This window comes from Pinus tabuliformis, chromosome 3_1 (genome assembly GCF_031772625.1).
Source record: "Pinus tabuliformis cultivar Carrire ecotype Pingquan chromosome 3_1, CPIR1, whole genome shotgun sequence".
NCBI lineage: Eukaryota > Viridiplantae > Streptophyta > Pinopsida > Pinales > Pinaceae > Pinus > Pinus tabuliformis.
Genome location: NC_142301.1, coordinates 450388113 through 450460201, shown reverse-complemented (window position 1 = coordinate 450460201; position 72089 = coordinate 450388113). Strand labels below are relative to the sequence as shown.

Here is a 72089-nt window from a genome sequence, read left to right as displayed (position 1 = left end):
AAAAGCAAATGTATAATCAACTGCAAACAGCCAATGAACTCTCTCCTAAGATCACAATCAACAGATCTGAATCAAGGGCTACAGGATGACTATTTCACTCATGCAAAGGAAGACTACAAATGATGCCACAAACACATAAAAACACTCACATTATTTTTGTACAAAAGGAGGCGGAATTTAAGCAGAGAAAAGGAGTTATCAGACTGGTACCTATGCTGATTACAGGCTGCAAAAATCAGAGATCAAAACAAGGCAAAATAGAGCAGAGAACCCCAGCTGCACAAGGGCAAACTGGTTCAGCGCAACCTCAACACAAGGGTTTTGACATTTAGTGCAGGTAGCCTTCACGGGACCTGCGTTGAAATGCAGAATCCCTTCACTGGGTCTGCGTTGAAGGAGAAACTCTCGTTTCCCACAGGTTCTGGGTCACAGATTGCTATTTAATTCACTGTTTCAGGCCAAATAAAAGCAACAAGCAAGGTACAGTCAAAGCGATGCTTTGAGGGAGTACTAAGATCTATCACAAAGGATCATCAAATCATTTGTGAGTCCATTGTTCAGATCATAGACAAGTCCAGTGATTGGATCAAGGCAGCAACTGTCTACTTTGCATCCGGGAATAGCAGATGTAGTTCGATTGTTGTTGTCAAGTCTATGAAACAAACAATGATAGAAACACAAATAAAATGACTAAACAGATCTCCCCAGCGGAGTCGCCAATTTGTTGTGGGGAAAAATGCCTATGCAGGACGATCCTATCCACCTAAGGTGTGACAGTGCCTTAGCAACAAACAGATACAGCTATTCTGGTTTCTTCCTTTATGAAATGTGAAAGAAGAGAGATAAATAGACTTACCGGTGTCTTCCGTTTGTCCCTCGATCCGGTCTCTCTTCTCTTTGGGAGTTCACAGCTACTTGCCTTCTCACTCGCCCAGCTTCAACAGGTTCATGCAAGATCACAAGAGAACAGCTACTTGCCTTCTTGCTTGTCCAGCTCCACCGGGTTCCTGCAAGATCACAAGAGAACAGCTACTTGCGACAAGAGAAGAACACTACACAAAGACAGATATTCACATTCATAACTAGTTTAGGATTAGAAATAAACCAAATACACTAATGCAATCATACATCAAGAATACATCAGCATATAGGAGAAACCAAGATAGCTTTATTGATGAATAACAAGGTTCAGGAAGAGATACAACCCAGAGGGCTCCAATCCAGCATCTCCTTCCCAGCAAATGGAATTCCTATCTTCACCCCCTTCAAAGCATTAAGCACCCAATGATTCCAATCTCAAACCAACAACAATTCTTTGCAATAACAAAATTCCAGCCTCTAGATCTCATGGAGGAGAGATCCATATATAGATGTTTGGAGAGAGGATGAGTCAGCTTGAGATCTGACTAGTGTCCTCTCCCTCTGTCAGTTCTTGATTCCACTTGGAGGTTCTTGCTTCCACTTGGAGATTTGGAACCTCTTACTCATCACCAGTCGAATTCCCTGAGGCAAGTGTCATTTTGGAAGCTTCCTGGGTTTTGACACCTTGAGAAATGAGCTTGCCACATGTCCACTCTCGTTCAGCGCAGGTAGCCAGTGTTCCATTTGACATTCAACGCAGGTAGCCATTGTTGGCTTTGACATTCAACGCAAACAGCTAGTGTAGCCACTAAAATGATCCTGATTTGACTTGTTTTGAGCAGTTTTTTGGTGGAGAACTTCTGTGAATTGTTGTGGTTTGTTAGCCTTGTTCCTCTAGGGGTAGGAACAACATGTTTATGGACTTTGGATCCCTTAGATTATGGACATTTCATGCTCAATGCTGTAAGGCACAAAAATGTCTATAACAATATCCTAAGATGGGTTTCCACATATTTTGAGTTAATTTCTTGATTGATTGAATCAAATATGTAGAAACCAGAAAAATCTCTCAACTAAGGTTGTGTACTATAGATCTAAAATTTGGCTCAAGAAGATATCTTTTCCCAATACCATTTATCTTGTCCTTGTGTTTCTTCACACACCTAGGTTTTCTTTTTTAATATTTTCCTTTTAACACATAGGATCAAAATTTGGAGCAAACTATCACAGAGATAACAAGTTTGAATTCAAAAACCACACTCTACTTTTGATGTGAAGGGACTTTTCTTTTGTTTTGAAGGAGAATGTTAACCATCACCTAGCCAAAGTGAAGGAGGATAATAAATATCCTAGGATGGGTATCCACATCTTTTGAATCCAATTCTCAAGGGTTGAATCAAATATTCAACAACCAAAATATTCCTAACTAAAGTTATAAACAAGAACTCTAGAATTTGGCTCAAGACAATATCTCCCTTAATACCATTATTATTCCATCCACACATTTATTCACACTCATAGTTATTTTCTCTACTAAATAGGCCCTCTTACCACTCTTGTAAGTAGGATTTCCGAAGATCCTTGAAACTTGCTAAAATCGACACATATAGGACAAGGTCCCACTATTATTTGACCCCGAGTCCCCACTCTTTAAGCCCAACTACCTCTAAAATGGCTATGGGAGGCTTCCCTTTGATAACCTCAACCAATTAACACAAGGTCAATGCTTTCTATGGGGTCTAATGGCTAAAATGGAGTTATATATTGCTGCCCTATAGGCTTAATGCTCAAAATTTATAAAAAAGTATACTTAACTAGCGAGAAAAGACACCTAAATATAACAAAACATATCGTAGTCAAAATGAGTGTACAAAAAATATGCTAAACTAAATATTAAATTATTTCTATGATCAGTACCTTGGTTAAAGGAGTTTTTTTGTAATTTAGCTTGCTGTCCTATACTGTAGCATGCAAAATTTGTAGAAACTTGAAAAAACAACAAAAAATTCCCTTTGAAGACCACCCAAAAGTGCTTAAACACTTCTAGATCCAAGATCTAGGGGTAGGGAGGTTATAAGACAAAAGAAAAGTCACTTTGAACTACTTCTAAACCTTAAACCTACAAAAAATGGAATTTCCAACAAGCTAGAAATTCACTTGTTGAGGTTATGGGGTCAAAACCCCCTAAATGCATTCCTAGAAAATTATTTCAGCAAAATATGAATATTTTAATGGCTGGAAATAATTACTTCTAGCTGCCAATTAGAGATGTAACTTGCAAAATTAGATTTGAACCTTAAACAAAGTGTGTTTAAGATACTTGCTTGAAAATGCACCCAACGTGGAGAGAAATTTGTAGAAAATGTTGTGCTACAATTGAGAATTCTGTAGATCTTCACAAATAACTTAATACAACCATGAAAAATATGTGTGAAATATGCTTAAAAGGGATGTATTGATTCCTTGGTTAAGATCTAGAAATAAATGTTCTTTTTTCCTAAGGATTTATGAATTATATATGATAAAACTTGTGTAGCAAGCTAGTTAATAAAACAAAATATAAAATTTTGAATTTTATGAATGAAGTGGTTAATGGAGTAAGGCTTACCTTGACCCTTTGCTTACCAATTTGCAAGGTTGCAATCACAACCCTCTATTTGTCAGTTTTCCTTGAGGACTAGGATCGAATGAGGAGTTGAAGTGAGACTATCTCATTCAAGCTAGTTTAGAACACTTGTAAGAAATCTGATCCCACTAAGGGGGTCTACTCATTCAAGATGCCCCAATTGCTATATCAACAGTAACACCAATATATCACACTTGGGTTTGTCTAACACTAGAATATGTCTCCTTGATGCTAGCTAAGGATGAGGTGAAGGCTTTGGGCCTAGACCTTCCATTCCACATTACTATCTGTTCCCCAATGGATCACTATATGGACACCATAGTAACCAAATTTTACTTGCAAATCCTTCTATGAAGTAAAAATTAAAGGAGAAATCTAAGAATAAAAGGAATAGAATAATCAACACAATAACACAAATATTTTTCAAAATGGTTTCTTTACTATGTTATAAATGATCTCATAGTTCAACAACAACATTTTACTATAGGAAGGCTAGCCTTTTATAAAACTTTTCTTAGCGGCTAGATAATGAGTTGCTAATAATTGGTTATGCTCGTCTAAAAAATAACAGTTACTAGTCATCCACATGTTGGAGACTTAGTAGTTTTAATAAAATATTACATTACATTCACGAATTTGCCCACTAAAGAGGTCAAATTGACTCAAATTTCCCCTGGAGGTCCATATTCCCTTGAAGACAAAAAATAAATAATAGTGAACTCTAGAGGCCTAATGTCGAACTTTGAAAACTTGACTTGGTTCATGCAACTCGACTTTTTCCTCTTGGGATCTAATTTGGTTGAAGAGGAGACTCTTGAATTTCTAACTACATTTTTGTCCAGTCATCAACTTCTTGGTCCATAACACTCCAACATTCCACTTAACTATCCATAATAAATAATAAATTTAACTTTACCACCTTCTTTTTTTTTTAACAGAAACAGATAGAGAGATGTATTACTTTCTGGCCAAAATGCCGTAATTCTGGTTACAATATGCAAAGCAAAATCCAAAGAGCTTTTTATCTAGGTCCGAGGTCTCTTTTTCTATGCTACACCAGAGATTTTTACAAGTTGTTTTCCGGGCAACCGCCTCTATTTTTCCCAAATTAAAGATGCAAACAAACTGCTTCAGTAAGAGACAATAAAACATAATCACCAGGAGGTTAAGGAATGGGATCCCAGCCTTCTTCTCCATCTCTGAGAATGACTCTGAGGGGGAGAAGAGCTGCTTTATTAGCTTCAGCGTCAGCCTCTTTTTTATTATCTCTCTTGACATGATAGAATTTCAAACTCTAGAATGAGTTTGATAAGGTTCTTGTTCTAGTGATCAATCTGGACAGTCTTAGATCTGTTGGGGTAGAGCTGTCTATGAAAGTTTTTATGATAGTCTTCGAGTCTGCCATCACTATTGCATCATTGATTCCGAGGGATTTAAGTTGTTTCGGTCCTTGGAAAAGGGCCAGAGCTTCAGCTTGCATACTGGTGTTGAAGCCCACTCCCCAGGAAAATCTAAGAGCAATTTTGCCATCCGCTCTCTTAACAACTCCACCAGCACCGGATCTGCCCGGGTTGCCTTTGGCAGCCCCATTGAAGAAAAGGATAATGTGATCTTGCTTTGAAGAGAGAGCCAAGCAATCTGAGGCGTTAAGACGAATTTGCCAGTCTTTAGGGAGAACGGGAGGCCTGACAATTTCATTGAAGCGGAGGTCCAGGGAGTCACTCCAAGCTGCATCGAGGTCACTCAGTCCTGCCCCATCCAACTGATCACCAACACATTCCTTTAGCTGAGTTTTTATTTTAACCCAGACAATATTATGATCTCTCTTCTTATCTTTGAAAATCCTCTGATTTCTTTCCAGCCAGGTGAACCAACAGATTAATTTTGGAAGAATACACCAGGCGGCTTTGAGGTGAACATTTTGGGGAAAGCCTCTAGGGTACGATGTCTTCCAGTTCGAGAACAGCTCTGGAATATTATTGGGGAGGATGATGTCTGCCCGCCAAGAGCCTAAGGCCGCATTCCAGAGATTGGCCACGAAATTACAGTTCAGCATCAGATGCGCAGCGGTTTCTGACTGTTCACCACATAAGGAACAGCGAGAGGGGCCATGGTAACCTCTTTTGTGGAGTCTATCATCCGTCAAAATACGTTGGTGATAGAGAAGCCAACAAAAATAGTCGATTTTTGGAAGCGAACTTTGGTACCAGACTCCTTTCCATGGTTTCGGGTCTGAGGGAACATGAGGATGCGCTAAGAGCTGCCTGTATCCCTGAGAAACGGAGTAGCGCCCAGACAACGAGCCCCAACCACGAGTGTCTGGCTTTCTGCTGCTCATAGGAGCCTTACCATTGAGGAAGTCTGAGGAAATTGCCAGTTCTTTGGATAGGGACTGAGGAACCTCAAAATTTATCCAACTGAGTCAGTGTCCATTCTCCCATTTAGATATATCCCACAGTGTATTGAACCTCGAACTATGCATCCAGTCTTTCAGCACTGACAGGGATCTATCATCAGACAGAGGGTCGCAGCCCATAATACGATCCTCCCAAATTCTGATTTGCTTGCCATTGCCAGGGATCCAATCAGCGTGATCATTGATTAGGGAGAAGGATTTTGCACCAGAGCTTTTGAATAGGTGAGCCAATGTTTGCTCTGGGATGATCAAGACACCTTTTCCTCTGCCCACGAAAGAACTTTTTCCACAAGGCGATCTGAGCCCACCCCAGCTTTGGGGCAATAATCCTCCAGATCATTTTTGCACCCAACGCCAAGTTTTGCATGCTAATGTTCTTAAAGTTTAGTCCACCTTCCAATCTGGGCATGGAGATTTTAGTCCAGCTTAATAGAGGAATTTTCTTTTCATTGGCTTTCCCGCCTTTCCAAAAGAATTTTCTGATATGGTCCTCCATTTTCTTCATAATTCCAACATGGGCCAACATCATTGAAAATTGGTAAATGGGGAGGCTGTTAAGGACAGCTTTTATTAGAATTGACTTACCTGCCAGATTAAGCCAGTTAAAACCCCAGGAATGGATCTTAGACTCGAACTTTTCCAGCGAGGGCAACCAATATCTGTTGACAGCACGGTGTAAAAAGATAAGGAGACCCAGATACTTGAAGGAGGACCAAGAAAAGGAAGCCGCGAAACTGAAGCAACTAGAGATGGCCTGCAATGTGGAGGCAGGGGTATTCCAGCAGTAGATATGGCATTTTTCCTTTGTTCAGCTTACTTCCTAATTCTTCACAGTATTCTTCAACCACTTCTTTGAAACTTTTAGCTGAGGACATAGAGGCAGCACCCAGTAAGAGGGAATCGTCCGCAAATAACGCGTGGTTTATGTTGTTAACACCTCTTGCAATATTCAGACCCATTAGTTCTTGATCCTGTTGCTTTTTGTTCAAAAGGAAGTTGAGGACGGAAGCTTGAAGGACAAAGAGTAGGGGGGATAAAGGACACCCTTGCCTCAAACCACGAGAGGCTTTGAAGAAATCTGAGGCCCTCCCATTCACCAGAGGGGCTATCCAGGGCTCGCTGATACAGGCCTTAACCCAATTGAAAAATTTGGAACCAAACCCAAATTTGTGCAGGACCTCGAATAGAAAACTGTGTCTCACTCTGTCAAAGGCACTTTCTAGATCTAGCTTGACTGCCATACCTTTCTCTTTACGAACCATACTGGAGTGGATTACCTCTTGGACCAGGACAAAGTTGTCCACAATCTTTCTTCCCTTGATAAATCCTCCCTGGTTCGCAGGGATGATGTTCGAAAGGATGGTTTTTAATCTGTTGGCAATAACTTGCGTGATCAGCTTATAACCTATATTACATAATGATATAGGGCGAAACCGGCTGGAGGAGTTGGCTCCTTTCTCCTTCGGAATGAGGGCCAGGAAGGCCGAATTGGTGCTTCCCCCAATTTTCTGGAACTCTTTGGATTTCCTTATCATTCTGCATAGGTCTTTCTCCACTATCTGCCAACAGGTCTGAATGAATTTGACAGTGAAACCGTCAGGGCCCGGGGCCTTGTCCGGTTCCATAGCGAAGAGCGAGGCTTTTATTTCATTGTTAGTAATCTCATCATCCAGGAATTGATTATTTCTTTCGGTTATCAGGAAGGGCACCTCATTCACAATGGAAGGAGCATGATCGGCAGCCTCTTCTTCACTGTAGAGATTTTTGAAGTGAGTGAAGGCAACGTTTTTTATGCATTTTATGTCTCTATGAATGGTTGTCTCAACTTTGATTTCAGAGATGGAGTTGAAACATTTTCAGGCCTGAGCTTGCTTATGGAAGAAAGAAGAGTTTCTATCTACCGCCTTGAGCCAGAGACTGCGGGATTTTTGTCTCCAAAACTCTTCCTCTGCCAAGCTAGCCCTAAGAAACATGCGCTGAAGGTTAGCCTCCTTGTCAAGTAATTCTTTAGTGATCTCAGCGTTTTCCGATGCCAAATGATGCGATTCAAGACGCTCCTGGATCGTTTTCCTTTCCACAACAGGATTTGGTAATGATTTTACCCAGGACTTTAGAGCAGTTTTGACTCTCCTAAGTTTCTCTTCCCAAACAAAGAATGCAGAGCCTTTGACAGGGAGCTTCCAGGTTTCTTTTATCAGAGGCAAGAAGTACGGCTCCTTGGCCCAGTGAGTGTTGAATTTGAAAGGAATGGGACCTTGATCTGAATGAGCCAGAAGCTCGAGTTTTATGGGGTGGTGATCGGAAACACTGCAAGGAATCATATGCATTCTAGATTCTAGACCAAGAAGAAGAAAAGAGCTTTGGACAAGAAATCTATCTAACCTTGCAGCGATGTGGCCAGGTCCGATTCTTTTGTTAGTCCATGTGTACTTCCCAGCCGAAGGCTTGATGTCGATCATATCCCAATCGAGCAGCAAGTCCTCAACCCATTCCCGCGCCGGGTCCCTGACGATGCTTCCTCCGCGTTTTTCAGCCACTGATAATGTTAGATTAAGATCCCCTGCTATGATAATATTGGTTAAGTCTTCAGTATCTGCCAGATTCCTAATGGAATCCCAACAGTGCTTTTTCTCTGCTGAGCTGACGGGAGCATACACATTGAAGAGGGAGAGTGTCATATCTGTTTCTATGTGATGGATTTTTGAGAACAGCCAATGGGTATTTTTAACTTCTCTGATCTTTATAAATTTGTTTGCATTCCAGATAGAACCCAGTCCACCGAAAGCACCTCGAGCTGATACTGCTAGACCTTCGCTTTGTTTCCACAACTTCTTGCCGATCTGGAGGAAGGCATAGTCCTCCATTTTAGTCTCCTGGATGAGGAGTAGGTCGGGAGATTCTGTTCTTATCAGACTTCTTATAGCTTCTTCTTTTATTCTGCTCCCCATACCCCTGCAGTTCCAGGAGACGATCTTCATCACTTGCATTTTGAAGGATGAGCTCCCCTAGAGCTCTGAGGCTGATTTCTGTTCTTCTTCGGAGTATTTTCCAAAAGCTTCTCAAGGGTTGGTTGACTACCCTGGAGCTTGTCTTTATAGGTCCCTTGTTCTCTTTTTTCCCGCACAGATTTTCGACCTCTCAATGATCTTCTAGCCAAGGTTTGCGAAGTTTCTATTTCGCCTTCTTCTTTTGATTCCTCCAAACTTTGCATCTCCTCTGTCTCTACAATGGGAGTCTCTTTTGGTCTGCCTTCATTACTTTCCACCTATACTGATTCCATGGGGGACTCTTTGGGGATCGATCCTTTCTGCATCTCTGGTTCTAGGGAAGCTTCCATAGCTGGGCTTAACAGAATGTATTTGTTTCATTGTTCTTCCATGGCAGGGGTTTGGTTACTAGGGGCAACCTGTGAACCATTGCCTTTCATATTGCCTGGTTGATTGGCTTTGTGGGTATTTTTGGATCTTTTAACCTGGGTCCAACCTTCATCCTTGCCTTTCTCCATTTCAATATTCTTTGGACAATTCCGAGCGAAGTGGCCATATACCTGACATTTCCTGCACTTGAACGGGAGCTGCTCGTAGTCCAGCTTCTGGACATGAGACCAACTTCCAACCCTGATCTTTACTGCCTCGGGTAAGCCAACTTCCAGATCAACTTCAACGCAGATTCTTGCAAAGTCGAATTGATCTTTGTTATTTGCACGATCAATGAATTTTCCCAAGGTGTTACCAATGTGCTTTAGGGATTCCCAGTTCCAGCAATGCACAGGCAAATTGGGCAGCCTAACCCACGCAGGAACGGCTGTGGGAACATCAACTGAAGGGTCAAAATCAGGCGTCCACTTGTTGAGGTACAACCCTTGAGGGCCCATGAAATAGGGGCCATTACGAAATATCAGATCCTTATCCTCTTTATCAGTAAATTCAAACATGAAGAATCCCTTCCCTAGAAAATACGAGGTGACACCATTCTTAATCAAAGGAGCCCAGTTTCTAGCAATCCAGTTCTCCGTGGATTTGGGAGAGGGCCAGAGGCCCGTGAACTGGCCTACCAGAGCTCTCTCAGCCAGCGAAAGGGCGACCTTGATCGGACCCTCAGGGGGGAGCGAGATCTCTGGAATGTCGTCGAAACATTTAACAAATTTTGTAGCCTCTGAAGCTTTCTTCTTCGGCAGGGATTCCAAGAGCTTAAGAAAGGCTTCAGCATTAGAAGGGGGAGGCGGAGGGGGCGGATCCATTGAAGCAGCAACCACAGTAGCGGCCTTGATCAATCCCCACAAGCCATCTCAAGTGCAACAAATTGGGGAGCTCCAGCAGAACTACAGCGCGCAGGGAGACCACCGCGAAGGGGAGCGCCTCGCAGAGGGAAGAGCCCGCAGGAGGCCAACGGCGCGAGCAGCCTGAGGGCCGAGCCAAAGGCGAGGGCGCAGAAGAGCGGCGGCTAGGTATCGATCGGGATCCCAGCGATCAGTCTCTAAAAAACCGACTTTACCACCTTCTTACTTGATATCCGTTATGAATAAAATATATATAAAGAAATATAAATTATAATAATGATAACTGTAATAATGATTGATTAACTAGTAATTAGTATTGAAAAGGCATGTCTCTAAGGACATGACCGTTTGTGAAGAGGTACCTGCCTAGGTATATAAGTAGGTCCTCACCCTCATTTGTAATCATCTCACTTGTATTCAAATATATATATATATATATATATATATATATATATAATTACTTGTCCTACAATGGATGTCTGTCTTTGAAGTATTTTGAATATTATTGCAGTATATGAACTTTGTTCGTTACATTGGTATCAGGGCATTCCTCTGAGTATACAAACTTTGTTTGTTACATTGGTATCAAAGCATACCACTAAAGTATACGAACTTTTTTCGTTACATTAGTATCAGAGTTGTTTGATCCTCTAGCCGCTCAACCACTGCACATAGCTAGCCCGATCTGACCTTTGGCCATCAACTCTTGGGCAACCTTGTTGTCGTTACAATTGAAGCATTTCACTACACAAATTTTTGGAGATTCTCCATTTTGTCATCAAGATTTCAGCTAATAATAAAAAGAAAAAAGAAAAAAAAGTAAATAAGAAATAATTAAAAAAAAGAGAATATATATATATATATTTTCCAAGGAAAAATCGTAACTTTCATTATGTAAAATATTGAAAGTTACATGTTGTAGATGCTGCAAAAGGAGCATATGTCAAAGCTAGTGGCATTGCCACATATTGTGTATAGTATATGATTGACTATTACATGACTGTAATTGATAATCTGACAACATAATATAATTAACAGATACATGGATCTAAGAACCGACACAAAAATACAAAAAGGCAATGAGGAGCTCCATTTATGATCTACAAAAAATCAGGGCACTGCCCCATGTGCATGATGATCTATGAAAGGTCTGTGGAAATATTGATAGAAGTCATGTACATTCTACTCCTGTATCATCCAATAACCAAGAGGTTGTTGTGCTGCTTCCTTGGAAAGGTTATCGGAAAGTTGGTTCCTCTCCCTTTAGATATGAGGACACGATATATAGTCAAACTGTGATTTTAAAGAAATAATTTCATCCAGAAAATCCCTGTGTGTGCATGTGACATTCAGATTGTTGATTGAACCAATTAATGATAAGCTTAGAATCGCCAAAGATCTAAAGTTACCAACATCCTTTCTCAAGGGAAAAGGTAAGAAGATGTCTGAGGCTGTTAAGTTTTGAAAATTTATTTGTGCCTCTCCCTAATCCCATCCTCATCTTATAGTAATGATCGTCACTAAGATTTAATACTGCTCCATCGCCACATCCTACTTGTTGGGCCGATCCATCGAAATAAGCCCAAGGAATAGTTTTATCGATGGTTTTCACGACTATATTCTTGTGTTGTTGTCGAGGTTCTTCATCTGGAATCATATTGTACAGGGTTGTGATGCAAGAACAAGTTAGCTACCAATTGGGAACCTTCTCTTCGAAAATGAGTTTGTTCCTTCCTATCCAGATACTCCAATAAACCAATAGAGGTAAGTTGCGAAGTTTTGAAGGGTGGGCTTGGTTCCACTAGGATTCCCATGCATTTCGAACAATATCTCCCATCCACCTGATGTTGATAGCCATCGATTGATATAACTGATTCCAAATTTCAGTTACTGTAGAGCAGTGCAGAAATAAATGTTCAATAGATTCTTCATAGTTCTTGCATAGTGAACACTAGGAGGGTCCCTGAAAGGCACAATGTTGAAGGTTGTCTCCTGTGGGAGTTTTGTTGCGTAATAAGCACCACATAAAGAGCTTAGCTTTGGGTGGGCCTTTCAATTTCCACATCGGACGCCACCACCAGAGATAATTATGGGGCTCATGATCAACATAGATAAACGGATATCAATCTTTTGGAGAATATTTTCCATGCTGAGAAATAACCCAAACTAATTCATCTTCTCTATCCTGAATCATTATGTAATATTCTAATAGTGCATTAATATAGTTTGTCCAGTCCTAATGCCACACTGCAGGGATCCTAAGATTTAGTGCAGATTTCCATGCCTATCCAAAAATAGAGGATTTTTCTGGATCCACGATTTGATTTAGAATCCTTATACCAGATGTCTCCAGAAATTGGATGAGTTCAGGGGGAAGGATGTGAGAATTTCCACTCCCAGACCATGCATCCATTCCAATGCGAACCTTCCCACCTGATCCTACTCTCCAAGCCAGACCTACTCAGATGTATTCAATAGAGTTCAAAACAGATCACCAAATTGTTGATATGTTAGTTCTGTTCCAGTTAGACCTTCTGATCCATTCATCAATATGCTATGGGATAATGTATTTTCTGACAACCACCTCTGTCCATAAATTGTTTGTAGTAAGGACCTGTCATCCCAATTTTGCTGCAAGGGATTTAGAAAAACATACAAGATTCTTCATCCCCCATCCTCCCCATTTCTTGGGCAAAGCAATGTGATCCCATCTTACCCATGCAAATGTTCTACCTTCCTTGTTCCCTCGCCAAAGAAAGCTACAACATAACTGTTGAATTCTAGATAATATTCCTTTTGGGATCGATGCCAGAGACATCCAATATACAAGGATTGCCTCCAACACTGATTTGATTAGAACTAGTCGACCTGCCCTACATAACCAACAATGATGCCAAATGTTTACTCTTCTTTCAACCTTAGCTACCAACCACATCTAGTCAACAATATTATAGTTATTGGATTTGAGCCGAAATCCCAAATATCTGAGACCATCTTCAAAAGCTAGGAGTCTATATGGAAATCTCTATTTTGCATAATCTATTTCATACTACGAACACCCCATAGCAGTCAAAGTAGACTCCTCTTGATTGCTTTCCATCCTTGTAGCCCTACAGAATAAATTAATAGTGACATTGAACATGGTTGAATCACTAACAGTCCCATTCAGAAAAATGAGGACATCAACCACAAAAAGTAAACAAGACAAAATGATATTTTTTGCTATTTTAATACCTTTAATTCTCCCTTGACTCTTTTCTTCGATATATATATGTGTGTGTGTGTTATGTATAAAAAAGTAGAAAAAAACATATACAAAATAATAATATCGAAAAAATGTTTATATAAAAAACAATATTATAACAAAATTATAAAAATAAAATTAAAAAATTAAAAAAAGCACAACAAACCGGCTATCGCAGTGGCTAGAGCCGCTCGCACCACCACTACTGTTGAGTCATGTTTTCATTTATCGACCAAACAGTGGTCTCTACTGCATAGCAAAAGCGCCAAAATCAGTCGTCGTCGGTTAGTTTCCATTGCCGACACGTTGAGCAACAATTGCACAAAGTCAGCATTGAAAATTATTTTCTCCTCAATGCTGCCAATTAAGATACAATGCGTCTCGATTCTTTCTATTGTGCTAGATTATACATTTACATCACAATTCTTTGTTCAAACCCTATGGAACGATCAAGCTGATATTATTTTGGGTTCACCTTGGATGGAAACTCTAGGGTCTTTCATCCTAAATACAAAAAAATAAGTTTTTGACATTTTCATACAAAAAGAAAAAAATAACACTACAAAATGTTACAAGAAGCCAAATTCAATGATGCCAAAAGACACACAAGATAGCTCAAAAGTAATTCTTAAAGAAGTCAAAAAATGATACAAATTATAAAAATGGAAGTTGACAAAGTCACCATTCACAAAAATGAAGAAGTTTCTCAGCTTAAGGACCATAGTGAAAAATCATTGATACAAATTAAAAAGCTTAAGGACAAGAAGTAATTGAAAAACAAGGTACAACAACTTATCGAGAATGAAACATCGAATGTAGAAATTTAAGTTGAAGAAAAAACAATGAGTACTGATCTAGTCAATATCACAACTCAAGAAGAAGATAAATCAATTGAAGTGAGGACGTACTTAGAAGTTGTAGTCCAAACAATGGAAATTTCAAGGAAAGATCTTGCAATTAATCAAACAACCTCTGTACCTGAAAGAAATCGGATCACTCAAGTAAACCAAGAAATCACCACAAACAAATTAAAGCAAGATTAAGCCACAAGAACTCCTTATCTACATCCGAATCACAAGAACAAACATCTCAATCAGTCTATGTATCTGTATCATTCATAACAAAAACAACAGACTTATGTTCTAAAGAAAAATGATGTCAACACGATCTAAACTGACAATAACAATTTATTCCAGCTATCAAGTAACCACAAGATTCCACAAAATATTGATCTAGGATGGTCATATCCCTTTTCAGTGCGACAATTTCATTTATCACTCAAGGGATCCTATCATCTGGTATCAATGAAGTTGACAACTACAAGAATTCAAAAGAATGTGAATGAATTACAAGACCAAAAAATAGATAGCATGCTTTTCCATCAGTAAGCTTTGAGGACAAAGTTTTCCGAAGAGGAAGACAATGTTATGAATAATATATATATAAAATAATATAAATATAAATAATAATGATAACTGTAATAATGATTAATTAACTAGTAATTAGTATTGAAAATGCATGTCTCTAAGGACATGACCTACGTACTTGCCTAGCTATATAAGCAAACCCTCACCCTTATTGTAATCATTTCATTTGTATTCAAATATTCTTATATATGTAATTACTTGTCCTACAATGGATGTCTTTGTCTTCGAAGTATTCTGAAGATTATTACAGTATACGAACTTTGTTTGTTACATTGGCATCAGAGCATTCATTTGAGTATACAAACTTTGTTCGTTACAATCTCCAATGCCTTGGTGACTTTGATGATTCTACCACCTAGGTTTGTTGTAACCTACCTTGGTTTCACGAGTCTTGCTCCAATTTTTCATATCACACCTTGTATTTTCACATCATCATTATATCTACCATGCAATCATACCCTATGCTAGATTAATGTCGTGAAGAACCTGGAAAATCTAAGGCATGGATTTTGTTCCTCTTTTCTTGTAGACCACTTTGGACATAATTCATGTCTAAAGCTACTCAATGTTGCCCATGTTCTGCCATGTAGAAACCTCTAGTACCTATTGACCAAATTTGACTAATTATAACTTGACAATGCCTTCTCTATTTGGAAAAACTCAACATGGCATGCCATCTTCTCATCAAAATGAACAATTTGGGACCAAATTGACTTCTTGACTTCTAAGATCACTTGCATCGGGATATGTGAAAGTTGTTTATGACACTGCCATCTATGAAAACTATTTGAGGGATACCGTACCAAGGCCAAGGCCACATACAAACTCAATTGACACATAACCATGCAATGAGACATAGGTGCACCTCAATGTAGGCTGGACTAGCCCATGCATTGATGACCACCCCTACATAAGCAAGTTCCTCTAAAACGATGATTCCTCAAGTAAACCCATCCAAGGCCCTCCAATCCTATCTAGGACTAAAGGAGCCAAAGATGAACCCAAAGGGATCAGTTGTGGTCCAACCAAGTACAAGGTATAGGATACCTAATATTGGGCATGACATGGTTGTTACAAGGTTTTAACTTACGACCTTGGACTTACAATTGTGTGAGATGTACTACAAAAACATACATGTGTCCTTGCTAACACAAGGGGCAATAGGCCCTTTTGCTTTCATCCTCAACCTTCCTCATCAAAGGGTTGATCTTTATACCTTTTCTCCAAACTACCCACTTGTTCAAAAGTCAAAACATCTACATAATCTCAACCTTTACCCTTACTTAAAGGTCATAAATGTAATAAAGATTCCTCTAGCACTTCACGGTGTGGCATCACCATGAATCTCAAAGTCCTTTTTGCCCTTCTTTATATTCAAAAAAACCTTTCATGTGAGCTTCACCATTCATTTAGTATTCCCCTCCCCCTCTCTCCCGTTGTAGACTTACCATGGTTCCTTGTGCATATGAGGGAGACCACTTCACCCTTACAAATTTGCCGAAGTCACAATCCTTTGGATGCACATAATGTTAAATGCACCCTTAATGGTCTTAGCATATGAACCTTGCTTGTTTCTAAACCCACTTGTCTCACATTTGTTAGTTAGCATAGGTTGATACAATTATGGCTGTTATAACTTTAAACCGTCATGTGTTTTGAAGTGAACTCCTTTCCCTAGTGGGTTGAAGGAAAATCTACCACATTCCCTTTCCATGAGAAATATTTTAAAGCCCAATCAAGATACCAAATATTTTATTATATACACTCTATACAAAAATGAATTAAATGAATTAAAATAAGTTGTTATTCCATATTTATGTTACTACTCTATTATGTTTCTATATCGATTGCCTTCGAATTCTCAATTTACATTTTTATCTCTTTTGGTTTCAATTGAAATCAGAAGCAATTGAGACTTATTGTTTTAATCACATTTATGTCATCTTGCACTTCATCTAATATTGTCTTCTTCATTGACCCTTTTCTTAGTTGTCATATAACTCTAAAAAAGACATTGCTAATTTGTAAATTAAAAGAATATTTCATCCACTTCACTTGTTATTGTGTGAACAAATTCATTACTCCATAATTCCTCATCAATCCAGTCCCCTTATAAAAGTAATCATCTACAAAACCCTAACAATTTGATTTTATAAAGAAACAGTCAAGGAAACCAAAAAGGCCATACACCGGGGTTAACAAAATGATCTCATCTACCTCATACAATTTATTTTTATTTTTAAAAATAAATTATATATATATATATATATAACATAGTTTTGTGTTAAAATCTTATTCATCACATTTGCAACAAAGAAAAAGAGTGCTCATGATATTCACAATTACTTATATTTAAAACCACTGCGATGTTTAACAATTAAGAATACTACGTTGGATAGATTCACCTCAAATTTTATGGTATATGTTGATAAGGTCATCCTTAGGATTACCGCTACATATTTGAACATGCTATACTTAACGAGAACATTTACCCAACACTTACCCACCATTTTACATTCAGTCACATACAGTTTGTTGACTTTTGAAGAGGACTCTGAATATCTCAATTCTACATCTACTCATCAATAAAGAGTCGTTCTTATAACTCTTTTATTTAGCTTTTAGATTCAATTGTGGCAGTGTTTCTTCCTCCAGAAAGGAGGTCTCTTAATTTTCTATATATTGCCATTAGTCTACAAAGACAATGAGGAAATTGACTAAACCCTTGTACTAAGTTAGATCAATCAAATGCAATCCCGTCTCAATCGAATTCAAATCCAAATTTACATGAAAATTAGCCATAAACAATAATGCATCCTCCCGAATTTCCTGAAAAATATTCAAGGACGGGAGAACTGTCTCAAATAATATCAAAGCATTACTATTGATACATAGATTTTTCACAATCTCATAGACTGAAATATCAAAGGAACTAATTCAGTCACTGTCTCAAATAATACAAAAGCATTACTATTGATACATAGACTTTTCACAATCTCATAGACTGAAATACCAAAGGAACTAACTCAACCACAGCCCATGATAGACCTGCGTACTGTAACAACCTTATGCCTGTATCAACATCATAAGACTCCTCAGTAGGAGAAAGAAAAATCTTCTGCAAGTAACCTGATTGTCTGCCACTGAAAGATAATTGGCCATCACCCTTGCTTTTTACCGCAGAAACAGTCACCCCTTTTACCGGCTGGATATAAGATGAAGATTTTATTGGTACACCTATGAGGTTGCAGATCAGTGGAAGCAACCATTTTGCCAGTGCCTTGCTAACAAATTTCACTGCAATGATTATTGGAAGTCCAATCATTACCCGTTTGAAAAACACAGTTGCTCCGAGATGTGGGCCAAGAAGCCTTGGAACATGCTCATTGTGAAACTCTGAAAAAGTGCGATTGATGCCAGTTACCTATGCAAACAAAGGAGAATCCTTATCAACTGTATAAAGTTATGAAGAGTAATACCAAAACCTAACAAATTTTCACTTTGATATTCCTGCAGTAATTCTCTTTAGGAGTTCAATAAATAAGGCTGAGTAAATGATATGTACTTACCACTCCTGCAGCAACACCATTGAAGGCAACATGAAAACCAAAGCTTGGGGTGGGTAGCTCTGGTGTAGGATATGCAAAAAGCAGCAGGAATGCAAGGCTAGCCCAAAAGAATGTGACTACACACAACAACGTGTTTCGTTCATTGCCATGCTTACAAATGTATATACCATCAACAGAGCAACTAACTGGTCAAGAAATATTTTTCATACCATTTTTGCCTGAAGTAACAAAAGAATCAAGTCTTTCATGGACTGTAAACCAGAAGATAAGAATCATTGTACCAAGGACAGCAGCACCAACCACATCTATTAATGAGTGCATTCCAAGGTAAATTCTTCCTGGAAAATAGTGTTGTTTGGATCAATAACAGAAGCAGATATAATTTCATAACACAACTGCTTGAACTTTATTACTTTCTCTTTCTTTTGTGTCTATCTTATCCAGATTAATCTATAGAATTATTATGTTTGTGTTGAGGAAACCCAACAACTAATTCCAAAACATGTCTATTTTCTTATTGCCTACAACTTACCAATACCAATTAGCAATGACAGGGTGACCAACAAAGAAATAACCATCAACTTAAAGGCAAAAGTATTTGCATTGTTGAAGTCGTTGAGAATATAATATAGCAAGTACCTGCATTCATACACAAAGTGATTCTTATCCTCATAGATGGATGTTACCCTAAAATTGTGGTGCTAGTTGAAACTTTATTGCCATCATTACCCAGAAAGACACATTGTATTAAGAGTATGTGATGATGGCAACCCATATTCCATTTCATTTTCCTTTTCTTCTTCAGTAGTTGCCAGTCTTATGACAGGTGGAGATAAAGGCCTTGGAGCTGAGACTATATCCTGATATTTTGCAACAAAAGAGCAATATTTATATATCCTCAGAAAACAGACAACAAGATTTATGTAACTTCTTAATTTCATCCTAAACACTAGTTTAATCTAGAAAAGAAATTGGCATTTCCAACCAGTGGTTACGAGATAACTTCCTATGGAGTAATTGTTCATATTAACGAAATAAATATGTCAATACCTATTTTGTGTGGCAGCTGTGTACAGTGACAATGGTCTTAGTCATGTTCAGTCAGCTCACCAAACTACTTTCTTAGTATGATCTAATATATTCAACACTAAATGGTATAATGGCAGATCAGAAATTTGTTCTGGCATGCATAGAGTTCAGATATTAGACCAACCTTAATGCAATGTCCTGTGTAATTACAAAATGCCATGAGAAGGGTCATCTGTCTTCCTAATTTACAGTGGCCACTCTGCAACAGAAAATGCAACAAAAAAAAACACTACATTACTGCCAAACATTTCAAATCCAGCTGCAATTTTCAAATATAGAAATTAAAAACAATATTAATGGTGAAAATTTGAGATAAGATATCATACCCAGAAGAGCAAAGGAAGAAAACCTGTATAGAAAGGCACAGAAACAGTACATGATAGATACGCAAAAAATGCATCCAAGAAAGGGTGTTTCAGGCTCTGTAACACACAGAAATCCAAAATGATATTTCATTAAAAACAACAGTGAGAAAGCTGCACACATTTCTTAAATCAAGAAAAATGTTATGCAAGGAGTTAGCCTATAAAATCAGCATAATTGCATAGATGAAGTTTACGAAGGCACAATTCATAACAGAGATGCTTTGGGGTACATGGGCCTGACGTACACCATTATTATATAGAAAATGTTTGTGATCAGTCTTATATTTACTGTTTTAGAAAAAAAAAATCTCCTCAAAAAGTAAAGTTTCTTTACACTATTTGCTCTAAAACATCAAACTTGGTGCTAAACTCAACACTTAAGAACAAAAAAATTTCAATGGCTACCTTTTGCTGATGATATCGAACAAGGAATGTCTCAGCAAAGCTTTATAAATATAAATGTAACATATATCCTTTAATGAGATGAGATGAAATGATTATTTTCTGAGTCTATATTTATATTTAATCCATTAGACGAGGTGACTAATCACTACAACAGTCATACCCATTTAATTATACCAATTAACTATCGATTACCATCAAAGAGGTAAATAACACGTCCAGTAAAGATGTTTTGCCCTAAAAGCATGGGTAGGACAGGATGCAGGGTGTGAAAATCTTCACTTTTTCCAAAATGCTTTTTAATTAGGCAGGTTCCTCTACTGGAACATATTTTCGGGGTCTTAAGTGTAGACATTTTGTTTGCATATTAGCATTTATTTGTGCTGTAAAATCACCTTTACTTTGTCCAAAGTTAGTAAATCAATTTCTAGCATGCCAGTTGAATGAAAACAAACCCCATTTACTCTTTTGGAATTCTCTTTCAGAGTGTTGTTGGTTAGCTTCTTAATCCTTCAATCTTGTGCATTGGCCAAGATTTTAAACTAGTTTGCAACTTTGCACAGTGCAATTAGTAACACTTCAGTAAGAAAGGAGTGTTTTTTCTGGTACTGCAATCCATTATTAGAAGGAACCATCCTCCTTTGGTACAAGACGACACGCATTGTTTAAGAACATTTTCTTGGGTTGACCACTTTGAGACACAAATTTTTGCACTAGGCATTCAATTTTCATTTTATGGTGAGATGGGTGATGCTACAGTTTGGCACAGATATGTACTGCTCCTGGTTCTAGTGTGAGAACGTACTCCATATGTCATGCAAGTGGAATGCTGACTAATAGGTCATAGGGCAGTATGGCACATTCACTACAATTTCCTTCACATCTTCCCTCTAATTGTATTCTTCTAAACAAGCTTCAATAATATTAGCGCTGTTTGAATCATAACTTGGTTTTCAATTCCTCTGTGGTTCAATAGAGTAAAATCTCACAATTATTTTCAGAACCCTTCTCTCAATCATCTTCATTTTGTTTGACAACACAGCTTTCATGAAAGAATTGGTTCCAGCAATTTGGTATGTTTTTTCTTCCGAGTTGAAGCTAATGAATTGCAATCTCAAACTCATTTCAAATATTTCCAAGGAATCCTTTGTTAACCCAAGGTTCAAGGACTGGAGAATAGAGGAACAGGGGACAATTTTCCATCTGGTTTCTGGTTGGAGGATAACCCCTTATTTTTAGGGGATAGGGGACAAGGTTGACAAAAATACAAACAAAAGATCTAAAAGAATGTAGGTATTAATTTTTTTAGATCTAGATGAATTCACCAATGCCTTCAGAAAGGGAGCTTGAAACAAGGATGTAATCAACCAAGTAGCCTCAAAGGCTACGAGTTTTGTGCTAAGAATGACGAAGCGTAGCAATATCTCATACACTAGATGTGGGGAACATTAAGAGGAGGAAACTTTGTGATCTCTTGTGCTAGGGAGAGCATTGTCTCATTGATCTATGATTGTTTCTGTTAGTGACAACAAATATCAAATAGGTACTTAATGCCCTCACTAATGGAGGGGAATTGAAACAAGGCAACAATCAACCGAGTACGCCTCAAAGGTCCCTATAAGGTTTACCGTTTGTCTTCTAAAAGTAATTACCTCTTGAATGCATAAGGCTAAGAAACTCGGATATGGGTAACATAAGAAGGCAACAAGGGACCCGTTGCACCAGATTTGTCAAAGTTCCAAGGAAGCAGAAGTGCCAAATTTTTTCAACAAGATCGGATAATTTGTCAGCACTCTATATGTCATTGTAAACTCATTCTGCAAATTATCTAATGTAAATGATCCTAGTAAGACCTTGAATATATGTAACAACTTAGGTAAGCCTATGATTTTGATGATGAATTTCATCCTAGGAGGACTTTTAACCTCACTGATTACCTTCTAAACACGGCTAATCAAAGGAGTTTTTTCCCTCTAGCTTAAACCCCAAAGCTAAGATGAGATTTATTGTCGAAATCTTAGGTGGATCCTAGTCTTTTTAGTCAAGTCTGACATAAAAATGATTTGGAAATAATTTAAGCTAGTTGGCTTAATTATTTTATTACAAATCACTTGGTTTACTAGATCATATTGTATTGTAGATGGGTTATGTGTCTTGAGGATCTAAGCCAAATGTGTATTTTGATTTTATTTTGAGGGGTGTAAATGTAAAATCTTATGTATTAGAGGGTGGAAAATAGTTAAATCCCCTCATGTGTAAATTGATTAATTTTAATGGCAAAATAAAATTAAATCCTAAGCCAAAAAATTAATTAATTAGAGTCAAAATTAAAGGAATCAATTTTTAAAGGTCTTCCACCAAGAGAATATTGTATATTTCAAGGAAATTTGGACCCTTGGACCTTGGTGGTTAAGTCAAAGTCAAATTTTTGAGCTAATAAAAATGGAATTAAATGATAAATTTGGAAATTCCTCAAAATTAAAAAATCAAGGCCTAAAATTAAAAGATCTTGAAGTGTTTATCAACCAAGATTATAAACTAGCCGTTATTTTTCCACTTGGAGGATAAATCATTTGAGCCTCTAGCTAGAATTTTTTTGTTGAAGCAACTTTGTAACTATTGTTTCACTGAGAACTATTTTTTCAATCATAAAAAAGACTTTGGGGTGCAGTTCAAGGTGTTCTTTCTTATTGATTTCTTTCAATCATAATAAAGGCTTTGGGGTGCAATTCAAAGTGTTCCTTGTTATTGATTTGTTGTATGTGCTGACTACGAGCATATCTATGTTGTGTTGAATATTAGTAAGATTTGTTTTTTCATTAGATAGACCTAGAACCATACTATTGATAGTTTTGGGCTAATCCTAGGTGGTTTAATTCCCCATGTGATCTAACAAATTATTTTGAGATAAATTCATAGTGCTTGCAGGTAATTTAGTCCTTGGATTCCAAGTTCACAAACTTGGGCAAGAATCATTGTTGCTTGGATTCCAAATATTTATATGGTGGATTAAATCTTCGATAAGGCTATAGTATGCATTGGAAATTCTAAAGTATTTTTAGCCATTCTTCAAAGTAAAAGACTCCATAAAAATATTTTTCTCAAAAATTTAATTTTTTTTAAAAACCTTTGTAGATCTTGTGAATAATTTTTAAAACCTTTGTAGACCTTCTGAATAATTTTGTAGATCTAACTCATAAATTATTTTTCTAACTTGGATTTTGGGGATTTTTAGTATTTTGTATATATTTGGGGTTTAGAAGTTTTGTACAATATTTGGGGTTTTGAAATTTAAATTTTTTATATTGGTTATTTGAGTTTCTATTCCAAATTTGTTTCAGGATTGACGAAGAAATTGACATTGGAGACCTCAGAAACCCTAGAATTCTAGGGTTTTCAGGCTATTTTTGTAGGTTGCTTATTTTCAAATTGAGGAAAAAACCCATTTTCTGAAAGCCCTAGCCCTTACCCAACTTAAAGAGCTAGTATTTGGGATCTATTTTGCAAGCATTAAAAAGGCCATAAACTCTACAAGGGTGATCTCATTGTGTTAATTTCAGTTAAGTTCTATGCTTAGAGCAATTTATTTCAATTTTCACAATTAGCTCAATATCTTTTCCAAATTAGCAATCACATCAGCATTAAAGTAAACTGCAAATAGAACATAAACATAAATTGCAAAAGACAAGAGGACACAAGATGTTGCGCTAGCCAGGGACAAATCCCAATGTGGGGAAACCCTTGATCAATTCTTCTTATATGTTCTTCAATAGTTCAGCAGAGAGAGAGAGAGTACATTTACAACAGAAGTCAACACTTCAACTTGACAAGATAAGAACATAGATCTTCTCTAAGAAGATGTCTCATGAGGTAACGGATATGGACTCATGTGATTCCATCACCCTATCATAGTGCTACACCATCATACCATGTCCATCATCACAGAGTTACACCATGCTGCATTACTGCTGAGTTGTACCTCATCATGTTGTACCCATCTTGCTGCTCTTCATCATCATGTTGTTGCACCATATCATCATGTTGCACCTCCTTGTGCTGCATCTTCAAACTGTACCTTACTATGCCCATCATGTTGCATCCCCTTGTGCTATATCTTGATACACTTATGCTGCACCTTGGTACACTTATGCTGCACTTTGATACACTTATGTTGCACACCCTGATACACATATGTTGCACCTTGATACACTTGTGTTGCACACCCTGATACACATATTTTGCACCTTGATACACTTGTGCTGCACACCCTGATACATTGCCCACAACAACTCTTGCTATGGTGCTATGGCCTGCATCTTAGCACATAGCAACAAACATGTCCCAGATAGTGTCCAATCATTATTAACGCAACAACATTTAGCCTATAGAAATGTCAACTCTTGAACATGTTGTAATGTTGCAATTCAGGGACTAATTGGGGTACTGACCACAGTCCCTAATAGCCCATCTAAGCTGGCCCTTAATTGCTCTTAATGACTGTGGTTGTCCTCCAATGAGACGCTGCCCTCCACACTTCATCATTATAGTCCTCCTTGATATAGTAGACCTCCCAAATAGTCCCACTAATGAACTGTTGTAACCTTCTCTTTTCCTGTGGCTAAGGCAGTCATGAGACTGCATATAAGGAACCATTCAAATCCCTTCTCACAGCAGTCTAAGGGCACATGAAACCCTCCATAAATGCGGCCTAAAATAGTGTTAAGGTGACTGTGTTTAGGCCTGCGTTCAGCCATGTATAGACTGTGTCTAGGGCACGTTTAACCCTTCCTTAGATATGCAGCTAAGGCTCCTTTAAGGCTTCCTCATGTCTGCGGATTTGGGCAGCCTTGCTACGTGTAGAAGCTCCCCTAAACAGTGGATAGATCTCCCTTCTTTGTTGTGGCTAAGAAGCCTCTTTTGACTGCAGTTTAGGGCATCCTTTAGCTGCGGATTAGGGCTCACTTTCGCTCCAATTTAGGGCTCTTCTAGCTATGGATTAGGGCTCACTTTAGCTACGGATTAAGGCTCTTCTAGCTGTGGATTAGGGCCTCTTAGATCTGCAGCCAAATCTCCTACAAGTCTGCGGCTAGGGCTCTCCTAGATGACCCTTCTTTAGGGCTGCGTAGAAAGCATCTCCTCTAGATCTCCTCTTCCACTAAAAACCCAAACAAGTGGAGAGTGAGATCACAAGAGATGATTATCAAATGACTTGAAGTCCTCCTTTATTTATACTAAAACATTGAGCACAAGTGGGGTATATTTGGTTGCTGGCCGACCTTGACAAATTGTCCCATAACACAAATAAATTCATATCTCCATGAATACTTATCGAAATCAGATGATCTTTAGATCAATCCTACACCTCTCGATGAGAGGGATCCAAGAAAAATATCAGCTGCCATAAATAAGATGACCCACATGGAGTTTGGCCCTAGTTTCCAATTTTAACACTCCCTCTCAACTAGGGAGAACTCCATCTGCTGATCCATATGTCCAACTGTACTATCTCTGCCATCAGTGCCCTGCACTGCTATGCTCTGTTCTGCTGAGCTTTGCTCAGTTCTGATCTGCTCTGCTGAACCATGAAGAAGAATGATTGGTCGAGAATGTCTCATACCATTCTCTACTGACCCGAAGTCAGTTTTATTGATCCCAGATCAATATCACAAGAGAGTGTCTCAAACCACTCATACTGATCCCAAATCAGTTTTGTTGATCCCAGATCAATGAAGGTCATCCTAGCATAGGGAGTACGGTAGATACAACGATGTGTCCATCGATAGTACTACTATGGTCCTTAACCCCATTTCCCTGCTCAAAGATCAGATGAGAGGTACTTCCCATGAGTCCCATACTACATGGGTAGGATGCCTCGAGAGGAGAACTAATCATCCTATCCACAGGAGAACGAATCATCCTGTCCATTGGTCGCCACAGGAGAACTAATCATCCTAGCTCACAGTCACCATGGGAGAACTAATCATCCCGGCCCAAAGGAGAACTAATCATCCTGTTCCATAGTTGCCAAGAGAGAACTAATCATCCCGGCCCACAGGAGAACTCATCATCCTGTTCCATAGTCGCCACGAGGTATCACAGGGAAAGGTTGAACCTGCCACCCTGTACAAAGCGCACCACCAGGGGAGGGTGAGTCGCCCTGTGGTCGTATGTCGCTCCAGTAAGTACTAGAAGCCCCTCAAACCTCCTAGAGCTCAGTGCATGCAACATGTAGGACCCTTATACGAAGGTCTCTCAACGACTCCAAGTCGTTTGGGAAAATCACAGATTTGACCTTTCCCAGGGCTTTGACAAAGTGTTTGCGACCTGTACATCAGTATTAATGCGATGGAGCCTCCTCGCTCATTGACTTACCATATCCCAGATAAGGTAGTATCTGATGTCTATCTGCTGGAGCAATCATCGCATACAGGATTCCTCAATAATCGAATCCCCCCTGGTTGTCACAAAGAATCACAGTGGTATTCATCATGTGTTCAAACAGCTCACTGATGAGCTTCCACAACCAGGCAGCTTCACACGAGATCATACTCGTAGCTATGTATTCCATCTTGGCGGTGCTTATAGCAACCGACTTCTGCTTCCTGCTCATACATGATATTGAAGCAAAATCCAGATAGAATCAACACTCAAAAGTGCTCTAGCGATCCTCCACACTGCCTACCCAGTCAGCATTCGAATAATCATGCAGCTTCATATTTCCAACAGTGTATCTCAATCCATGAGAGATTGTGCCCTAAAGATATCTCAGAAGATTCTTGGCACCAATCTAGTGAGGCTCAACCAAATATGAGCTCACCATGCTAACTGCAAAGCATATACACAGACGGAAGTTCACCAAGAACATCAATGCAGATGAGTTTATGAAACTCATAGGCATTTCCCAAATCTGGTCTGGCATCACCACCATATAACTTCTGAAAGTTAAGATCCTCGAGGTAGTCATGGGCTTGCAGTTTACCATTCCATATCTGGAATCCAACTCCCTCTTACTTCTGCAAGTGAGAGGGTCTGCACCTGTCAGAATTAGGTCGTTTCTTAGAAGGTGCCAGTATGAGAGACCTATCATCCACAACCTTCAAACAATGGTTTGGATCAGCTTCACTTTTAGTGAATCTCAGCTTCATCAGACAGCTATCAATCCTCTCATATTAGGCCCAGGGTGTTTTACTTCAAGCCATAGAGGTCTTTCTTCCACCTATATACATGAGATTCCCAATCATGAATCTCAAACCCCTCAGGTTGTTCCAAACCTGTGGACTTGCTACATGAGCGGGATGGTCCCCTTGTAAGATTTTCCTTCGGTACATCTTAGACATGTACCTTCACACTCTTCTTGAATTCAGGTATCCGAGTCACCATCTAACTCACATCGGTTAGGGCCTCATAAAGTAGATTTCGGGTGTTATAGATAAGATATGTCATGCTCCCCAATGGACCATCCCGCAACTTGACACAAATTGCCAACCCTAAACCCATGAGTAAAAACATCTTTGAAATTTTCATTTGCAAACACGTACCTTTCCATCGATGAATGCCACCCTGTAACCTTTGACTTCCATTGCCAAAATGGACACCAGGTTCTTCTTGTGATCAGGTACATTAAAGAGATTTTGTAAATGAATCGAGTTACCCTCATTCAATTGAGGGGTAACATTCCCTACACCCTTTCCGGGATAGGTGGCATTGGCTCCAAGTATAATCCCATGATTGTTTCCATCTCTACCAAATTAGAGAGAGCCCCCTTCTATCTGATGAAGTGCCTTGAAGCACTATAATCAATAAGCCAGATTCCCAAAGAATCTGAAGGAGAGGGCCAATACAAGATAGTGCTTCTTTATCTTATCAAAAACAACATTTGATTCTTCATACCTGAGGTCCCTTGCATTCTCTGAAGAGTTGTTCATTTCCTTGATGACCTGCATTACCTGTCATTCCTCTGACCATTGAAGATGTCCCTGGAATGATTGTTATCATCATCAAGTGATGTGTCCCTGCCATTCGGACACTCCGCATAATGGCCAAACTAGTTATATGCCTTTCCTTCCACCCTGAGATTGGGTCTTCCCAATGAAGTGATCTTTAGGTAGGCCATGTTCTACTACGCCTTTTTGATAATATTCTATGCTTCGACTTCACCCTCAGTGAATTTGAAGAGGGATGAGGAATCCACTGATCCTTTTGTTCTTTCCCAACTGTCTTTGGTGATTGCTCGTTCACTCTTGCTTGGGCTTTGTCTTCACCTCAGCTCCGATACCATGTTAATTTTAGGTATGTTCTATGCTTAGAGCAATTTTTTCAATTTTCACAGTTAGTTTAATATCTTTTCCAGATTAGCAATCACATCAGCATTAAAGTAACCTGCATATAGAACATAAACATAAATCGCAGAAGACAAGCCAAGACAAGAGGACACAATATGTGGCACTAACCAGGGATAAACCCCAATGTGGGAAAACCCTTGATCAATTCTTCTTATATGTTCAATAATTCAGCAGAGAGAGAGTACATTTACAACAGAAGTCAACACTTCAACTTGACAAGATAAGAACATAGATCTTCTCTAAGAAGATGTCTCATGAGGTAATGGACATGGACTCATGTAATTCCATCACCCTGTCATAGTGTTGCACCGTCATACCATGTCCATCATCACAGAGCTGCACCATGTTGCATTACTGCTGAGTTGTACCCATCTTGCTGCTCTTCATCATCATGTTGCAACATCATGTTGCTGCACCATATCATGTTGCACCTCCTTGTGTTGCATCTTCAAACTGTACCTCACTGTGCCCATCATGCTGCATCTTGATATACTTATGCTGCACCTTGGTGCACTTATGCTGTGTTGGAAATAACACTGAGAGGGGGGGTGAATCAGTATTATCAAATCAATAATTTTATTTCCCGAACATATTTATATACGCTACTTCAGTGAAGTGAACTAGCGTGTACACGCAACTGTGATTAAAGAAACCAGCATATATCCTGATAACTTGTGATTTAGACAATTTATCATGTGTTGATCTTAAACCAATACATCAACAACTTATTAGACAGTGCAGTAAAAGCAGAATAAAGCATCACACATAAGCAACACACATGAACACCAAGATTTAAGGTGGAAACCCAATGTGGGTGAAAACCACCTGTTGTTGTCTCTGTCTTCTTTCAATAATAAGAAAATCTGTTTACAATCTTGTACTGGTGCAAAATCATACCAGTACGCAGGCACCCACCTGCAGAAGGGTACAACCTTCTCTAGTTTTCCAGCTTCTACTAGAAGGGAGTTGCAACCCCCTAGCTCTTGTACAAGCCAATTTGTTTACGAGTACGTAGGCACCGACCTGCAAAAGGCTACAACCTTCTTTCTTCCTCCAAGGACCACGTTTTATGAATTTTTTAGACTGGATACTCCTGAATCACAACACCGCAATCTGAAGGCCACATTTCATCCAATTTTCATACTGGACCCATCAAAAACTTTTAAACTTAAATTGCATCAACCAACATTCAGTTAATCTGAAAAATCAGATCACTGACACCAGAACACTGTGCTGAACCCAAAAACCTGCATCATCATTCAGAACTAGCTGTAACCTCAAAAATCATGCATCAGAGTGTATACGCTACTTCCGTTAATCAAACCTGCGTATACCTTCAAAACTACTGCAAACATAAACTTTTGAATCAAGTCTATACCAACACACTGAATATCTACTGTCAACTTACAAAGCTTTACCAGGCAGCGACAGAGATAACTTCTTCTCACTTATAATCAATCAATCAAATACCAACCTCCTTATGCATTCAGTGTTACATTCAAATCTAAGAAGACTTCATTGACAGACAACAGTAAAACAACAGAATTTGATCAGATAGATCAGTCAAATCTGAAAAAGAAGCTTTTCTTTTGTACACGCTATTTTGAAGAGTATAACTTGCGTGTACACGCGCTTTTGAAGAGACGAACCAGCGTACATATCTGCAAATATCAACTCATAACTTTGCTGCACTTCTGAACTTCAGACAAACCCAGATCACGACATTTAAAGAATAAAACAGGTGTACACAGTTAGATCTAGCCCAACCAATATCAGATCATCCAATAATAAGTCACTTCAGGTCTCATGATCCTGATCCAACATTGAATTCAAGGTGCACAAAGTATTTTAGATCAAATCACAAACATAGCCCTTGCAACATAAAATATACTTTAGATAGAAGTATTCCTTAGAAACCCATACACTTGCACACTTGGCCTTATGATCTTCTCCTCCTTATATAGCTTTAGGCCCTTTGTCAATACCTTGGACCAAAACCACTTAGGACCAATACCTTGGACCAAATACCTAGGGTCAATACCATGGACCAAATACCTAGGGTCAATACCACGGACCAAATACCTCAGACCAAAACCTAGGTTTTCCAATCATGTACACGTTTTTTGTAGAAATTTCTGTTTTCCCACCCCGGTTTTCAGTTTCACCTTATTTCTCCCATGTAGTTAAATGCCCTTTCCCATAACCATACATTTAACAAGCTGAAAAAATAAATATTGCTTAAAACACAAATTCTGGAAATTTTACAGAATGCTGGAAATTGCAGAAATAAAAATCAGCAGTAATAAATAGCCATTAAAACACATTTAAACACTGAGATTTTGGGTCAACTTGACCCTGGAAAAACCCCCTACAACTCTTGGGGAAAACCAGTTTGAGAGCTCTTTAATTCTGGAAAATGCCTTTTACAGTGAGAAAATTTTCAACAAATAAATTTCAGCAAAACAAAAATTTCCAGCAAGCAAAACTTATCTGTTTTCAGCCTAACAAACAATCTGGAAAATGTTGTACGAACTATACAGACCGTACGGATGTACAGACATACGGATGTATGGACCGTACCAATGTACGGACAGACCTCGGTTTCCGTGCAGAAAATCACCTCCTCGAAATTCGTGCCTGAAAATCAGTTTTTCCCTGTTTGCTCACAAAAATCTGCCTTTTATTGCTTGCTCTTTAAGCTGTACGGATTTGCTGAAGTGCTGCCTTGGAATGTGTGCCAAGCTGCTGCCTCCTCCTTCCTGTCCAGAAATCTCCCTTGCTATCTTGCCCTCCTTCTCCCAATCGCTGTAATTTGTATGCCCATCCAACCTATCCTCCACCCTCAATCCCAATGACATCCTGTTGTCCTAAAACCGAAAAATAGCACTGCTGTAGTAAAGATAAAACTGTTGTTTATGAAAAAATCAGCTTGCTGGAATTTTCTGAGTGAAAAATCAGCAGCTATAATTTTTCCTTTTGCTGTCCCAAACTGCCCTTCAGCACTCAAGCTCTGATACCATGTAGAAATTTTTGTTTTCCCACCCCGGTTTTCAGTTTCACCTTATTTCTCCCATGTAGTTAAATGCCCTTTCCCATAACCATACATTTAACAAGCTGAAAAAATAAATATTGCTGAAAACACAAATTCTGGAAATTTTACAGAATGCTGGAAATTGCAGAAATAAAAATCAGAAGTAATAAACAGTGATTAAAACACATTTAAACACTAAGATTTTTGGTCAACTTGACCCTGGAAAAACCCCCTACAACTCTTGGGGAAAACCAGTTTGAGAGCTCTTCTTTATTTCTGGAAAATGCCTTTTACAGTGAGAAAATTTTCAGCAAATAAATTTCAGCAAAACAGAAATTTCCAGCAAGCAAAACTTATCTGTTTTCAGCCTAACAGACAATCTGGAAAATGCTGTACGAACCGTACGGACTGTGCGGATGTGCGGACCGTACGGACAGACCTCGATTTCCGTGTAGAAAATCACCTCCTTGAAATTCGTGCCTGAAAATCAATGTTTCCCTGTTTGCTCACAAAAATCTGCTTTTTACTGCTTTCTCTTTAAGTTGTACGGATTTGCTGAAGTGCTGCCTTGGGAATGTGTGCCAAGCTGCTCCCTCCTTCTCCTTCCTGTCCAGAAATCTCCCTTGCTCTCTTGCTCTCCTTCTCCCAATCTGCTCATGAAAGAATGAATGATCTTTTCCTCCTTTTCCTCCCTTAACCCAACCCTAAGTGACTTTTGGGTGATCCCTAAATCCAATGGTTGAAATAGATTTAGATCAATGGCTGAGATTAAATGCTCATTTAAATCTCACTTTCTATTTTTTAATTCACCCCACTTTAATAAAGACCCACTTAGTCATTTATTTCCAAAGTCACTTTTTCTTTCGAATTTTTCATTGACTTTATAAAAGTCACTTTAAAATTAGACTTAGTAACTTTATCACTTAAAGTCACTTTTAAATTAGATTTAACTTTATAAAAATTATAAAGTTACTTTAGGAGAAAAATTAAATTCTTTTGGACGCTTTTCCCTAGGTCAAAGATCAAAGCCTAAGGGAACCACCTGTCCTCCGATACAAAATTTCAACACTTTTCTTTTTGTGGGAGTGTGTGTATACGTATATGCTCTTTTTGTTATGTGGAACAGCGTCTATACGTTGTTTTGACTAAGTGGACCAGCATGTATCAACTTTTTCCTTTACCTTCTTTATTCTAATCAGTAGACCTTAGTTCCATCTTCTTGTTCTTTTGTACCATTGCCCTGTAACCTCTGAATATACCTGTTGTACTGTGAGTTGCCTTTTACCAAAACTGAATTGACTTGTGAGTGAGTTGCCATCAAGGACAACACTTGTATCATAATGCCAACAATCTCCCCCTTTGGACTTGATGGCAACCATGATGGTGTTGATTTCTGCAAACTGTAGAAACTGTTAGAGATAACAAGCAACACCAAAATTCTCTCCCCCTTTGACATCAAGGGCAAAGGGAAAACCATGATACTCTTCATATCTGAACAGCTGAATATGATCATGCTCCCCCTAGGCACATGCTGAATTCTCTAATTAAACTCCCTCTTTGTGCATGTTCTGATATCATTGTACATGTTGTGATGCACTAACCGTCCATGCTCCCTTGAGCACATGCAGAGTCTGCAAAAATATTTTCCAAAAGAATAACATGACTCTATAACTCAACTATGTGAGTTTGACCTTCCTATCACCAATGACTCATACATACATCAATCTCCCAATCAAGTGTGAATATACCAAATTTGATTCATCCACCCAACCAAGTGGGGAAATACCAATTGTTTAAACTTTATACATGATAGAAATACAATAAATATTATATCATTTATCCCATGCAAAGTGGGGATATAAATTACATCATTTGTCCAATAGGACTCATTCAAATGTATGAGAAGTCATATCACACCCTAGAATTTTACATGACTTAAGCAACAAATGGTATAAATATCTGAAGCCATAGCTAGACTCAGCAACCATAATGCCAACAATGCAGAATGCATGTGAAGGCTAATGCTCCCCCTGAATCTGTGCTACCCGTGCATTGTTAACAAGTCATTGATCAAGGCATCTTTGTCAGTCAGATAAAAATTAATGAACAAAGCATATCGTTAGACTGTAATCATCAACATCAGACAGAGCACCCATATCAGAGTCTGACCCATTGTTTTTCCTATCAAAGAAACATATACACTTCTTCAGCCACAAAAACCCACGTGTATACGCGACTATACTTCATGAAACCCGCGTATAATAACCTTCCTCTAAAAAATTGGATTTAACAGCAGGATGATGCAGCAACTACTCCCAGCTTTTGTCTGAGATATTCAAATGTTTCTTTGGGCAGTGGTTTAGTGAATATATCAACAACCTGTTCTTCGAAGGGAACATACTCCAATTTGACCTTTTGTTCAAGCACTTTTTCTCATAGAAAATGGTACTCGATGGGTATGTGCTTGGCCTTGGAGTGCATGACTGGATTTTCTGAAATACTAATGGCACTTGTATTATCACATAGAATGGAGATGGGTGGAGTATATGTGATCTGAATGTCTTGCAAAGTTTGTATAACGAGATGTAGCCGCCGCATATTATGCTTCAGCGGTAGATAAAGCAATCGAACTTTGTTTCTCGCTGAATCAAGATACTAACCGGGAACCCACATAGAATGCACCACCACTAGTGCTCTTTCGATCATCAACACTTCCTGCCCAATCAGCATCTGTATATGCATGAAGAGTAAGGTCTGTATCTTTAGGATACCATAGTCCAAAGTCCTGAGTTCCTTGAAGATATTTGAAAATTCGACTGCCTAGAGATGTGATTCCTTTGGATTTGCTTGGAACCTTCCAACAATTCCTACTGCATGCATGATATCAGGTCTGGTACCTGTTAGATAAAGCAGACTTCCAATCATAGATCTATAAGTTGGTTGGTTTACTGTTGGTGATTCATCATTAGAGCTGGAACTGCATCCTGGATGGAGTCTTTTCCCTATCTATTGTATCTTCTTCTAGTGCTTCATTGGTTTCTTCTTCAATATCATTTTGATTTGATGCGGGAAAGCAATCCCAAATGCAACTTCACCCCAGAAGGTTGCAGGAGTTCCAAATTCATCTAGCATAGCTCGAGCCATTTGTTGAACTGTTTTGTTCATCCTTTCTACCACACTATTTTGCTGAGAAGTTCTTGCGATGGAGAATTGCCTTTTTATTCCATGTTGCTGACAAAAGTCAAAGAATTGATCTGATATGAATTCTCCCCCTCGATTAGATTTGTTGTCCCTTCCTTTCAATGAAGTGAACTCTAGTTTGCTTACCGATTTGACATGGTTTGCATATGGTATTTTCTAGGATGCTGATATCTGGAAGATCACGAACTACCTTGAGCCTGCATGCTTTTCTTATTTGAGAAAAGCTTAGATGTCCCAATCTTCTATGCCACAGCCAGTTTTCATCTGTTTTGCTTAGATAGCATTGTTGTTGTCCTCCTTTGAGTATGTATAAGTTGTTTGGAGTTCTTTTACCTTTGATCACGGTCTTTCCTGTATTAAGCTCACAAACAACACATCCGTTTGATCGAAACACCACTTCATTTCCTTGATCACACATTTGACTGACACTCAACGATTATGCTTTAAACCATCTACATACATAACATTTCCATCTTTAACCTTTTCTTTCAAGAAAACAGAACCTTTACCTTTAATGACAGCTGGAGTGTCATTTCCAAATGAGACATTCTTTTATTTTTCTAAAGCATTATATGAGTGAAGTTTCTCTTTATCACCTGTCATGTGTTTAGAGCATCCACTATCGATGTACCACTGATTTTCTTGTCCTTCTGCATACAAGGCTATACCACATCTTTTTGATTGAGATTCCTTCGTTTTCCATATCTTGGGATTTAATTTAATGGCGTTTGCTCCTTTTGAAGTGTTCGCAAAAACTTGCTCCTATTCAGATTCTTCATGACCAAAGTTGTTACAAATCGAGCATTCTATTTCATTTTTAAGAGGAGAAAAGTTATTATAGGAACTTTTCTTGATTCATGTTACACTCCTTTGATTTCGTGCTTCTCTAGTCATGATGGTTTTGTAAGCAACGCATTGAGCAGCCTTGTGCCCAATGTTATGACATGAAAAACATTGCCCATTAAAGAAGTTTTTGTGACCATCGAATCTTTTGACATTGTTTACCTGTTGGTTGTGGGTTCTATTGATATTCATCCTTGGAGTAAATTTAGTATGATTTACCTGATAATGGGTTTTAGGCCTTTGCTGACGATTGACATATTGTTCACTGGTCTTTGCTGCATCAAGATAGCTTCTGGTGGAGGTTGACGGCTTCTGTGATTGAGATGATTCTTTAGTATATCCAAGACCTGTCTTTATCAGAGGAGAACGCTAATCTTTGATAATTTCATTTAAAGTTTCTGATCCTTTAGTAAATCTAAGATTGAGAGATTTTGTCTTCTCAAGATCTTTTCTTAGACCCACAATTTCACACTCTAGATTTTCATTGTCATATTCTTTTATTCTATGATCATATTCTTTTATTCTAAACAGATTTTGAGTTTAGTGATTTCTTCATGAAAGTCTTCCTCTTCTAATGCATCCAAAAAATCATCATTGTCATAGGCCATGAGAAGTCTATAATCTTGTTCAGTTTCATCTTCATCACTATTAGATAAACCATCACTATCTTCATGTGTATAGTAACTCCTATTCACAACCTATTTCCTATTGCCTTTTGCATATTCCTTCCCTTTTTCATATTTATCTTTATGAGGACATTTGGCAGCATAATGACCGACTCTACCACAAGCAAATCATTTGAAAGGTAGCTTACCTTTGAACCTTCCAAAACCCTGTTGAAGCTTCTTGACAAAATTTACCTCATCTTCTTCTTCAGAAATGTGTCCTGATTCATTGTTCTCTTCCTTTTCTTTTCCCTTTGTTGATGCTTTAAATGCAGCTTCTCTCATATCTGATGGACCTCCTTTTCTCATTTCAAAGGCAATTAGGATTCCATGAAGTTGAGTCACAGTGATAGTTTGAAGATCCTGTTTTTCTTCTATGGCAGACACTTTTGACTCAAATTTAGAAGACAAAGATCTCAAAATTTTCTCAACTAAAGTAACTTCCTTTATTTCTTCACCCAGATTCTTCATACAATTATCAATATCATCTATACGTAAAAAGTAACTGGCTACACTCTCATCATTATGCATCTTAAGAGTTTCATACTGAATTCTGAGAGTTTGAAGCTTAGCACATTTTACCTGAGAGTCTCCTTCGTAGCTCTGAATGATTTTGTCCCATATTTCTTTGGCTATCTTGAGTTTCATGACCTTGAAAAATTCTAATTCTGACAAACTTCCCAGTAATGTATTGACAGCTTTGGCATTAGTTTCGTATAACTTCTTACCTGCAGAGTCTGTAGGAATTGCTGCTGGAAATTGATATCCTCCTTCCACAATTTCCCAAACATCAATTCCAAGCGATTGTAGATAGGCTTTGGTTCTTACTTTCCAATATACTAAGTTTCTCCCATTAAAGATAGGTGGTCTAATGGATCCCATGCCTTCGGGAGTATTCATCTTGAAAGATCTTCCTTCAAGCGATCAAGCTTCTTCTGAAGGACCTGCTTTGATACCAATTGTTGGAAATAATACTGAGAGGGGGGTGAATCAGTATTATCAGATCAATAATTTTATTTCCCAAACAGATTTATATACGCTACTTTAGTGAAGTGAATTAGCGTGTACACGCGATTGTGATTAGAGAAACCAGCATATATCCAAAGAACTTGTGATTTAAACAATTTATCATGTGTTGATCTTAAACCAGTACATCAGTAACTTCTTAGACAGTGCACTAAAAGCATCACACATAAGCAATACACATGAACACCAAGATTTAAGGTAGAAACCCAATGTGGGTGAAAACCACCTGCCGCTGTCGTCTCTGTCTTTTTTAATAATAAGAAAATATGTTTACAATCTTGTACTGGTGCAAACTCATACCAATACGCAGGCACCCACCTGCAGAAAGCTACAACCTTCTCTTGTTTTCCAGCTTCTACTAGAAGGGAGTTGCAACCCCCTAGCTCTTGTACAAGCCAATTTGTTTACTAGTACGTAAGCGCCGACCTACAGAAGGCTACAACCTTCTTTCTTCCTCCAAGGACCATGTTTCATGAATTTTTCATACTGGATACTCCTGGATCACAACACCACAATCTGAAGGCCATGTTTCATCCAATTTTCATACTGGACCCATCAAAAACTTTTAAACTTAAACTGCATCAACCAACATTCAGTTAATCTGAACAATTAGATCACTGACACCAGAACACTGTGCTGAACCCAGAAACCTGCATCATCATTCAGAACCAGCTGTAACCTCAAAAACCATGCATCAGAGTGTATACGCTACTTGGCTGAACCCAAACTGTGTGTATACGCTACTTCCGTTAATCAAACCTGCGTATACCTTCAAAACTACTGCAAACATAAACTTTTGAATCAAGTCTGTACCAACCAACAATATACTGAATATCTACTGTCAACTTACAGAGCTTTACACAGGCAGCGATAGAGATCACTTCTTCTCACTTATACAATCAATCAATCAAATACCAGCCTCCTTATGCATTCAGTTTTACATTCAGATCTAAGAAGACTTCATTGACAGACAACAGTAAAACAACAGAATTTGATCAGATAGATCAGTCAGATCTGAAAAAGAAGCTTTTCTTTTGTACACGCTATTTTGAAGAGTATAACTTGTGTGTACACACACTTTTGAAGAGACGAACCAGCGTACATATCTGCAAATATCAACTCATAACTTTGTTGCACTTCTGAACTTCAAACAAACCCAGATCACGACATTTAAAGAATAAAACAGGTGTACACAGTTAGATCTAGCCCAACCAATATCAGATCATCCAATAATAAGTCACTTCAGGTCTCATGATCCTGATCCAACATTGAATTCAAGGTGCATAAAGTATTTTAGATCAAATCACAAACATAGCCCCTGCAACATAAAATATACTTCAGATAGAAGTATTCCTTAGAAACCCATACACTTGCACACTTGGCCTTATGATCTTCTCCTCCTTATATAGCTTTAAACCCTTTGTCAATACATTGGACCAAAACCACTTAGGAGCAATACCTTGGACCAAATACCTAGGGTCAATACCACAGACCAAATACCTCAGACCAAAACCTAGGTTTTCCAATCATGTATGCGCTTTTCTTTCTGTGGGAGTGCGTGTATACGTATACGCTCTTTTTGTTATGTGGAACAATGTGTATATGTTGTTTTGACTAAGTGGACTAGCGTGTATCAGCGTTTTCCTTTACCTTCTTTATTCTGATCAGTAGACCTTAGTTCCATCTTCATGTTCTTCTGTACCATTGCCCTATAACCTTTGAATATACATGTTGTACTGTGAGTTGCCTTTTACCAAAACTGAATTAACCTGTGAGTGAGTTTCCACCAAGGACAACACTTGTATCATAATGCTAACACGTTGCACCGTGATACACTTGTGTTGCACACCCTGATACACATATGCTGGACCTTGATACACTTATGTTGCACACCTTGATACACATGTTGCACCTTGATACACTTGTGTTGCACACCCTGATACACTGCTCAGTGCTCATAACAACTCTTGCTATGGTGTTATGGCCTGCGGCCTAGCACATAGCAACAAACGTATCCCAGATAGTGTCCAATCATTATTAATGCAACAACATTTAGTCTATAGAAATGTCAACTCTTGAACATGTTGTAATGTTGCAATTCAGGGATTGATTAAGGCACTGACCACAGTCCCTAACAACCCATCTAAGCTGGCCCAGAATTGCTCTTAATGACTGCGGTTGTCCTCCAATGAGATGCTGCCCTCCACGCTTCATCATTACAGTCCTCCTTGATATAGTAGACCTCCCAAATAGTCCCACTAATGAACTGTTGTAACCTTCTCTTTTCCTATGGCTAGGGCAGTCATGAGACTGCATATAAGGAACCATTCAAATCCCTTCTCACAACAGACTAAGGGCACATGAAACCCTCCATAAATGCAGCCAAAATAGTGTTTAGGTGACTGCGTTCAGCCATGTATAGACTGCGTCTAGGGCATGTTTAACCCTTCCTTAGATAGCTAAGGCTCCTTTAAGGCTTCCTCATGTCTGCAGATTTGGGCTGCCTTGCTGCATGTAGAAGTTCCCCTAAACAATGGGTAGATCTCCCTTCTTCGCTGCGGCTTAGGGCATCCTTTAGCTGCGGTTTAGGGCATCCTTTAGCTGCGGATTAGGGCTCTTCTAGCTGTGGATTAGGGCTCACTTTAGCAGCGGATTAGGGCCTCTTAGATTTGAAGCCAGATCTCCTAAAAACCCAAACAAGTGGAGACTCAGAGTGAGATCACAAGAGATGATTATCAAATGACTTGAAGTCCTCCTTTATTTATACTAAAAGGTTGAGCACAAGTGGGGTATATTTGGTTGTTGGCCGACCTTGACCAATTGTCCCATAACACAAATAAATTCATATCTCCATGAATACTTATCGAAATCGGATGATCTTTAAATCAATCCTACACCTCTCGATGAGAGGGATCCAAGAAAAATATCAACTGCCATAAATAAGATGACCCACATGGAGTTTGGCCCTAGTTGCCAATTTTAACACATTGCAACCAAGGGTTTCTTCAAAGGACTGACATTTTATCTCTAACAATTTGTTTTGCAGCAATTTTGGCTCAAATTTTGTGTTTTCAAGTGCCAAGTACATTGGAGAAATTTTGGCAAATTTGGGTAAGTAATCTAGAAGGCCTTGGGCCTAGGGTTTTCTCTCTAAACCCTAGATTTCTCACTCAAATTTTGTGTTTTCACTGGTTACCCAATACTTGGAGCTATCGTGAAACATGGATTTTCTGGAAAATAGGAATATACAACGTTGGATACATGCACATGCTTCAAATGGCTCACTGAAGAGCTTCATTAACCAGATGACTTTATAATAAGTCGTACTTGTTGTTATATACATTCAGCGTCAATAGTGCAACCGAATAAGAAGATATAACACAAGATGTGCTTTTTCATTTATCATACAGTCAATTGAATCATTGTCAGAATATTCATTTAATCTTAGATTCTAATAGTGTATTATAGACTTACAGAGATATCTCAATGAGCTTCATTAACCAGATGACTTTATAATAAGTCATACTTGTTGTTAATAGATATATACATTCAGCGTCAATAGTGCAACCGAATAAGAAGATGTAACACAAGATGTGCTTTTTCATTTATTGTACAGTCAATTGAATCATCATCAGAATATCCATATAATCTTAGATTCTAATAGTGTATTATAGGCTTACAGAGATATCTCAACGAGCGGCTATCCAATCAAGAATACCAGGGATCCCACAAGGTATACATATGCAAACCAACAGATTCTCCATCTCGTCAGATCTTTGAGCTAGGTCTACTATCTTGACTTTGACAGGTAACTCCCTCTTACATTGATAAACAAGAGGGTCATCAGATAGACAACATCAATAATCAACATGGCTTGTTCATAACTCCCTCTGAATGTAGGAAAAGTCACATTGCCAGAACATAATGGACAAGTCACCTAAAACCTGACCTTTTTCCTGCCATGGACCCTTAGATCCATGTGTCAATCATAATCAGCTGCCATAAAAACATCGGGTAAGAAGAGTCAAGGGCTGCCTCTAAAGTCTTCATTCCAATTGGAAATATGGCTTTCATCAATCTACTCCTCATCTTTAAGATTTATTATGCAGTAAACTTCCAATTACCAATCCCAGCAATATGTATGAACTGGCAATCTCTCTTACGTGCTCTGATAGACCATATGTTGTTGATCCTACATGGGTTGTTATCAAGATAGGGTTACACGATTGAAGATCACTACAATCTATATCAAACCATGCAAGGTTTCTCCATATCAATGAAGCTATTATGACTATTCCTGGAGGTCAGTGTCATGTTAACATTTGTCAAATCCTATCATGGTTACTGTTAATACGACTCTGTTCATGGAGAAAGTTGTCATTATGCAAAAATCACTTCCAGGTTACTGCATTTTCAGAGTCAAGTCACAATCACTATCACAGTCAGGTTACACATCAGAATATCATAGTCGTGATGAGGTCATCTTTGATATGTTGAAGAAATATCTCAGTCATCCTAAGCTTTGTTAATTGTGTTAGATTTGTTCTATTGAGTCCAAGAATCAAATTCTGTCAAGATCACCGGCAACGTAAGTTCTTACAATAGTGTCAATCTGGCATACTTACTATAACACAATCATTCTGAACTCTTCTGCTAACTAGCCACTCCAAATTGTGAATTACTAACAGAGCAACAAATACTGTTTCAAAAGGTGTCTCTGCCTCACATTTTCATTAAGGATCAGAAATGCTTGATTCATAGACAATCCAGAATACTAATGTCAAGGGTACTTTTGTTACAAACTTACACAATCTTCAGTTCTTATTGTAACAATGCCCATGATGACGGAAGGTGTTGCTATCATTACTTCGCATGCTCCCTCTTTTCAGAATCCCTACAAATTTTGAAGGAGATATTCTTGACTAGATTGTAACGGACATGATGGGTTTTGAACGTTGTTCAGCTAAATGTCCTGTAATGTGAAGAAATGTGATACTTCTATTCTTGAAAAGGATCTGTGACTTGGATGCCACAGCTGCTGCGATACTACCTTCTAACTGTATTGTGCCTTCGCAGATACTGAAGATGAAGGTGGAGAACCCATGCATGTGGAAGATGAACAACCCTTTAATAGATCATAGAGAATTCAGTTCTCTGCTTATAAGATCAACTTTAACCTTTCTGTCCCTTAACTAAAATAATTCTTATATCAGGGCGAAGATACAAGAACCTGTGGTTTGAGATGATCGCTTTCAGAAAATTTAATTTAGTAGAGCATCAAAGATTTTAATAGTGATAGAAACCTTCCTCAGCAAATAGGGATCATAACCAGGAGCTTGATCTCCTTTTCAGGCTATTTTTCAACGACGAAGCACTACTACAGGTGCCTTCTATCATAGATCGGACAAACCCTTAGTTAATCCGGAAAGAAGTGAAGGTCTGAAGCAGTAATAGAGCTGAAGCTGAGTTCAAGAAGCCACACAGACTTCAAGAAATGACTCAACGCATCATTGAACATTTGGCTCTCAACATATTTCAGATTACTACCTCAAAGTTACAACGATCATTAACACTCTTGTGCAAAAGAAAGAACCCATCAAATTCTGCAGATCATAAACTAAAATAGATTTTCAACGCTCTGCCTCTACAGGTCATAGAGGTTCCCTTGAGATTGCAGCTCAGCGAGAATTTGTATATATATCAGGGACTAGTCATAAGTTGCTCGCATGCTTTACATATCTGATCCAGAACTAGCCTTAGTTGCTCGCGCCTCAAGGTTGTAAATAATAGTATTGAGAAGTCACAATTATGGGTGTAGTGCCATGTTGAAGTGATGCCCTAATTCCAGGTTAGGTTGTATAGAAAGGACAAGAATTTTACGTTGAAAAGTGTAACTAGGTTCGGTCTTCATAATGACATGTAATTGTGACTTTTGTAAATGATGTAATGAAGAAAAATAAATTATTATTGTAAGCCTTGCTTCATGGGTTTCATAAGCAAGTGATTTTATTTTTAGATGGCTCCCATTGAGAGCCTTAGGATTGGTCACTAAAGTCAAAGAGTCTATGTCATGTATGAAGAACCCTTCTTGGGGATATATCCATGTATATGAGTATACATGTCTAGATAGCCCTCCAAAGACAAGCACTGGCCATCCTCTTCAAGTCGGCTTCCAAATGTATAAATTAAACTCATGTTGGCTCACAGTTAAAGGGACACATCCCTTTGATAGATCATGTCGGCTAATTTATGGAGACAAACTACTATATATACACAGCTAGGCTCCTTGTATTTACACAGAAAATTTTGAATCTCTCTGAGTTTTTCAATGGGTATATCAGAGACAAGTTCAATGGAAGGGACAACAGAGAATTCGTATACATCTCTGTAATTTCGGATGATAATTACAGTGAAAAAGTTCAGAGGACAGAGAGGATATGTTTAAGGCAAGGTTGCACAAAACGGGGAAACGGGTACGAGTTTCCGAAACGGGAAGCGATACGAAACGCGACCTCCCCAAATTTTGGAAACGAGGAAACGCGAATATATATATATATATATATATATATATATATATTAGGACATTTAAGAAATATGTGCAATCATAAAGCATATATGATACATTCTAATTTATTACATTATGATAAAATTGTCAATTGTCAATGCATAAACTATAAGTATCTAAATTTATATCACATTTACTCATGAATAATCACATAATGAAAATAGAAATATCCAAAATCAGCTACGAGAAATTTCTAATTTTTTGTCTCGTGCTTGATTGGGAGTCTCCTCCTACATAGTCGAATGACCTTAGTGCTCTTGATTAAATACAAGTTTCATACCCTAGTACCCTATATTCTCTTGATTATTGGGAGTCTCCCCTGCATAGAGGGCTTGGTTCTCTCGATTAAATACAAGTTCCATACCCTAGTACATGATAAAATCCAATGGAAACATTGCAATCCCCCCAATCCTGAAATCCTGAAAAACAGATAAGTCTGCTGGATTTTGAGTGAGATCTAAAATTCTACTTTCTCCATATGAAATCCAATGAGGTCGAAACCACTCTCAAACATCCTGAGTCATTTCATGGTAATGTTAAAAATTTAAGTAAAAAATGAAAAATAAAGGAGAATATCACTTTTACTTTAAGAATTTAACATTACCATGAACTGCATATCAACACTAGGGCAATAGTTCACTTTTATAACTTTAGACAGGCATCTGGAAGCAACTAGAAGTCACTAGGCTAACGTAAGAATAGATTAGAAAACAAATAAAAAATAAAAAACACAAATAAATGCTGAAACGTGGGTCATACGGCCCTGAAACGCGTTTCAGGGCCGTACCAAACAAGTTTCAGCGTTTCGTACTCGTTTCCGTACGAAAACGCCCTCCTACCCCACGTTTCCTGCAACATAGGTTTAAGGGTAATCACATTTCAGAAACTCGGATTCTCTGAGATTCGGATCACAGAAAGAAGGTACTGAAAGGGCAGCGAAGGTCTATCGTGATAAAGGGAATGTAAGGACCTTTCAAGGGACAGCAAAGAGTCAAGGAGCTTAGATATAATCACAGTCAACGAGTTCAATAGCATGAAGCTCAGACTTCTGGAAGCCACATATCAGTGTTCTAATGAAGCCACAGAAATTTGGTATGGTGTTTTGACAGTGATGAGTTTCCATGTCATAACAGTTCGATAAGAGATGATCTCAGTTCATGGTGATAAGCGAAGAAAGCTGAAGTGGAAGAAGCGAAGAAAGCTGAAGTGGAAGAAGAGGAGTCAAGCAGAAGGCTGACGATCAAGAGAGTTGGTGTCTTGGTCTTGGGGTGGCTAATAGGTCAAGGGTCTTGGTCTTGGTATTCGTCAATTGGAATCTCTATAAGAATAATTTGTGCGGGTTTTCCTCTCAAAGAGTGAGGTTTTGGCCTTGGCTCATAGACTAGATTCTGTGTCTCTTGTCTATTTATGTTCATGCATTGGTTACTGTTTGATGAAGAAGAACACTAATAATCTAACATGAAGAAGATCCTAATCCAAACAAGTAGAAAGCATTCACAAGCAATCACTAATCAAAGAAAAATCACCTAATGCTAATGCCCTAGATTTCTCAACATTTTAGGCCACAAAAATGGATAGAGACCAATAAACCCATCGATATATCCAAATCAAGCTTTGACTGTCCAAAATTGTGCCCCGCTTCACTGGAAGGCATGCTTAGGTTGATGTACTCCTTCACAAATTCATCGCTCAACTGTTGGAAAAGTCATGCCAAAGATTCAGAAGATGCTTTTGCAGGGAATAGGTCACTTTGTTTTGGCCATTGAGGAAGCTCCAGAAATCACTAATTCAATGATACAAGTGCTCGGATTATCCTCCTTGCTCAATATTTGACGATTGTTGGCATGTCTAAGGCTGAATGTACAAATCACAGAGCTTAGGCATATATGAATTTTGTGTAAACCCAGAGAAGGCCGTGTGAGTTGCAGGCATGATGGAGGTCAGATAATTAAGATGTGAGATTAGCCAAAAACTTCAGAAAATAAGGCTTCTTTGCTGGCCTTAGAGTCTTCAATACACCTACATGTACCCAACAAATCCCATGCCACAATAAACCAAAAATGTCCTAGAACTGCTTCAGGGTCGCAGGAGTATTACTTCTCCACATATCGAAATATTTCCGAGTATATCCACTAAAAATGATAGGCATTCAAAAAAAAGAAATCCATAACCCTTAATCATAAAATATAAGCCAGTAAATAATGTCTGCCTTAAATGGAGACTAACAAGCTTCTCAGCTGTAATGCATTCTCTCTTGCTTGGGATTGTCCTAGCCTGGCTCTGATACCATGTTAATTTTAGGTTAACATGATCTTAGCTTAGGACAGTTACTTCAATGATTCATATTAGCCCGATTTCAATTCAATCCATTTCCTTAAGCAATCACATAAGACATTATCACATTGACAGTAACAGAAGAAAGAACATGGATGATAGATGCAGGTGACAAGTCAAGACAAGAGAACACATGAAATTGGCTCAAGCCAGGGAAAAACCCCAAGATGGGTAACCCTTTATCAATTCTTCTTAATATTAATATCAAATGTTCGACAGAGGGAGAGAGAGAGTACAATAAAATAGCTTGCCAATTTAGAGATCATATCACAGCCCTTGAATAAGGGGGATGACCCAGAACTGCAAAACCAACATTCTGTCATCAATTAAGGTCTGGTTAGGGCTGCTTACAGTCCACTGTTGTTGCGTTAAATTGATGCACAAACCCTCCTTTCAGCTGCAGCTTTCTCTGACATGCTAGACACAGGCCTTTACTGGCTCTTAGGGCTAGACTGAACTCATGTTAAGCCTCTCGGCTCCCTTGACTATGATAGGTCAGACCTGCGGCCCTTCCTGGAGCTATAGAACTGAAGTGCAGTCAACCAAGGGAAGCATATCTTACTCAAATCGTCCACCAACTAACCCAGAGGAAGCATCAAAACCCAACCTGACATTTTGTTCTTGAAATCGAGCCTGTAAGGACAGAATTACCCACACAAACTTCACAGAATTTCCTCAAAGCCTGCACCTATTGATCTGAAGTATCTCGACCCTGTTGAAGAAAAAACCCAAAACAAACTGCCTTTTGACCTCCTCCAATAACTCGGCTGCCTCAGACATAGAACTTTCTATGCAACAAAGTACATGAAAATGTATCTTGAATAGACTACTTATATCCTTCATTGCTAGGCCAACTTGATCATTTGAGGCAAATTCAAATTTCAAATTTTCAATTTTTCCCACCTTGATAAGGTCATGCCTTATAAAATTTATTTCAAATAAATAAATATTTTTCCTTATCCAAATTTAGTGATCTTTAGGTCGATTTTGGACCTCTCGAAAAGAGGAATTCAATGCAATCATCACCTCCATCAAATGAGTTGTCCAAAGTGGAATTTGGCCCTAGTTGCCAATTTTAACATATGTTCCAAGACAAAAAACAAGTTCCACATTCTCATCAAAGGGAACTTAGCAAGGATGTGACCTTTGATGAGAATGTGGCCTGTTAGAAATCCAAAGAAGTTCCCATGGACTCTGATGAGGACAAATAACATGAAGCTCCCAAAGAAGAAGAAAGTTTTGGTCCATCAAAATCTTCAGAGCATCCCATTGATCATCATGAAGAGCCAAAAAGGCCTAGTGATCCAGTGGACCCGATTGTTTTTCTTGAAATTAAGAAGAGGCTAGCTTGGTTAAGATCCACTTTGCAAGAAGCAGAAGGACATGCAGCACCATGTGGCTCCTTCAGGGAAAGCAGGAGGCCAAAGAGGTATTCTAGATATGCAGCATTAATGACTTATCTTATTGATTTTGAACCTTCCACCCATGAAGAAGCAGCTAGCCAGCAAGTTTGGAAGAACGCAATGTTAGAAGAATATCAATCAATTATGAAGAATAATGTATGGGAGATTGTTCCGAGACCTAAAGGAAAATCAGTGGTGACCTCCAAAATGGGTATTCAAGATCAAGCATGTAGTGGATGGCAGTAATGACAAATAAAGGCAAGATTTGTGGCTAGAAGATTCTCCCAAAAAGAGGGAGAGGATTACGATGAGACTTTTGCGCCAGTTACCAAATGGAAAATACACTACCATCAAATCTATCATTTCTATTGCCTCCTCTATGGGTTGGAATTTACATCAAATAGATGTAAAGACTGTTTTTCTTAATGGCGTGATTGAGGAAGAAGTATACATAGAGAAACCTCAAGGTTTTGAGGTCCATGGAAGAGAATCTGACGGTTGCAGAAGAAAGCCTTGTGTGGACTTAAGCAAGCACTGAGAACCTGGTATACTAGAATTGACAATTATCTGACAAGACTTGGCTTCTCCAAATGTGATGTTGATCCAAACCTATATTTCAAGGTTGAGAAGAATGAACCAATGATTCTATTATTATATGTTGACGACCTATTTTTGACAAGCGTGGAGCATCCCATTATTCAAAGTAAGAGGGAGTTGGCCTTTGAATTTGATATGAAGGATCTTAAGTTGATGCACTACTATTTATGACTAGAAATATGGCAGAAGCTTGGCAAAATCTTTATTGGTCAAGGAAATATATTATCAAGATCTTGCAGAAGTTTGGAATGATGGAATGTAAATCGATGGCAACTCCCATGGGACTAGAAATATTGCAGAAGCTTGGCAAAATCTTTATTGGTCAAGGAAAATATATTATCAAGATCTTGCAGAAGTCTGGAATGATGGAAAGTAAATCGATGGCAACTCCCATGGTGACAAATCTGAGAAAGTTGAGAGACTCGAGTCATATTTGATAGATCCATCCATGTATCAAAAGCTGATGGGATCGGCAATGTATTTGGTTAATACCAGGCCATACATTTGCTTTGCAGTGAACACTTTGAGTTAGTTTTAGGTGGAACTGAGACATGATCATTGGATTGCAACAAAGCATATATTGAGATATTTGTGTGGTACAGTTGACTATGGTTTGAGATATGTCTCAAACAGTGATATACAATTGCAAGGCTATACAGATGCAGATTGGGCAGGGAGTGTTGAAGACAAAAAGAGTACCTCCAGAGGTTGCTTCAGTTTGGGCTCTACTATGATTTCGTGGATGAGTAGGAAGCAAACACCTATTGCACTCAATACTGCCGAGGCAGAATATACTGCACCTAGCTTAGCGAGTTGTGAAGTGGTGTGGCTTCAGAAGTTACTCGCAGGATCTTTTGATCATGTGCTAGAGCCGACCATGATATATTGTGATAATCAAAGTTGTGTGAAGCTGACAGAGAATCTAGTTTTCCATGACAGGTTGAAGCACATCAAGATCAAGTACCACTTCATCTGTGACATGGTGCAAAAGGGAGCAGTGAAGCTCCAATATGTCTCTACTGATGAGCAGATTGTTGATATTCTTACAAAGCCTCTATCCAGAGCGAAGTTTATATACTTCAGGGACAAGCTTGGAAGTTTATATTCTTGGCTATTTCATTGAGAGGGAGTTTTGATGAGATAGCACCGTGCATTGGCATTCTCCTTATGTCATATATGACCATAATTAGGGAGAATGGTCTAGAAGAGGATAGTCATTCTTCATGTGTCAAGTATATTGGCTGGAATTAGGAAGAATGGTCCTAGAGGCCCAGAATTACTAAAATTCAGTGTGGCTTTTCAGCATCAAGTTCACTAGCATCAGGCCCAAAATTACTCAAATAGAGTGTGGCCTTTGGGATTCACCATGTGTGAGGTACCGACTAGAATAATGGAGAATCAAGACTAGTTTGTATATTATATGATAGATAGACTAGAGCTATGGTGACTAGTTGATGGTGCTAATGATGTGTCACGTGTCAGAGGTACCGACCAGAATTATGGTAGCTCTATTGTGTGTTAGGAATATTGACCAAAATTATGGTGAGAATGCACCATGTGTTAGAGGTACTGACCAAAATTATGGTAGCCTATTGATGTTGATGATCTATTATTTGGCCAGAATTATGGTAGTTGATTGATGCTATTACTTTACCATGTGTCACTATTTGTGACCCAATTATGGTAATGTTTTGTTATAACCTTTTCTTAGAGAAATTTGTCAACATGAAGAACATATGTCTAGCCATTATGAATACCTCCCTAGCTAAGAGGGAGTGTTGAATTTTTGTAGCTATGGTCGATCTTCATAATTATATTTTAGCCCTTGTAATGTATAAACAATTTGCAAGACATGTTTTTCGTGTCATTTTCATTTTTTTTTTCACTTCTGGTTCACGGATACCCGGGTCAATGGGTAGCCGCTACATCCAGGGTTGTTCAACACTGAGTGGACGCACCCGAAGGCATCAACACCCCTCGGCCTATTTATTGACCTAACCCCAAGAGCTTTCGGGATTCGACCCTGTGACCTCCCATTGGCAAGGCACTTGATTTGACCGATTGAGCTAACTCTTGGGGCTTCGTGTCATTTTCATTATTTAGCCCTTGAAAGAATTATTATAAGACATGTTCTTCATGTCAAGATTAAAAGATAATTTCAAAATTTGAATTTTGAATTTTTGGCTCCAACTAGTCAAGTCGGCCCTCCCTCAAGTCAAGTCAGCCCCAGTGAAGAGACACACCCATTCGCGAAGGCAAAACACTATATAAAGGCATTCAACCTCCTCCGCAAAGACACCATTTGATCTCACACAAGCAAGACAGTTTATGGGCATCCAAGTGAAGGAGAAGAAGGACGATGAAGAAGAAGAGGGACGAGTTCATCTTTATCATCTATCTCTCTCTCTTGACCTCACACGTGTGACTTTCTGAGCAGCAATTTCTAGACAGGCTGAAATTTTGAGCACTTTAGGGACAGGCCAAAATTCTATGCAGTTTTCTGGGCAATATATTCTTGGCAGGCCAAAATTCTGGGTAGATTTGAGAAGGCTGAAATTTGAAAAGGAGAAGTTTGACTTCGCTTGACTTGACTAGAGGGTTACTTGACTAGGTTTGACCATAGCATGTTGATCAGTTTGATCTCATAGTTTACTAGTAGCATTAGATGTATCTCTTGTTGAAATGATGAATTTCTCTAAGGAAAAGGTTGCTAGTTTTTTCCCCAAGTGGGTTTTCCCATGGCAAGTCTTATGTTCTCTTTGTGCATTGTGATCTCTACTATCCTTATGGTTTTATGGTTGAATTTATGAAGTGCAATTACTTAATGATAAACTGGAATTGTTAAAAGAAGACCTATATCATTAGAAATAATTATCAGTATTTCAAAAATATTGTGCTAGACTTCAATGACATGACTAGACCAGATCCCTTCCCAGGAGATGGATGAGGTCCCTCAGGCCTCAACAGCAAACCGCCTCTTCAAGACAACAACATAGTGGAAGATCCAAGCATCCCACCAATTCTCCCTTTGGGCATCATACTATACTAAGCTTCCTTCATTTGACCTCAGATGTTAGGAGAGATGGGTATCCTCCACGATTGACTACTCCATACTTTTGGTTCTTCTTGCTCCTAAATCTTCTCTTCCTATAAATCTGCACCTGAAAGTGGATTTCTACACTTGGGGTTGAGGGTTGTTCATGCCTCATGCCTTAGCTTAGAACTCACCCTTTAATCTAACTTTGTTTATTTTATGCATCTTGTCTTTTATAGTATTTCTTTGTAATGACATTATAGTACCTAGTAGTCCATTTGACCTACTTTTATGATCATTAGTTGGACATTAATAAAATTATCTTATCTTATTATCTTCAATCTCCCTTCCAAGCTCCCAAAATCAGCTCCTCAACAACAAGCAACAAGCCCACTCAAAATCTTAACAAATATGAGTGAAATAAGTGACAAAGAATAATAGAATGAGAGAAAATGGGGCGAACTAACATTTATTCCATCAATAATTCCCAGGGATGAATTGTTTTCCCTTACATGCCCACCACAAGCTAAAACCCAAAAAAATCGTTAGGTCGTGAGCTGCAATATTTGATTTTTGCTAGGAGTGTTTAACGTCATGGTAGTGTTGTGGGAGCATCCTAACAGCACCCCAAGGGTCCTAGAGGCACCACTCCTGAATTGCTTCCTTCATAGACAGAAAAGGCTCTAAACCCTCGAGAGCACACTCCCTAAAAATGCTCTCAAGTGAGTGACTTGGAAACATGCTTCAAAGGTTTTCTTTCTTAGAGCATGATGTGGGAGTGACGCGGAGGGGGCACTCTCATGTAACATAGATCAAGGCACAAAGAGTGTGCACCAAATTCAACCTAAATGATGTTATGCAAGATAGTTTAATAGCAATAGATCATAAGCTACAATAACATGATCTGGACTCTCTCAATCCTAACCTAATGAGCTCTTACTAAACTAGTTCCCCAAACCTTGGAGCCATGAAGGACTTGTGGGTCTAATGATCATGTTAAAGAGGTGCATCTTGGAAGAGATGTCCTAGAAGTGGATCTGAAAGCATTGTTGTTCATGTAGGACAGGGGAAAAACATCCATTGTAGATTCTAGGCTAGAAATCATGTCTCGAATAGAAACATGACCCATTACATTGAACCCCCAAGTATGTGTAGGTTGTTGTGATCTCAATCTGTCTCCCTCGAAAATAGAAATGGTAGTCAAAGAGCACACTCTCTGAGGCATTGAAGATCATGACCTTAGTTTTACCAAGGTTAATCATCAATTGTTGAGGGTCAAAAAAACTAGAGGATGCATCAAGACATTGAAGATCATGACCTCAGTTTTACCAAGGTTAATCATCAATGGCTGAGGGTGAAAAAAAACTAAAGGACGCATCATGCCATCTCGAAAACCCTTAGGTGATGATGATAAGAGGATCATGTTGTCAGCAAATAGATCAAGAAGGTAGGATCCACTGAGGTAATGTTAAAATTGGCAACTAGGGCCAAACTCCATGTGGGTCTACTTATTCATGGCAGCTGATATTTTTTTTGGATTCCTCTCGTCGAGAGGTGTAGGATTGTTCTAAAGGTCATCCAATTCTGATAAGTATTCATGGAGATATGAATTTATTTGTGTTATGGGACAATTCATCAAGGTCGGCCAACAACCAAATTGCCCCCACTTGTGCTCAACGTTTTAGTATAAAAAGAGGTGGCTTGCTAGTCATTTGGACACACACTCTTCTTGTGATCTCTTCCTCTCCACTTGTCTTTGGGTTTTGGTGGGAGGAGAGATCCTAAGAGACAACGCTGCCCTAATGGAGAAGCCTAATGCAGCCATGGAAGAAGCCTTAGTGTTATCACGGAGAAGGCTCTACGCTATCATGGAGAAGGCTAAACACTGGTATGAAGAAGCCCTAACCGTTGGCCTAATGATGCCCTAACTAACATGCAGTCATGAAGGCAGAAGCCCTAACGCAGTTAGAGAAGAAGGTGATATCACAGCAAGGAAGTGACCTAAGTAAAAGACTTCTAAACACTAAGATATGAGGATCATGTTATGCCCTAGCTGCAGGTTTAAAGGAGAGTTTATGCAGCAGAGGAGACCTGTCCAAGCAGCAAGGAGATGTCACCTAACCGCAGTCACTAGTAGCATCTATGCTGCCCTAAAATGAAGGTTTTATGCAGCATGATGTAGGATCCCTTCACGCTGGGCAGAGGAGCCCTTAACTACCCCTAGACACAGTCAAAAGGAAGACGGTTCAAGCATGCCCTAACCGCAGTCTTATGTGTCACAAGTTGGTGCCCTAGACGCAGTCAATACACAATCCATGGAGGGAACTAAGCCGCAGTTAAGGAGGGTGCTATAGGTAGCTCAAGGTGGCTCCAAACAACAGCATGTAAATGTGCACTAGGACGCTACTATTAGAGGCCTCAATTTGCAGTTAAGGAGGACTGTTAGAGACAGTTAAGGAGGACTATTAGAGGATTGTTAGAGGCAGTTAAGGAGGACTGTTAAAGGACTGTCATAAGCAATTGTTGGTTGTTGTCCTAGAGAAGCTCTTCGTTGCCTAAATATGAAAGAAGCCTAACTGTTGTCCTAAGCTTGGATGAGGTAAAGTTGGGAGCAACTGTCATTGTGGGCTAAGATTCTAACTATAGCCCAGCTGCTCTGCTAGGCTGCAAGCCATAGCAAGCAACTAAGGTTGGAATGCATTTGCAACAAGTATTACAGTAGTATGATGTATTACAGTATGCAATATATAGGTGACAGTAAGGATGGGTGCAACATGGTGCAACACAGTGATGATGGGCATGGATGTATAGCAGCAACATGATGTATTGTAGCAGCTTGATAATGATGAGTGCAACTTAGTGCTATGAAGGGTACAACCTAGTACATCATGCCAGTGATGATGGAACATAGTAATGATTGGGTGCAACTCTGTGATGGGAGCAACACAGCTCAGTGATTAGGTGCAACATAGTGACGGGTGCAACATGATGATGAGGTGCAGCACAGTGATGTGTGCAGCATGGTGATGGAATCACCTTGGAGAATCAGTTGAAGCAGAGAATATTATCCGATTGGTGCAGCGGAAGCATCTGATGGCCTACCTAAAGATCACTTCAATGGGAACTCCAGATCTAAGGGTGGAAGGAAAGGCAAAAGCCTTGCTTGCAATAAGTTTGGCCATTATGCGAGGGAGTGTGTGAATAGAAGGGAGGCATCACTTGATGATGATAACAATCATTCGAGGGGCATCTTCAATGAACGAAGGAATGACAAGTACCACGGCAAAGGAAAAGGGAATGCAGGTCATCAAGGAAATGGCCGAATCTTCAAGAAAACAAGGAACTCCAAGTATGAAGAATCAAATAACTACTTCTCCTCCAAACTCTTTAGGAATCTGGCTTATTGATAGTAGTGCTTCAAGGCACTTCATCGGATAGAAGGAAGCTCTCTCTAATTTGATAGAGAAGGAAACAATTTGGGAAATTATTCTTGAAGACGATGCCACCTATCCTAGAAAGGGTGTAGGGAATGCCACCCTTCAATTGAATGAGGATAACATGATTCATTTACAAGTTCTTTTCTCAAGAAGAACTTGGTGTCCATTTCGGCAATGGAAGTCAAAGGTTTCAAGGTGGCATTCTTCAATGGAAAGGTACATGCGTGGATAAGGAATTCTTAAAAAATGCTTTTGAGTTCAGGGTTGGCAATTTATATCAAATTACAGGAAGTCCATTGGGGACCATGTCAGTTGACACATCTCTTCTATAGCACCGAAGATCTACTTATTATGGGGCCCTACCCGATGTGAGTCAGATGGTGACGGGGATGTCTGAATTCAAGAAGATCATGAAGGTGTTTGAGATGTACCGAAGGAAAACTTACAAGGGGACCATTCCCCTCATGTAGCAAGACCTCTGATGTGGAACAACCTGAGAGGTTTGAGATTCATGATTGGGAATCTCAAGTATGCAGGTAGAAGAAATCTCTCTATGTTTTCGAGCAAACACCCCGGGCTTGATATGAGAGGATTGATAGTTGTCTGATGAAGCTGAGATTCACTAGGAGTGAAGTCGATCCAAACCATTGCTTGAAGGTGGTGGATGTTAGATCTCTCATACTGGAACCTTATGAGGACAACCTCTTTCTGATAGGTGCAAACCCTCTCATTTGCAAAAGTAAGAGGGAGTTGGATTCCAGATTTGGAATGGTAAACTGCAAGCCTGTGACTACCTCGATGGAGTTTGACTTTCAGAGGTTATGTGGCAGTGATTCCAAACCTGATTTGGAAAATGCCTCTGGGCTTCATAAACTCATTCTAGCATTGATGTTCTTGGAGAACTCCCATCCGGATATATGTTTTGCAATTAGCATGTTGAGCTCATATATGGTTGAGCCTCACTGGATTGGTGCCAAGAATCTTCTGAGATATCTTCAGGGCACAATCTCTCATGGATTGAGATACACTGTCGAAAATATGAAGTTGCATGATTATTTGAATGCTGACTGGGCAAGCAGTGTGGAGGATCACAAGAGCACTTTTGGCTGCTAGTTCTCTTTGGGTTTTGCTTTGATATCCTGGATGAGCAAGAAGCAGAAGTCGGTTTCTTTGAGCACTGTTGAGGCCGAATACATAGTTACGAGTATGACCTCCTATGAAGCTACCTGGTTGAGGAAGCTCTTCAGTAAGCTGTTTGGACACATGTTGGATACCATCGTGATCTTCTGTGACAACCAGAGGGGGATTCGATTGTTGAGGAATCCCGTGTTCTATGATCGCTCCAAGCATTTGGACATCAGGTACCACTTTATCTAGGATATGGTACATCGAGGAGCAAGGAGGCTCCTTCGTATTGAGACTGATGTGCAGGTCGCCGATATTCAAATGAAGCCCTTAGGAAAGGTCAAATTCTTGACTTTCCAAGAACGACTAGGAGTCATGGAGAGTTTCTCTCCTAAAGGTCATGTATAACATCGACATTGAGCTCTGGGAGCTCTGGGGGGCTTGGGGGTACATCGTGGAGCGATGAGCAACCATAGGGTGAGTGGTTCAGCGTTCCCCTAGTTGTCTGCTACGTAGGCAGGATGAGTGGTTCATCCTTCTCCTGCTGAGACACAGTCATAGGGTGAGTTGTTCAACCTTCCCCTAGTGATTTGTTGTGTACAGAGTGAGTGGTTCAGCCTTCCCCTGGGATACCTGACGACATGTAAGCAAGATGAGTGGTTCATCCTTCTCCTGCTGAGACATCCTACCCATGCAATCTGGGACTCATGGGAAGTACCTCTCATCTAGCCAATGAGTAGGGAAATGAGGATAGGGACCATAGTAGTACTGATGGACACATCGTGTATCTACCGTACTCCCTATGCTAGGATGATATTGATCTGGGATCAATTGGAACTGACTTCGAGTCCGTAAGACTGATATACTTCACTCTCTTTTGGAACTGACTTCGGGTCAATAAGAGTGGTATGAGACACTCTCTTTTATATGGGACTGACTTCAGGTCAGTAGAAGATGGTATGATACATTCTTGATCACTTCTTCTTCTTCATAGTTCAGCAGAGCAGAGCAGTGCAAGGCATTGATGGCAGAAATAGTACAGTCTGGCAGATGGATTAGCCGATGGAGTTCTCCCTAGTTGAGAGGGAGTGTTAAAATTGGCAACTAGGGCCAAACTCCATGTGAGTCTACTTATTCATGGCAGCAAATATTTTTCTTAGATTCCTCTCATCGAGAGGTGTAGGATTGATCTAAAGATCATCAAATTCCGATAAGTATTTCATGGAGATATGAATTTATTTGTGTTATGGGACAATTCGTCAAGGTCGGCCAGTTAAAATTTGGGTACCAGAGGACAAGTGGTTCCCTAAGGCTTTGATCTTTGGCCTAGGGAAAGTGTCCAAAATTATTTGTACTTTTCTCCTACTTTATAAGTGGTAAAGTCAATTTAATTTAAAGGTGACTTTATAAGTGGTAAAGTTACATTCTAATTTAAAAGTGACTTTATAAGTGGTAAAGTTACATTCTAATTTAAAGGCAACTTTATTAAAGTCAATGAAGAATTAGAAAGTGAAAAAGTGACTATGGAAATAAAAAGCTAAGTGGGTCTCTATTTAAGTGGGTGAGTTAAAAAAAAGAAAGTGAGAATTAAATGCACATTTATTCTCATCCCTAGATTTAAATGAATCTCAGTCGTTAGATCTTAGGGTAATCCAAAAGGTCATTTAGAGAGTAAAAGGAGAAGAGAAGAGGAAAAGATCATTCATTCTTTTATGAGCATTTGAGAGAACGAGAAGAGAAGGCAAGGAAAAAAAATTGAGCAGTGAGGAAGTGAAGGAGAGCAGCAAGAAGACATTTCAGAAAATCTAGGCAGCAACATTTATTGACACGCATCCCAAGGAAAAACTGTACAATAGGAGAAAGGCATAGATATCGAGGAAGAGGGACAACACAAAATCAAGGAAGAGGGACAATAGCGATGGCACAAATTTCAAGGCAAATTTGGGCACGAAATTCGAGGCAGTGGTACTGTTGAACTCCGTACAGTTCGTACAACAAGTTATGGGCATATTTTTTGAGGCAGGCCGTACAACATTTAATGTTGTTTTATTGCTGGAAAAATTTCTGTTTTGGATGTTCGCTGATTGGCACGATTTTCGAAGTGGGGTTCAAGCACATAAATCGAGATAAGTTGTAATTTGCGGTTGTTGGAATTTTTACTATGTATTTCAGGTCTTTTTACAGAAATAAAGAAGAGCTCGCAAACTGGTTTTCCCCAAGAGTTGTAGGGGGTTTTCCAGGGTCACATTGACCAAAAATCACTGTGTTATTTTCTGGGTATGGCTATCATAATTTTGTTGTGTTTTATTTCCGCAATTTCAACAGTTGTGAAATCTCTAAATTTGTGTTTTCAGAAAAATAGTCATTTCCAAAATTTAAAATTTTTATCATGCTTGGATTTAAAACTAAATGCATGGAGTGATAAGGAAAATTGATAACCAGTGCGGGGATTGAAATTTCTTCATGGTATCAGAGCTTGATTGGCTGAAAAGTGCAGTTTTAGACAACAAAGTGAAAATTACAGCAAGCTTATTTTTACACAGAAAACAAAAACCTTTACCACAGATTTGAAAATTTTCAGTTTGGTAGGGCAGTGAAACATGTCTTTGGGTTTGAGAGTTGAAGACAAGTTGGATGAGCAGAACAACTACAGTGCATGGAAGGAGAGAATACAGAGCATCTTTGACGAAGCAGAAGTCTAGGGCATTATGGTAAATACCACACAAAACCCAATAGACCTGCTGACCCTGTACAGTTGGCAGAGTTTAACAAAAAGAATGTTAAGGCAAAAAGATTGATTCTGGAAGGAATCAAAGACCATGCCATTCCTCATGTGAGAGGAAAGACTTATGAACATGAGATGTGGACAACCTTGACCAGTCTTTACCAGAGCTCAATTGAAAACAAAAAATGGTCCTAAAGGAGAAACTGAAGGCCATTAAAGTGGCTAAGGCTGACAGTGCTACAAAATAACTCACAAAGATCACTTCAGTGAAAGATGAGTTGGCAGCAGTAGGTGACATCATTGCACCCACTAAGTTGGTGAGGATTGCTTTGAATGGTCTTCCCAAGACTTGGGAGATTTTTGTGGATGGCATTGTTGCACGGGAAAACCTTCCCGATTGGGAGAGGTTGTGGGATGATTGCATTCAGAATGAGAACAGAAAGAACCATCTTGGAACAGCCAAACAAGTGGAGGAGGATGACAATGTGGCATTGTTAGCAAGAGGCAAGAAGGGCAGAGCAAAGAAGCAAGCTTCCAACAGTGGAGGCAAAGGCAAAGGTAAATACAAGCAGTAGAACAAGGAAAAGGAATATTCCAAAGTCAAATGTTGGAATTGTCAAAAGTTGGGACACTACGTTGTTGTGTGTTCGAAGAAGACGAACAAGAAAGGGAAAGACAAACCCATGGCAGCTTCTGCAGAGATAGAGAGCTTCTCAGAAAGATTTGATCGGGAGTTTGGGTTCATAGCTTGTGAGGCCACTAATGCAGAATTACCTGCCATACAGATTCAGAGGGAGTGTGCATTCCCCTCTACTAGTAGAGCATCTTCTAGCATTTGGTATGTTGACAATGGCGCTTCCTGCCACATGACGGGAGTCAAAGAGTACTTCTCAGAGCTTTTAGAGGGTGATACTGATATGGAGGTAGTACTTGGTGATGACAGCATTGTTAGAGCAGTCGGTGTGGGGACATTGACATTTGATAGGGGACCCAAACCTCCCTTGAAAGTGTCAAATGTTCTATATGTGCCTGGAATGAAGAAGAACTTGATATTTGTCTCAGCACTTGAGGACAGAGGGTATGATGTGTTGTTCAAGAGAGGGCAGGTGCTTATATATCCTAGGGGAACTCCAACTTCTTCAGCTAGAGAGATTGGTGTGTGCCATGCCAAGGTGTACAAGTTCTCATTCTAGCCCATGATGGCATTGAGCAGCAGCACCTGAGACAGGACCGACAGCAGATCTAGCAGATCATAGTTGTGTGAGATTTGGCACCGCGGGATGGGGCACATGTATCATGGGGCCTTGAGCACATTGCGGGAGATCACCACTGGTGTGCCAGATTTTAGTTCTGATCACCTTGATGTATGCAGAGGATGTGTTATGGGGAAGTTTGCCAGATCCCCTTTTCCCAATAGTGGCAGCAGAGAGACCGGGATCCTTGACTTGATTCATACCAATGTGAGTGGTAGTATGTCTCATGTGTTCCTGAGTGGCCATGAGTACTATGTTTTATTCATTGATGACCACTCCAGGGAGACCTAGATTTATTTCTTGAAGACCAAGAGTGAGGTCTTCAAGTGTTTTCAAGAGTTCAAATCTCTTGTGGAGACCCAAACAAGTAGGAAGATCAAGGTCCTCAAGTCGAACAATGGAGGGGAGTATACCTTTGGTGAGTTTGTTGATTTTTGTGTTGAGGCAGGCATTAGGAGGGAGTTCACATTTCCTTACAACCCCTAGCAGAATGGGGTTGCAAAGAGGAAGAACAGATCCATTGCAGGGGCTACCAAAGCCATGCTTCATGGTCAGGGATTACTTTTATTTTTGTGGGCAAAGGCCTGCAACACTGTTGTGTACTTGCAGAACAGGAGTCCACATTGTGCCTTAGGGAATGTGACACCGGAGGAGGCTTTTTCTGAGAAGAAGCCTGATGTTGGGCACTTTCGTATCTTTGGTTGCCTTACATATTCCTATGTCCCCAAGGAGAACAGGACCAAGCTAGAGCCCACTACAGAAAAGGGCATCTTTGTGGGTTATAGCGAGACCTCGATAGCTTATCGAATTTATATTCCTGCGCAGAGGAAAGTGGTTGGCAAGCGGGATGTGAAGTTCGAGGAGGAGAGAGATTTCAAGAGGTCACGGGGGTTACAGTATCTAGAGTCACCAGACCCTCAGCAACAATTGAGTGTGTCACAGGGATCCAGTGGTCAGGGATCGAGAGGTACATCGATTATAGTGTCAAGTCCATCAGTGAGTAGTGGCTCTCAGAGACAAGTGGGTGGTTCTTCGAGCAGCATGCAGGGTTGTACACAGAGCAGGTCACGAGGTAGTCCGCTAATGGGTTGTTCGCACGATACTTCAGCATCTACAGGGACAGATTCAGGCATGAGGTCAGTTGGCAGGCCTTCAGGAGTTCAAGCTTCTGATGATGATGAGGATTCTTTCACTCTAGTGGTAGAAGTATGCTCAGGGAAGAGGAAGCCCAAGTGGCTTCAAGATACCTTGCGCAAGGCCACATCAGTTTCTGGGCGAAAGAGAAAGGTTAGAGAGAGTAAACCACATGAGCGATTATGTAGTTACATGGCATTGGTAACAAGCATTGTTGACTCCGAGCCTTTTGGTTATGAGGAGGCAATGAGCCAGCAAGTTTGGAGAGAGGCCATGATGGAGGAGTATTCTTCTATTATAAAGAGCGATATTTGGGAGGTAGTGCCGAGGCCTGAAGGTAAACCAATGGTTACTTCCAAATGGCTCTACAAGATAAAGCATGTTGCAGATGGCAACATCGAGAAGTTCAAAGCTCGATTGTGGCGATAGGGTTCTCACAGGTAGAGGGAATTAACTATGAGGAGACCTTCGCTCCCATAGCTCGGTATACATCTATTCGCTCCATTATATCAATTGCAGCAGAGATGGGTTGGAACATCCACTAGATGGATGTGAAGACCGCATTTCTCAATGGCTTCATTCAGGAGGAAGTTTATATTGAGCAACCACAGGGCTTTGAGGTGCATGGGAAGGAGTCCTGTGTATGCAGATTGAAAAAGGCACTCTATGGCCTGAAGCAAGCTCCCAAAGCTTGGTACTCGAGGATTGATACATACTTGTAGCAATTGGGTTTCACAAAGAGTGAGATTGATCAGAACCTATACTTCATTGTGGTGGATGAGGAGCCTCTCATTCTGGTGTTGTATGTTGATGACTTGAGCATCACTGGTGCAGAGAGACTCATTGAGGGTTGCAAGAGAGATTTTGCTTCAGAGTTTGAGATGAAGGATATTGGCTTGATGCATTATTTTCTGGGATTTGAGGTGTGGAGGGGCATTTCTTCTTGGGACAAAGGAAGTACATTGTGGATATTCTTAGCAAATTTCACACAGAGGACTACAAACCCATGTCTACACCTATGATCAGTAACTGGAAGAAGCTTCACGCTTTTGATTCCGAGTTGGTGGAACCTACTCTATAGAAACAATTGATTGGTTGTTTGATGTATTTGGCCAACACTCGACCAGATATATGTTTTGCAATTAACTATATGAGTCAGTTCATGTGTGATCCAGGAGAGTGCACTGGGTGGCTGCAAAATGCATTCTTCGTTATTTGCAGGGCACTATAGATTTTGGTCTGGATTATAGACAGGGTAATGGAGTGAGATTGGTAGGGTACACGGATTCAAATTGGGCAAGTTGTGCTTCAGATAGGAAGAGTACTTCTGGGTGTTGTTTTGGGTTGGGTTCGACGATTGTGTCGTGGATCAGTCGGAAACAACAGTCATTTGCATTGAGCTCAGCTGAGGCAGAGTATATCGCTGCTAGTTTGGCTAGCTGTGAGGCCATATGGCTTCACAAGATGTTGTTTGGTCTATTTGGTTAGGCATTGAGACCTTCAGTAATTCACTGTGATAATCAAAGTTGCATAAAACTCATGGAGAATCCAATTTTTCATGACAGGTCAAAGCATATTGAGATCAAATATCAGTTGATTAGAGACTATGTCCAAAAGGGAGCTGTCAAGCTTGAGTACATTTCCACAAATAAGCAGGTAGCGGACATTTTCACCAAAGCCTTACCACGAGGCAAGCATGTCTACTTCAGAGACAACATGGGAATGGTGAGGAACAATTTTCTTGGTAAGAGGGAGTGTTAAAATTTGGGTACCACAGGACCAGTGGTTCCCTAAGGCTTTGATCTTTGGCATAGGGAAAAATGTCCAAATTTATTTGTACTTTTCTCCTAAAGTGACTTTATAAGTGGTAAAGTCAATTTAATTTAAAAGTGACTTTATAAGTGGTAAAATTACATTCTAATTTAAAAGTGACTTTATAAGTGGTGAAGTTACATTCTAATTTAAAGGTGACTTTATTAAATTCAATCAAGAATTAGAAAGTGAAAAAGTGACTATGGAAATAAAAGGCTAAGTGAGTCTTTATTTAAGTGGGCGAGTTAAAAAATAGAAAGTGAGAATTAAATGCACATTTATTCTCATCCCTAGATCTAAATGAAGCTCAGCCATTAGATCTTAGGGTAACCCAAAAGGTCATTTAGAGAGTAAAAGGAGAAGAGAAGAGGAAAAGATCATTCATTATTTCATGAACATTTGAGAGAAAGAGTAAAGAAAGCAAGGAGAAAATTTTTGAGCAATGAGGAAGTGAAAGAGAGCAGCAAGAAGACATTTCAGCAAATTTGGGCAGCAATGTTTATTGGCACGCATCCTAAGTAAAAACCGTACAGCAAGAGAAAGGGACAGATATCAACGAAGAGGGACAGCAGCAATGGCATGAATTTCAAGACATATTTGGGCACGAATTTCGAGGCAGCCGTACTACTAAAATCCGTAGAACAAGTTCTGGGCACGTTTTTCGAGGCAAGTCGTACAACATTTAATGTTATTTTATTGCTAGAAAAAATTATGTTTTGGCTATTTGTTGATCGGCACGATTTTCGAGGTGGGGATCAAGCAAGGAAATCGAGATTAGTTGTAATTTGTGGTTGTTGGAATTTTTACTGTGTATTTCAGTTTCTCTGTAAAAGTATTTTCATAAATAAAGAAGAGCTCTCAAACTAGTTTTCCCCAAGAGTTGTAGGGGGATTTTTCAGGGTCACATTGACCAAAAATCACTGTATTATTTTCTATGTGTCGCTGTCATAATTTTGTTGTGTTTTATTTTTGCAATTTCAGCAGTTGTGAAATCTCTAAATTTGTGTTTTCAAAAAAATATTGTCATTTCCATATTTTAGAATTTTTATCATGTGAATGCATGGAGTGATAAGGAAAACTGATAATTGGAGTGGGGGTTCAAATTTCTTCACGGTTAGCGACCAAATTGCCTCCACTTGTGCTCAACGTTTTAGCATAAAAAGAGGTGGCTTGCTAGTCATTTGGACACACACTCTTTTTGTGATCTCCTCCTCTCCACTTATCTTTGGGTTTTGGTGGGAGGAGAGATCATAAGAGACAACGTTGTCCTAATGGATAAGCCTAATGCAGCCTTGGGGAAGAAGCCTTAGTGTTATCATGGAGAAGACTAAACGTTGGTATGAAGAAGCCCTAACCGCTATCCTAATGATGCCCTAACAAACACGCAATCATGAAGGCAGAAGTCCTAACGCAATCAGAGAAGAAGGTGATATCACAACAAGGAAGTGACCTAAGTAAAAGACTTCTAAAACCTGAGATATGAGGATCATGTTATGCCCTAGCCGCAGGTCTAAAGGGAGTTTATGCAGCAGAGGAGACTTGTCCACGCAACAAGGAGATGTCACCTAACCGCAGTCACTAGAAGCCTCTATGCTGCCCTAAAATGAAGGTTCTATGCAACATGATGTAGGATCCTTTCACGTTGGGCAAAGGAGCCCTTAACTACCCCTAGACGCAGTCAAAAGGAAGACAGTTCAAGCATGCCCTAACCGCAGTCTTATGTGTCACAAGCTAGTTCCCTAGACACAGTCAATACACAATCCATGGAGGGAACTAAGCCGCAGTTAAGGAGGGTGCTATAGGCAGCTCAAGGTGGCTCCAAACAGCAGCATGTAAATGTGCACTAGGACGCTGTTATTAGAGGCCTCAATCTATAGTTAAGGAGGACTGTTAGAGGACTATTAAAGGTAGTTAAGGAGGACTATTAGAGGATTGTTAGAGGCATTTACGGAGGACTATTAGAGGACTATCATAAGCAATTGTTGGTTACTATCCTAGAGAAGCTCTCCGTTGCCTAAATATGAAAGAAGCCTAACTATTGTCCTAAGCTTGGATGAGGTAAAGTTGGGAGCAGTTGTTATTGTGAGCTACGCTGCTAACTATAGCCTAGCTGCAAGCCATAGCAAGCAGCTAAGGCTGGTTTTGCAGCAAGTATTACAGCAGTATGATGTATGACAGTATGCAGTATATAAGTGACAGTAAGGATGGGTGCAGCATGGTGCAGCACAGTGATGATGGCATGGATGCATAGCAGCAACATGATGTATTGCAGCAGCTTGATAATGATGAGAGCAACATAGTGCTATGAAGGGTACAGCCTAGTATAACATGCCAGTGATGATGCAGCGTAGTAATGATTGGGTGCAGCTCTGTGATAGGTGCAACACAGCATAGTGATTGGGTGCAACATGATGATAAGGTGCAGCACAGCGATGAGTGCAGCATAGTGATGGAATCACTTTGGAGAATGAGTTGAAGCAGTATGCCTTCGCCTGAGTTCAAATCAACTACCTCATGTGTTATCTACTTAGTGATGATCTCTGCTCTTATTGTGACAAGTCAAAATGTTGACTTCTGATGTATATGTACTATCTCTCTCTCTGTTGAACTATTGAAGAACATAAGAATAATTGATCAAGGGTTTCCCCACATTGGGGTTTGTCCCTGGCTGGCGCCACATCTTGTGTCCTCTTATCTTGGCTTGTTTTATGCAATTTATGTTTATGTTCTATCTGCATTTTACTATCATGCTAAATGTGATTGCTAATTTAGAATTGATATTGAGCTAATATGGAAAATTGAAGTAAATTTGCACTCAACATAGGAACATACCTAAAATTAACAGGTAATTGATTGAACCAAGTTGAATCACCAATAAAGAACAGACTAAAACAAAATCAACGATGAAGTTGACTAGTGGATCAACTAGACTCAATCAACTAGTGCACATATGTTGATGACCAGAATGGGAGATCGATTAGATTCAATGAGAGATGTAGATTGAAGGATTGGTGGAGGTCTTATCAGCGACCGCTTTGTGTCACTTAGATAGATGTCTACGGAGAGGGGATGTCTGTGGCATTTGATGACCCATATGAGTCAATTTGACAGTTAAGTAATGAATGGATGCAATGGAAACCTAACCAATCCAAGCAACTCTTGGAGATGGACGAAGGCACACTGTAGGAAGGAGGTTGGATGGAAAGGTTGGAAATTGGGCAATTTTGAATATGGAAGTAGATTAATGGATCACAGCATAAATAGAAATTCATTGTAGCATGAAGCAAAAGAAAGGTCCTTCTAGAAAGGCCAAATCTCGATATTGTTTGTGAGAGTAAAAGGCACTGTTAAATGCAGCCATGTGGATGTGGATGCGGAATTGTAGAGGTTGGGAAAATTTGCAATTGTGAAGACACACTAATCTACATCCTTTAAAATTGATAAAAAAAAATGGAATTTAATCCCATGAAGATTTTCCTTAAAAACCTATGTACATGTTGTACATTTTTATGAGATTGATTCTTTGTTTTTTATTCTATCAAATGCTTAATAAGGTAAGAAATCTAGGGTGTAATATTCATTTATTGATTCTTTGTATTTATTCTATCAAATGCTTAATAAGGTAAGAAATATAGGGTGTAATATTCATTATACACAGTCATTTGTGTTTAACAGTATCCATGGTGTGGATAAATTGGATGATTTTGACTTGCCCATTGAAACACAGATCACCAGTATGTAGAAAATCTGATGGTAGGTTAACCCAATAATGCAATATAAATCAAAGTAGAATACTATAACCTACTTCTACTATCAATTTGCAGAAACTTAAAGATCGAGCTAAACAATATAACCAGAAGAAGAAGAATCAATCACACGCTACACATGAAAATACTTTTGGGGAAAGCTTCACCTAAAAACCTCACTATCTGTATTATCATATAGGTGGAAATACATAGGAATCATACAAAGCCTTAGCTCTCACAGCTAGCCAACTCTCAGTACAATCTCACAGATGCTCACAGGCAATCTTGACTTCTCTCCAGCCTTCCTCTCTGCCCTCCAAGCTCCTATTTCCTTGTGTTGTTCTCTCTGCCCTCCAAGCTCCTATTTCCTTGTGTTGTTCCTTGTGTATGATCTTCACCTCACCAAGTGGATGATCAAACCTTCAAAACTGCGCAATCTTCAAGGATGATTCCTTGACTGCATGCATGAGTTTTTTTATAAGTCTTTCCCAGAATAGACATGCATGAGTTTATTATGAAAGAATCTTCAGTTAACTGGAGTAGCACTAGTTGAGTGCATTAATCTTCACCTCACTAAGTGCATTAATGCATCCACTGACTGTTAACTCACTATTAGTTCCTCAAACAGTTTGGAACTAATTTAATTGGACTTAAAAGCACTAGTTGAGTGCATTAATCTTCACCTCACTAAGTGCATTAATGCATCCACTGACTGTTAACTCACTATTAGTTCCTCAAACAGTTTGGAACTAATTTTAATTTAATTGGACTTAACTCAGTGAACTGAGTTAACTAATTACAACTCAAATATAACTCAATCTTATCTCCTTAATTTAAGTTGCATGACTTAATTAAAGATTTCTAACTTGAATTTCTCCAACTAACAAATTAAATTGAAATATTCTTGTTGCCACATTTCAACACAATTGTAAACGGATAGCCCATGATGATTGAAAATTCCCATTGGTGTGGATCTGCCTCGTCACGATATGAAGGTAGGTGCCTGATAACTAATACATGTGGAATTACCTTTCCACCATGAGCTCCACCGGTTCAAAATAAATATGAAAAAATCTTGGAACATGGCCTATATGTCTTCAAGAATAAAGGAAAGAACAACGTTCCCTAGAAAAAATCCAAAAAATTATACATATTCACTAAACCTATATATTTAGATAATGCCCGCATGGCCTTGAGAACTTACATATATGGTGTCCAAATAGCTCTAATGCCTATATAACAACTGAAATCTATTGAAAAAACTAAAAGGAAAAACACTTTAAAGGGCGGAGATTAAGTACCTGAACTCGGAGCACAAAACTGGTACACTTCTCAACCTGCGTGGTGACGAATGGCTGCGTTAAAGATCTCATTCGAATCGTTAAATTCGTTAATCTGGCGAACAAGATCCAACCCAGAATGATGGCCAAGCTCACAACCTGCCATGTGGGAATCGTTTCCATTCCCAACCCTGCTAGAAACCCTTCTGAGAGTAGATTTCCTTTAAGCGTTTGGACAAGGAATGTGCAGTGCAGAAGAGAGAATTAAAAAAGATGGCACCCTTAAAATACAGAATTGGCCACGGATGATAGAATTATGTATCTGAAGAATTTGATGCGTCCCTGTTGGTAAAGCAAGGGCCACCAATATGCAGTAACCAGTGCTGTATGCGGCCATATACAGACTGGCAGGTGCAATATATCCACCCCTTTGGGCCAACGTATTTCCCATAAATGCTGCATTATTGCCGAACAGGATTAGGGATCCTACCTCCAGCGCAACAAAATTGAGTACTGTACACACTGGGTAGTTAGGCATATGTACAATGTATTTATGTGCCTACGGCCCGCCTCGGCCCTCCCTCTCTTACTGAGTTTAACACCATTGAAGCTTTACCGACAGTTACACACGAATTGGATTCACCCTTGGTGTAAATACTGTACACACTGCGTAGTTAGGAATATGTACAATGTATTTATGTGCCTACGGCCCGCCTCGGCCCTCCCTCTCTTACTGAGTTTAACACCATTGAAGCTTTACCGACAGTTACACACGAGTTGGATTCACCCTTGGTGTAATGATTAATAGGTAGTGGTTAGCCGTTTGTATCAGTTGGCAATTCAAACCGCTCAACCCATGATTATACCATTATCATTAATAGGTAGTGGTTAGCCGTTTGTATCAGTTGGCAATTCAAACCGCTCAACCCATGATTATACCATTATCTTCAGGTAATTCTTGGAACGTCTTAGCATTTACGATTGAAATCGTTATAAAGTATTTATGATTAAAAGTGATGGTTGTAGGAAGCAATATTCACTTGACATATTCCTATAGGCTTGTGAGTGCACTGTTATATGGTCTAGTCATGCCATGACATCAACAACTACTCCAACTAAGACGTAGGTTGATAACATGGATGGATGGTGTAGGTACTTGTTGAGCTTTTTGCTTGGAAAAAAAAAAAAAACCTTCGTAGGGTTAAGATATGGGTTCCTCTTCGTGGTTTTCTTTTTTCCTAACACAAACATATGTATGTTTTAACAAATAATATGCATTCAAATTATATGCTTGTGAGTGGATTAGGGTTGGTAATCCGGTTGGTAATCCGAAAATAAACGTAAAGAGTTTAATTAATCAGGTCTATTCTATTTATTATTCATAAGCGAAGCGTTATTAAAGCAAGACAATATATAGAGACAAAAGAATAATGGTTGAAATATTCAGAGAGATATAAAATAATTTTATTCATGGAAAGCATAAAGGGTATACGAAAACATTCATGAGATTCATATTGCTTTAAATAAGTCTTAGAATTACCACTGAGTAACTTTCTTGAAAGGGAGCTTTTTGTGAGAGTTTTAAAAAAAAATTACAATTTTAAAATCTTGGAAACGTCTAGTGCCTAAAGTACTCTTCAAAATCCTGATACTTAAGTTGTAAAAGTAAATGCATTTGCCCCATAAGGGGATTGGGATTGGGCTCTCGTGGACTAGTAAATATTTAAGATACCTGAAAGAAAGAAAGAGTTCCAATCAGGGATTGACTTAAAATGTGAAGAAACAATTAAGAAAGTTGGATAATCAAAGACTGAGAAAAAAGAAGGGAAATGATTCAAAGGATTTTGCTACTGACAAAAATGATGCGGAAGGACCCTCCTACTATGTTGAAGAAGATGCTCCATTATATGGCCTGAAGAATGTTGCTAACCTAACTATTGTCAGTTATTGCAAATTAACATCTTACAATGATTTCTTTAGCCATTCTTCAATGTATTCTTTCATTAGAGGGACCATTGTGTCCTGCGTAACGCGGAAGTCGAAGATCTCATCTTCAACACTTTGGTCATCTTCTTTCAACTGAGAAGTTATAGCTAACAACTCTTCATTATGATCTACAAATGTAACTAACTACCTTTTAATCTCATCTTTCCAGAAATCATTCAAGTTGTCGAATTCAAAACCCATTGTAGTCTTAATGATCTCTAGCTCTTCATGTAGAATATCTTTAGAGATGAGCATAGAGTCTTTGATCATGCGGGGGTGCTTGAGGTCATCGACAACTTGAATGGCCTTGAGAAAGACATTGTTTCTTTTAGTGTTAATGTTTTCACAATCAACAATGGCCTCCTCTAACATTATTCTAGTAGACCAAGCAGCTTTGATTTGCTTTAATCTTTTAGGTCCTGGGAGGCTCTGTGTGTCATTTGGAATTTTCTAAGCAAACTAATCTTGTTCACAAAGGTTGACAATTCATTATCAATAATCTTTTTATCATCTTCCATATCCTTTTTAAGATAGTCGAAAAATGAACAAGTTTTATGTGCCAAATCCCTCAAATTTAGAGTGATTTCCCATAGTTCTTCAACAATTTACATTCTTATTAATGTTAGTGAAAATGTAGGATATGATTCCCATGAGTAGGTGTGTTGCGTTCTTTATCTGATGGAGTGTTTCGGGTGTGTTTGTCCTAGACTCAGGTGCTTTGATAACGAAGGGGGTCAAACAGGGGCGTTGGATTAAGAGCCTCTTCAAGCTCATTTATTCTCCTTCTTAGTCCTAGATTTTTGGCTTCCTATTCTACTGAGCTTGAGCTTCACCAGTAGTCTGGTGTAATTTCAAGAGTCCAGTTGCTCTTATTTATGAAATGTCCACTTTTTTTTTCAACTTGTTAATGAGCTTTATATTCTGAATTTCTACTCTTTCAATCTTTAGCTTTTTATTACTTTGTCATAGTGCACATCTTGCATGGTTTGTGGATGGTTATAAAAATGGTAGACTCTTTTGCTATCTCTTGGATATTCTTTGTGTAACCCCAATTTTAATTTTTAGCATTAGAGATGAGTATTGGGAGATGACGCAATTTCGACATTGGGACTTGGGAGGAAAAGGTAAAAATTGTGGCTCTAAGGAATATGGGGCCCACATGAAGTACATACTTGGGGAAGAAGGAATTCGAATCCCTTGAGGAAAATTGTATTGGTGAAGGGACCCACAAGGAATGCAATGCCAACAATTATAAAAGGAAGGAATGAGGGAGAAATAGGGGTCTTTTGTCTATTTGAAAATCGAATTTGCCTTAGTTGTTCAGTTGAGCCAAGATTGTGTTGTTTAGCACAAGAGCTTTCCAAGGAGAGAAGCTCAACCTTTCTTCGGTGGACTTTGAGTGCCACCCAAGGAAGGTTTTCCTTCATCATCAAGACTGGAAGAAGCATTAGTTATAGGTCACATGCATTTCTGGGGCAGAGCACACAGTCTGGGAGCCACCACAACAGAGAGGGAAAAGTCATTTGTTGTTTGTGGAGGAATGTTGTCGGGGAATTGACCGGAGAAGCTACAAGAGTGTTATTTCATCATTTTCAGGAGTGTGGAGGGAAGCTACAACCAAGAAGACCAACCTACATGCAGTTCTTACTTCCTCATATACATGACTCCGTCATCTCCTCCATGACTACACAGTCATTGGAGTGAGTCTCTTTTGGGTCAGTAATATCCGAGGGAGTTTGGAGTTGTAGTGTTGGGAAATCATTCAGAGGGTCATTTGAGGAGGATTGTTTGAGTTGGGAGATCAGAGATTGACAGGAACATTCACAGTCACATAATTTGAAATTGGAGGAGGTCCAAGCTGTGAAGGGTCAAATTTTGAAGGATGGAACCAAGGAAAACCCTTTCTGGGTTTTTCTAGGTTTTGGGAAAGGATCACATTCCCAATTTCATAGAATTTTATGGGCGAGTGGGAAAATCATGGGTCGAAGTCAAGCAGTAGTGCAGATTTGGAGCAGCAGCGCAGTTTTCTGGAGGAACTTGCTATTGTAGTTGTTGGGCTTTCTTGTATTCATCACCTGGTGCTTGTAGCTTGCCTTGTGCAAGCCCAGGTGCATTTTCTCCAACTCATTTGTACCACAACAATTATTATTAATAAAATCTTGGCTAGTTTGTGGATTTGGAGAAATTTCTAGTTTATGTGTATGCTTTTTTGAAAATTATTGTGTTGTTATCTTTGCATGTTTTTGTTATCATTGTAAAAATTTCCATTAGG

General features: G+C 39.1%; 2 protein-coding genes across 3 annotated transcripts; both read right to left on the bottom strand.

The window, feature by feature from the left end:
* Window positions 1–7759: 7759 nt before the first annotated feature.
* Window positions 7760–8767, bottom strand: LOC149187698 (uncharacterized). Its single transcript, XM_089409736.1, has one exon. The coding sequence runs from the start codon at window positions 8765–8767 to the stop codon at window positions 7760–7762; it is 1008 nt and encodes a 335-aa protein (XP_089265862.1).
* Window positions 8768–17588: 8821 nt separating this feature from the next.
* On the bottom strand, window positions 17589–68629 carry LOC149187697 (lipid phosphate phosphatase delta-like). Of its 2 annotated transcripts, none has more exons than XM_089411443.1 (8): window positions 67853–68629; window positions 19838–19933; window positions 19636–19710; window positions 19152–19282; window positions 18955–19061; window positions 18632–18760; window positions 18423–18538; window positions 17589–18277 (listed from the first exon to the last, which is right to left on the bottom strand). In XM_089411443.1, the coding sequence occupies exons 1-8, from the start codon at window positions 68012–68014 to the stop codon at window positions 17843–17845; spliced, it is 1251 nt and encodes a 416-aa protein (XP_089267569.1). In that variant the 5' UTR covers window positions 68015–68629; the 3' UTR covers window positions 17589–17842. The 2 variants fall into 2 exon arrangements, with proteins under 2 accessions (XP_089267569.1, XP_089267570.1); XM_089411444.1 differs by having other exon boundaries at window positions 19861–19933; window positions 67853–67994.
* Window positions 68630–72089: the final 3460 nt, after the last annotated feature.

Bases quoted from the DNA above. Each gene is read 5' to 3' on its own strand.
- LOC149187698 (XM_089409736.1), bottom strand. From the start codon at position 8,767: ATGGAGGACTATGCCTTCCTCCAGATCGGCAAGAAGTTGTGGAAACAA.
- LOC149187697 (XM_089411443.1), bottom strand. From the start codon at position 68,014: ATGGAAACGATTCCCACATGGCAGGTTGTGAGCTTGGCCATCATTCTG. The intron at 19,283-19,635 runs GTTGGTCTAATA...GCAAAATATCAG, and splicing joins ACACAGGACATTGCATTAAG to GATATAGTCTCAGCTCCAAG. The intron at 18,761-18,954 runs GTAAGTTGTAGG...ACTATTTTCCAG, and splicing joins GTCATTGCTAATTGGTATTG to GAAGAATTTACCTTGGAATG.